Source organism: Bos javanicus, chromosome 24 (genome assembly GCF_032452875.1).
Source record: "Bos javanicus breed banteng chromosome 24, ARS-OSU_banteng_1.0, whole genome shotgun sequence".
NCBI lineage: Eukaryota > Metazoa > Chordata > Mammalia > Artiodactyla > Bovidae > Bos > Bos javanicus.
Genome location: NC_083891.1, coordinates 14,617,455 through 14,689,543, shown reverse-complemented (window position 1 = coordinate 14,689,543; position 72,089 = coordinate 14,617,455). Strand labels below are relative to the sequence as shown.

Genomic DNA, 72,089 nt, shown 5'->3' with positions numbered 1-72,089 from the left:
GGTGTGATAAGAGTAATGGAAGCCTTCAATAAAATTGTGATTACCCCTATTGCAGATGGATTAACAGAGGCTAAGAGAAATAAAGTAAATTGTGCATTGACAACAAAGTTCAAAGGTGCCGTGCTTGATAACAGGACTCCATGTTTTCAAAGATCATGCTATATCCACTTCTTAGTGATACCACAGGGAGAGAATACACACTTTGAGTAAATGTCACGTTGAGTAATCTACATTTCTGCATGATTATTTGGCATCCAATTGAAAACGTTCTAAAAGATACCTCTATCCACTGCTGAAATTATGCTAAAAGAATGCATACACACACACACACACACACACACAATGCCTTGTTAGAGACAGGGAGAGGCAGAATCACATGGCTACCTTATTTAACCAAAACAAAAAAATCTAGCATTAAGAACATACTTGAGGGGAATAAAGTTTCCTGTATTTCAGGAAGTATATCCAGATTACCAGAAAATTGGCCATCAATCTATTTCCAGAACATGGGTAGTTTTCTCTTAACTGCAATGATATAGCCATGCTACTAAAAATGAAAATAGTGAAACAGCTATAGAAAAATATCCAATAAAAATATAATGCAATATACCAATGTGAATAACATGAAGGTTTAAAATTTGTAGTAGTCACATTCAAATAGTTTCAAAAAAAAAGAAAGTATGCAATCCCAAAGAAAGGCAATGCCAAACAATGTTCAATCTAGCACCCAATTGCATCCATCTCATACACTAGCAAAGTAATGCTCACAATTCTCCAAGCCAGGCTTCAAGAGTATGTGAATTGAGAACTTCCAGATGTTTAAGCTGGATTTAGAAAAGGCAGAGGAACCAGAGATCAAATTGTCAGCATCTGTTGGATCATAGAGAATTCCAGAAAAAAAAATCTACTTCTGCTTCATTGATTACACTAAAGCCTTTGACTGTGTGGATCAAACACACACAGAATTGTGGGAAATTCTTAAAGAGATGGGAATACCAGACCACCTTACCTGCCTCCTGAAAATTTTGTATGCAGGTCAAGAAGCAGGACTTAGAACTGGACATGAACAATGGACTAGTTCAAAATTGGGAAAGGAGTACGTCAAGGCGGTATACTGTCACCCTGCTTATTTAACTTATATGTACAGTATATCATGCGAAATCCCTGGCTGGATGAAGCACAAGCTCGAACCAAGATTGCCAGGAGAAATATCAATAACCTCAGATATGCAGATGACACCACCTTTATGGCAAAAAGTGAAGAACTAAGGAGCCTCTTAACAAAAGTGAAAGAAGAGAGAGAAAAAGCTGGCTTAAAATTCAACACTCAAAAAACGTCCCGTCCCATCACTTCATGGCAAATATATGGGGAAACAATGGTAATAATGACACATTTTATTTTCTTGGGCTCCAAAACCACTACAGATAGTGACTGCAGCCATGAAATTAAAAGATGCTTGTTCATTGGAAGAAAAGCTATGACCAACCTAGACAGCATATTAAAAAAGGAGAGACATTACTTTGCCAACAAAGGTCCGTCTAGTCAAAGCTATAGTTTTTCCAGTGGTCATGTATGGATTTGAGAGTTGGACTATAAAGAAAGCTGAGCTCGGAAGAATTGATGCTTTTGAACTGTGGTGTTGGAGAAGACTCTTGAGAGTCCCTTGGCCTGCAAGGAGATCCAACCAGTCCATCCTAAAGGAAATCAATCCTGAATATTCATTTGAAGGACTTATGCTGAAGCTGAAACTCCAATACTTTGGCCACTTGATGTAAAGAACTGACTCACTAGAAAAGACCCTGCAGCTGGGAAAGATTGAAGGCAGAATGAGAAGGGGACAACAGAGGATGAAACGGTTGGATGACATCACCAACTCAATGGACATGAGTTTGAGCAAGCTCTGAGAGTTCGTGATGGACAGGGACGCCTGGCATGCTGCAGTTGTTGGGGTCTCAAAGAGTCAGACATGACTCAGTGACTGAACTGAACTGAATGCTAGTTTTTAAAGTGAAATTTTATTAACTTAATTGACATGGTTGAGGTTGCTATAACAAAACGTCAAACTGGATAGCTTATAGACAGCATAAACTTACTTAAAATTCTAAAGGCTGGGAAGTCCAAGATCAAGCTGCTGGAACATTCAGTACCTGGTGGGGGCGCATTTTCTGTTTCACTGATGGCCATCTTTTCCATGTTCTCATGGGGCAAATGAGATAAGGGAGGTTTCTTGGGGTTTCTTTTATATGAGAACAATCTTATTCATGAATGCTCCACTTCATGACTTAATTACCATCCAAAAGCCCCACTTCTAAATGCTGTCACATTAAGTATTACATTTCAACACATGAATTTTTGGCAAAATACAAACATATTTGGTCTCTAGTACTTAATGTATTCAAAATATTATTTCAGGATATAATCTATATTACAAACTATTCGTGAATATTTTACATTTTTATAAATCCAATGTGTATTATGAACTTGAAACTCAACCTTAATCAGACTAGACTAAACTAAATAGCTATATAGAATTAAAGGCTATCACACTGGTTAATGTGGCTTTATAGTATGACCAATGAAAAGAGCTAGAGTGTGTGTGCATCAGTACATTAGAACAATATCTGTTTTTCTCCTTACTGGTGCCCTTGGCTCATAAATAAAGATCCTGACTAAACTGGGGAGTCAAGGGGAATTGAAAAGGCTGGAGAAAGATTTCAAGGATAAGTACAGGCAGCCACAATTGACATCCCTAAGGGAAAGAGCTATCTACTTGCAGATATATCACTGAAACGGATGGGTGAGCTAGGGAAAGAGAAGTCTTAGAAGCAAGACTTCTTGTAATGTGTAGATTTATAAATACCTTGGAGTATGAACCAGAAAGTGGGGAAAGTCAGAAACTCTGAAAGACAATCTGCCCTGAAGAGGAATGGAACAGGAGCTGGGAACATGCACCAGAAGCCCACTGAGGATTCCAGAAGATTCAGCCCCTGCCCACTGCTAGAGAGGAACCAATAGCCATACCTTTGGTTGACAAATATTTTGGTTGAGAAATATTTCTCCCAGAAGGAAAAAAAAAAAAAAAGAAAGCTGGGCAGAAACAATAATAGCAATATAACTGAAAATAGCATTGTAAATCAATGGCGAAAAGATGGATTATTTTATTTCATAACTGTCATTGAGAATGTGAATTAGGAAAACACTAGGTATATCAAAGTGTTAAACCTTTCTCTTTAATAAAATAGTAGAGAGCTAGAAGAAAATATCAGAGAAGATCAATATTTTCCCAAGATGAAAAGGATTTTTCTAAGCATAAAATTTATGGAAGAAAGCCATTGGGAGTGTGAGAAACAATCAATGTGTTCGTATCAAAAATAGAAGAGTTCTGAAATCCCTCAAACATAAGCTGAATTAAAAACAAATGATAAATAAGAAAATGTTAACATAAATTTTTTGACAAATTGAAATAAAAAGTAATGAATGAAAGACATGTATAGACATTTCAAAAAAAAAGAAAATAGAGAAGTAGATGAATGGCATGAACAGACAATAGCCTGACAGAATTCAAATAAACTGAAAGCTGAATTACAATATTTAACCTTAATAATAAGGATAATATTGTAATTCAGCTTTCAGTTGATGAAAGTCAAAGTGGAGAGTGAAAAAGTTGGCTTAAAGCTCAACATTCAGAAAACGAAGATCATGGCATCTGGTCCCATCACTTCATGGGAAATAGATGGAGAAACAGTGGAAACAGTGTCAGACTTTATTTTGGGGGGCTCCAAAATCACTGCAGATAGTGACTGCAGCCATGAAATTAAAAGACGCTTACTCCTTGGAAGGAAAGTTATGACCAACCTAGATAGCATATTCAGAAGCAGAAACATTACTTTGCCAACAAAGGTTCGTCTAGTCAAGGCCATGGTTTTTCCTGTGGTCATTTATGGATGTGAGAGTTGGACTGTGAAGAAAGCTGAGCACTGAAGAGTTGATGCTTTTGAACTGTGGTGTTGGAGAAGACTCTTGAGAGTCCCTTGGACTGCAAGGAGATCCAACCAGTCCATTCTGAAGGAGATCAGTCCTGGGATTTCTTTGGAAGGAATGATGCTAAAGCTGAAACTCCAGTACTTTGGCCACTTCATATGAAGAGTTGACTCATTGGAAAAGACTGTGATGCTGGGAGGGATTGGGGGCAAGAGGAGAAGGGGACGACAGAGGATGAGATGGCTGGATGGCATCACTGACTCGATGGACGTGAGTCTGAGTGAACTCTGGAAGCTGGTGATGGACAGGGAGGCCTGGCGTGCTGCGATTTATGGGATCGCAAAGAGTCCAACACGACTGAGCAACTGAACTGAACTGAACTGAGTAATAATAAAACAATTCAAAAGACACCATGCATGTGAAATTCATCTATGGGATTTGTTTATCCTAGCATTACATGTACCAGCAAAAGATAAAGATTGGGGATACTATGTGCTAATAAAGGGAAAATTGGTTAAATTAAATTGAATTACATATAAAATTATAATAATGTTTAATGATGTTTTTAATGTGCAATAAATAGGAAAATTCAGTGTACAAATATCTATGTGGAATAATTCTGAATTAAAAATATGATACAGACTCATTTCACATATAAATGTATTTTTGTTAAATTATATGTGCTTATATTTTAATAACTAGATATATTATTAATTTATATTTTATTAAGAACATATATGTATATAAGGGTCTATGTATTTAGATTAATTATAATATGTACCTAGACACATGGACTTACCAGGTGGCGCTAGTGGTAAAGAACCCACCTGCCAATGCAGGAGACAAAAGAGAGATGCGGGTTCAATCCCTGGTCGGGAAGATCCCCCAGAGGAGGACATGGGAACCCATTCCAGTATTCTTGCCTGGAGAATTCCATGGACAGAGGATCCGGGTGTTCTATGGTCCATAGAGTCACAAAGAGTCAGACATGACTAAAGAGACTTAGCATGCTTGCATAAAGACACATATAGAAAACAGAAACAGACAAATACATTCATAGAAAAAAGTTTGAAATAAACACATTACATTTTAACATAGTTATATCTGGAAAGTTGTTATGAATTTTTATCTTTCTGTATTTTTTGCAGAAAGATAAAAGACTTTTATTTTGTATTGTTTGTACTTTTTAATCTTTTTCTATTTTTCAAGATATAAAACAATCATGTATTATTTTTATTTTTATCATTATTACTGATAAAAATATCCTAAGTATGAGGAGATAATACATTTAATATGTGGCAAGAGAGGGAGATGACTACCAAGACTAATAACATGTCTATGCTGGAGCCAAAGTACTAAAGGTTAATTTCTAGTTCACGTGAAAAAAGTTGCTGCATTACAGCATCCACGGGGACAGATTACACATCTACTATGAGGAGCTTAAAGAGAGAGAAATAAATATGAGTGGGAATTCCTGGGATCTGACTTGGCTGGAAATGAAACCAAATCCTTGAAGAATTTTTGAAAAATAGAAGGTAAAGGCTTGGGGTTGAAGAACATTTTTGATAAAGACAAAATTCCCAGACAGTTCCTGTGCAGGAGCTTCTTTTATATAAGGTGTGCAGGATACTTCTCTTCCTTACAAGTTCTCTTCCTTCCAGAAAGCAATTCAAGCCATCTAGTTTCCAGTCTGGATGTTCTTGGATCTAGGAAGGTGGTAGAACTGTATCAGCTTCCTAGACATAGAGTTCAGAGATCCTGATGCTATGCTATGCTATGCTAAGTCACTTCAGTCGTGTCCAACTCTGTGTGACCCCATAGACGGCAGCCCCCCAGGCTCTGCCATCCCTGGGATTCTCCAGGCAAGAAGACTGGAGTGGGTTGCCAATTCCTTATCCTGATAACTCTCACTAAAAGATCCCCTCCTCTAGAATAAGGATATAGTAGATGATAATTTCAGTTTAGTTAATGCATTAATAACTAATTCTTTCCTTGTATCTTGGCCAAAGTCACAGACTACTCATTTGGCCATTGTGTTTAGGCCAAGCATTCTTTATAATTGGATTATTGCTGGACAGAAATCTAAGTTCAAGATATATATATATTGTGTGTGTGTGTGTATGTGTGTGTGAATGTGTATGTGTTCAGTCATGCCTAACTCTTTGTGACCCATGGACTGTGGCCCGCCAGGCTCTTCTGTCCATGGAATTTTCCAGGGAAGAATTCTGGAGTAGTTGCCATTTTCTACTCTAGGGGAAATCTTCCTGACCCATGGACCGAATCCATGTCTCTGCATCTTCTGCATTGGCAGGCAGATTCTTTACCACTGCATGACCTGGGAAGCCCCTTCAAGATATACTGCTGCTGCTGCTGCTAAGTCGCTTCAGTCATGTCCGACTCTGTGCGACCCCATAGACAGCAGCCCAGCAGGCTCCCCGTCCCTGGGATTCTCCAGGCAAGAGCACTGGAGTGGGTTGCCATTTCTTTCTCCAATGCATGAAAGTGAAAAGTGAAAGTGAAGTCGCTCAGTCGTGTCCAACTCTTAGCAACCCCATGGACTGCGGCCCACCAGGCTCCTCCATCCATGGGATTTTCCAGGCAAGAGTGCTGGAGTGGGGTACCATTGCCTTCTCCGTCAAAATATACTATTAGCATGTAATTCTCAATTTCTGAGAATATATGCTTATTGAAATAGACATTTCAATTAACTGCACACAATTTGATTGTAATGATCTCAATCTTTAATCTCATATGGCATTTCTTAGTTTCCATTTCCTGCCTTTCACTTTTAGTACACCTTCATCCTGTTTTTTTGTTTTTGGAAACTGTCTCCTCTGCAACTAGTTCTTCTTTCTGCTTAAGGGAATTTCACCTAGCTAGTGTTTCTTTTCTATATGTAGCCCACAGTGCAACACAGAGAGTTCCCCAGCCTACAGGAGGGTCAAAAATGATCCAGAGAAAAAGTCTTCTTTTTCCTATGCACCTATGCACACCCAGTCGATTTATCTCCACCTGGGCCACTGAGAATTGCCAAAATACAATAATGCTTTTCTTTCCAGCAAATTCCAACCCAAGTCATATCATTTGGCCATTCCCAGACACCAGTTCCCTTTATACTGGGCTGTTACAAAATCTTTTCCCATGAAACAATTCTCTTTAAATTAATTGCAAAGTGGCTTTTAAAGGGTGAGCCTAACCAACAACAGGGACATGGCCCAGGATCCCAATGCCTGGAACTTGCTGATTCCTCAGGTGAACTTGAATCCTCTTCCTGAAGGTGAAATCTGTCTTCAGAGTCCATGAGCCTTTTAGTCCCTTGAAAATTCTTACAGTGTCTATAAAAATTTCTGCTGTTAACCTTTCTTGTGTTATAAAAAGCACAACCACGTTCCTCATAACTGTTTGATGTCTTATATAAAACCCTTTATAAAATAAAATAAAAAATCTCCCCAGATAGCCTCAAAAGAAAAGTTGCCAGTGTTGTCTTTAAATGGCATGCTTATTTAATATCAACGTGAAGATGGAGTCAGAACTCTGAATTCTGGGCTGCCTGTGCTGGCATTGAGGAGCCCTGCTAAAACCTGCCAGTTGCTAAAATATCCCTTCTACTCCATGGGGAGATAGTGTCAAGAGTAAAAGCCAGAAAGGGAAATTTTGGCTGGCATCCAAAAACGGTTGTAGAAAAGAAGGTTCTCTCTCCGACAGCACTCTGACATGCTTTCTTCAGTTTTGCCATGAAGTTGAAATCTTTCCTCAGGAGAGATGAGTGTATATATAAAGATAGCAAGAGCGTGGTGGGCTCAAGAATTTCAAACATGGCCCAGTCTGACATGAAGGAAGGAAAGGGAGAGGGGGTGGGGAAGAAGCTGCTGAACTTCCAGAAAGGGCTGTCAAAAGTACATCATTTCAACAGGTTTGCCTTTGAAATGTTTCTACTGCCAAACTCTTCTCGATGATTCTAGCATAAATTGGACCCAAACCTTGTATTATTTTATGTGAGGCTGCTTCTTTGCTTGATTTCTGATTTAGATCTATTGTACATATAATGATATATGTGATCTATAGGATTAAAAACTTTGCACTTAAAGGATAATTAGCACACAGCATATTAATATCCAAAGTGCAGCTAAGAAATGCAATCAAAAATTTAAAAAGCCCCCCTGGAAGAAAGGTGGGGTGATAGGGAAAATGTGTAAAATGAAGAAACCCCTCCAGTTTCAACAGGCAGTAACTGTGTCTCAGGTAATAGAGTGGCCTCGGTCATCATGTGGTCTTACAAACTGCACCGGTGGTTGTTGAGGGCTCAGTCTGTGTGTGTACACCAACGTACAGAGAGAGGCGCAAGCCAGGAGCACCCCTCAAGCAAAATAAAACCTCAAAACAGATACATATACATCTGTTTCCTACATGCAAAACTATCTCTTTACACAGAAAATAGGAAAACCTTGGCAGTTGTCTAAAGAATGCCTTCAGTTACTTTAACAACATGTAACATGTATGGTAAACCTTGACCAACAGTGTGGGTGTAATAAAGCGATTGATTATTATTTCACAATTTCTTATGTTTTGAACTATAAGAAAGGGCTGAGTTTCTAAACTTAGGGTCCCTCTCAATAGCTGTTAATAAGTAAGCAGAGAAATAAACCAGGTATTATTGTTTGTTTGCTGTCATTTAGTTGCTCAGTCATGTTCGACTCTTTATGACCCCATGGACTGGAGCCTGCCAGCCTTCTCTGTCCAGGGATTTCCCAGGCTAGAACGCTAGAGTGTGTTGCCATTTCCTACTCGAGGGGAACTTCGCAACATAGATCGAACCCACATCTCCTGCAGGTCTCCTGCACTGCAGGCAGATTCTTTACCACTGAGCCATGGGGAAAGTCCCCCCACCGCCTTTTTTTTTGTTTGGTAACTAGGTGGAAAGCTGATTGCCATAGAAGCCTTATATAGCCATCAAAATCCAATATGGAAACATAAAGTAAATTTTCTTGATTCATCTATGCAGTGAAATTCTGGTTTTGTTCTTGCTTCTTCCAATAGTTGCTTATCTTCTTTACAACAACAATTCCTTTCAACATCCATTTTCTCACTTGTAAAACAAATAATAATTACACCTATTTCTCAGTGTTATATAATTCTAAAAGGTACAAAAGATGTATCTCTAGCAGACTATAAAATGCTGCACACATGTTGATCATCATGAACAGTAGTAATATCTCTGATTCATTTCACTCACAAGATTGAAGAAATGATATTTTATAGCTTCTGAGATTTTTTAATCAGTTTCTAATGCACTAATTTCATGGTCATAAAATATTAGAGCTGAAAGAGATCTTAGAAATCATCTCATTCAAACTTCCTCATTTTTAAGGCCCAGAGAGTTTGTGACATGCTCAAAGTCAAACAGCAAACTTAAAAAGTCACAGGCATACATAGAATACAGACATATTTCAGATACATATATCTGCAATACAGGCTCTTATAAGCTTGCTAAATGGTTTCTTTGAAAAGATTCTCTGGCTTTTTGCAAAAGATTAGGTTAACAAATCTGGCTTTAAAGAAAATTTCTATAAACTGAATTTTCTATTTACCCATTAGTTCTTCTAATGCAATTTAGAAAAAAATGATCCCATGGACATAGCTGACAGAGACATCTTTTAAAGCTATAATCCTGCCATCTCATCCCCTTCATTAAACCTTTCTATCAGCCCTCTCTTGTCCTATTATAAAAACTCCTTGCCATCGCCTACAAAGTCTGTATGCCATGATTCTGGCTGTTCTAGACAAACATTTCTAACAAAATACCTCATTCATCAATTATATTAATACTTTGGCTACACCTGCTATTTTTCTTTTTTGTTGTTGTTGTTTCTGAGATTTAGGTGATAATTTTCCCTCAGATCAATGCATGGTACATCTTTTGTAATTCATTTCTCAACTAAGTGTCATCTCCTTGATGAGGGTCATCTGAGCCTTCTTTAGTCTCTTATCTGTTTCCTTATCTTACTCATGGTCTCATCCCATCTGGAATAGTCTTATTCATAAATATTTTGCATGTGTAGTATCAGCCTCTGCCATTAGAACACAAACTCCACTAAAGAAGCACTGGTTTTCTTTCTCACAAAGTACTGACTCCCCAGACCAACTAGTTAACACTAGCCCAGCACATGGTAGTAGGCACTATTCTGTTTATAAGCAAAACATAATTTATTGATGAGTGAAAGAAGGAAGGAAGAAGGAAGAGAAAAATGAGTAGATCACTCATAATTTTTGATAAGAAAGATATTAGATGGTGATTGTATTGTTTTCATAATAGCTTACAGCTCCAAGCAGGTGGCAGCACCTTGACAATCAGGACTGCATTAGAAGAATTATGTGAAGAAATATGGCCACTTGGCAGCAAGATTAAAGAACACCAAAGACAAACATTATTGATATTAGAATTTCAAATGAAACCAGGCTTCAGTATCAGGTAGAATCATTATGTGTAGGCATTAATATGTAACTATTCCATACTCAAGATACATAGTATTCAGGCACCCAGGAGAGTGAGGAGAAACAGAAGATACAAACATAAGATACAAACTCTGACATAAAGTTCACATAATTTGCTTTGGGATCATGAGGTATAAATACAAGTTGTATAACAGTGCAAAAGTTAAACTACTCAAAAACTGAAATAGCGACTCTTACAAAGTGAATGTGTGTTTCTCCTTTAAATTCATATGCTGAAATCTACTTTCCAATGTGATGGTGTTTGGAAGCAGGGCCTTTGGGAGGTGATTAGGTCAAGACAGTGCAGCACTCAAAGATGGAATTAGCATCCTTATAAGAGGCCAGAAACCATGTGCATATACAAAGAAGGCAGCACCCTACAACTCCAAAAGGATACTCACCAGAACTGGACCATTCTGACTCCTTGATCTCTAATTTCCAGTCTCTGGAAACTTGAGAAATAAATTTCTGTTGTTTTTAAGCCACTCAGTTTACCATAATTTGTTCTAACAGCCAGCACTAAGAGAGCCCTGAAGAAAAATATGAATCATAGAGTCCCTGATTCCATATCAGCTAAATAGAAGAGTCAAGAAGCACTATGAGTTCAAGAGAGAAAATGGTGTTGCAAACTGGTACACACTGGTAAGATGTATGTAGAAGGAATATTATTGTCATGCACATTCATTATTTTAGGCAGTGAGGGCTGTTCCAAATACATAAACATTTCATTCTCTTTATTCCTCCATGCTCACACACCTCTGTGATGATCCTGAATAACACAGGAAACCATGTAGATACAGCACAGAGTCTGTCTACGAAAAACTGAGCACAGGCAGTGTGCGCTTTTTATGCCTTTTATATTACTTTTGGGCTTTTCTATCTCTAGTTCCAGCTGAAAGTGATAGCAGGACTAGGGTAGTCAGATCTGCTAAACAGTAGGGTACCAATGAATCAGCCTCAATGTGAGCAGGAAAGTTTTCTAGCCAAGGTATGAGTAAACTAAGTTCCCTCAGTTTTCCTTCTTTCATCCCACTGCAGTTTCTTTTTACTGCTCATTTTTTTGATAAGGAAATGGCAATCATCAGTAGAGTATATGTTTTGTATCTTTCCTTCAATAATATCTTGGTATCTCTATCCCAGATGGGGTTAGGTTGAACTAACCTAGAGAGATCAAAATCTCTGGTCCTAAAGACACTAGACTCAGAGAAGTTCAAGCAGTCACTACTCTAAGGTAAGAGCCCAGTTCTGCTGGCTTGGGATGCTCATGCTGACACTTTTCCCTTTGCAATTCTTAGTCCTGCATGCTTGGCTCAGAGAAAGGGTGGATTCTTCTTTACTTCAGCTCAATTCTTTAAGCTAGTCCTGATCATGATACATTGATAGTTCAGTCGCTCAGTCCTGTCCGACTCTTTGCAACCCCGTGAATCACAGCACAGCAGGCCTCCCTGTTCATCACCAACTCCTGGAGTTCACTCAAACTCATAGCCATCCAGCCATGGTGCTGGTCAAATCCTTTAATGACAATTAAGTGAATGGAGAGATGTTTTGATTCATTTACAACAGATACATACAGTCTGTGTCAGATAATTCCTTGGTCTTAAGCTATAAGTCCTGTTCTCTGTGGAAAGTTGGGGAGGGGCAGCTGAAACATAAATACCGAGGCTTGGGTTCAAACCCCAGCTCATCACTTTATCTTTGTAACTCTGAGCAAGGTCATTAAATCCACTAACCTCAGTTTCTCTGTCCCTAAAAAGTGCTTTTAAAATGTATCATACTTCCCAAGGTAAAGACCAATGACTGAGAGGGATCTTGAATTATGGATGTAATGTGTTTACTTTTTATTCTCAACTGTTTGATAAAATTATTCTATATATGGATCTGAAAACTGTGCTTTCATATGTTGATTATTTGGCCTTGTCTTTGTTTCCACAGGCCTAGATTGTATTTGATTGCATGATGCTTTTATCTATACCTGATATTTGCTGTGTTGCTTCATTTATTTTTAACTCTGATCTCTGCTGGGGCAGGAAGCTTTGCAAAACACTGTAGTTGGGGAACTGTCTTATCCTGTATCTATCTATCTATCTATATATATATAGCAACATACTGCTTTTTGTATAATGCATCATGAATAAATTTTGAAATGAGATTTGTTATTTTATATTATCTGCATTGTGACATTTTGTAAAAGTATTCCCACTCAACACTGCTTATTGTTCTTTCAGATAAAACTGCAAAATTGTGAAGGTGGCTAAGCTATTTATTTATTTTAAAACTAGGGCTCTTTCATCTCTTGGATCTTTCTCCAAGTTCCATCATTTGGTGACCTAGGCTCTCCTTATCATTTTCACACTGCACACAGACTTGGGGGGCATGGAAGAGCTCATCACTTCCTGGACAAGAGCATCCGTATCTCACAGGAGCAGAAATGGGGCATGTACAAGTTCATTATAACATTCAGAAAAGCTGTTGAGTTTGCTCTGTGCAAATCAGAGATTTGTAGAAATGATCACATTTCTATAGCCTTCCTTCTCTCCACAGCACGTTCTGCTCATTAATTCATTAATCTTTGTACCACTCCTGCCGTGGAGGTAACTATTATTAGCTTCAGTTTGTAGATGGAGAAATAGGACTAAAGTACAGTGAAGTTCAGAAACGCATCCAGAATCACAGTGAGAGATGTTGTTGGGAGTGGGATCTGAGCCCAGAAGTCTTGTATCCCAAGTGGCTGCTCTAACAGAGACACCCCCTCCCACCCCGCCATTAGCATAATGGTTAAGGGAAGCTGTCACTTGATTTCCTGGATCTGCATTCACCTAAGCTACTGAACTCTTCTGAACACACGTACAGCTGAGTTGTTCTAACATTTACACTGCCAAATGTCTGCATAACTTCTCTCTTTTCCTTACCCAGCTGTCAGCAGCTGCCCTGCCTGACAGAATGTACCCATTTGGTCAGGAAAATACATTTTGGGAAAAAAAAAATGTTACTCTTCAGCCCAGTGCTGCAAAAGAACCATGATACTTCCACCTAGTGAAACAACACATTTCTTTCTGAAAGGAAAGTTGTGTCATATTATTCCCATGCACTGACCTCTGTGCCTCCTACTCCAAAGTGTAAATGACATTTTGGTTTATCACTGTGATGGTGATAATGAAAATGATCTGGGAGTGGAGATGTTTGGCCAGTTCAGCTTGTAACTCCTGATTGTATTTATTTTCAGATGTGGAAATGGAGATGAGGGAGGAGACTAATGTCTGTTGGGCTCGCTGTGCTGCACTCACTGACTGTCACAAAACGACAAGGTGGGTACTGATGCTCCCATTGCAGAGCTGAGGAAATAAAAAATGTAGACTCAGGGAGGTGAACTTGACCCAGATTGCTCAGCTAAGAACCAGAACTATGATTTGAACTCAGTTATATCTGACTCTGCTGCTGCTGCTGCTGCTAAGTCGCTTGAGTAGTGTCCGACTCTGTGTGACCCCATAGATGGCAGCCCACCAGGCTCCTCTGTCCCTGGGATTCTCCAGGCAAGAATACTGGAGTGGGTTGCCATTTCCTTCTCAAATGCATGAAAGTGAAAAGTGAAAGTGAAGTCGCTCACTCGTGTCCAACTCTTAGCGACCCCATGGACTGGAGCCTACCAGGCTCCTCCGTCCATGGAATTTTCCAGGCAAGAGTACTGGAGTGGGGTGCCATTGCCTTCTCCCATATCTGACTCTAAATCATATCAAATCTATACATTACAATAAGAATATATCAATGACATTGACTCATGTTTCAGCTGAACTCACCTTATAGAATCTGTACTTTTGAAAAGAGAAACCTTGCCTTAGACGTAATTTGCCAAGCATGAGCTCAGGGCTGTGCTGGGGTCTCAGGATTCTATCATTCCATTCTATGAGTACACAGTTAACTGTCAGATCACACTGTGGTAACTCAAATGCTTTCGGTAGAAACAAAATATTCTATGAGTTACACATTCTTGCCTAGGCTTCAGAGTAAAAGAATCTGAAGTCTGGATATGTTGGAGGAGTTCAGTGTCATAGTTTATTGCAGTCAAGGTAGACAATTAGACAAATGTATATACATGAATCATGGTGGACCAAGCAATGCTATAAAGATCATATTTCCATTCGCAGATGTTGAAATGAAGTTGAGAATGCATATCATTTCAGTTCAGTTCAGTTGCTCAGTCATGTCCAACTCTTTGTGACCTTATGGACTGTACCATGCCAGGCTTCCCTGTCTATCACCAACTCCCAGAGTTTACTCAAACTCATGTTCATTGAGTCGGTGATGCCATCCAACTATCTCATCCTCTGTTGTCCCCTTTTCCTGCCTTCAATCTTTCCCAGGAACAGGGTCTTTTCAAATAAGTCAGTTCTCATCAGGTGGCCTAAGTATTGGAGTTTCAGTTTCAGCATCAGTCCTTCCAATGAATATTCAGGACTGTTTTCCTTTAGGATGGATTGGTTGGATCTCCTTGCAAGCCAAGGGACTCTCAAAAGTCTTCCCCAACACCACAGTTCAAAAGCATCAATTCTTCGGCACTCAGCTTTCTTTAGAGTCAAACTCTAACATCCACACATGACTACTGGAAAAGCCATAGCTTTGACTAGATGGACCTTTGTTGGTAAAGTAATGTCTCTGCTTTTTGATATTCTATGTTGGTCATAACTTTTCTTCCAAGGAGCAAGTGTCTTTTAATTTCATGGCTGCAGTCACCATCTGCAGTGATTTGGGAGCCCCAAAATATAAAGTCTCTCACTGTTTTCATTGTTTTCCAATGTATTTACCATGAAGTGATGGGGCCAGATGCCATGACCTTAGTTTTATGAATGCTGAGTTTTAAGTCAACTTTTTCACTCTTCTCTTCCACTTTCATCAAGAGCCCCTTTAGTTCTTCTTCACTTTCTGCCATAAGGGTGGTGTCACCTGCATATCTGAGGTTATTGATATTTCTCCCGGCAATCTTGTTTCCAGCTTGTGCTTCATCCAGTCCAGCATTTCTCATGATGTACTCTGAATATAAGTTAAGTAAGCAGGGTGACAATATACAGCCTTGACACACTTCTTTCCCAATTTGGAACCTGTTGTTCCATATCCGGTTGTTCCAGTCCATTGTTCCATGTCCAGTTCTAATTGTTGCTTCTTGACCTCCGTACAGATTTCTCAGGAGACAGGTCAGGTGGTCCAGTATTCCCATTTCTTGAAGAATTTTCCACAGTTTGTTGTGATCCAAATGGTCAAAGACTTCAGCATAGTCAGAAGTAGATGTTTTTCTGTAATTCTCTTGCTATTTCCATGATCCAACGGATGTTGGCAATTTAATCTCTGGTTCATCCGCCTTTTCTAAATCCAGCTTGAACATCTGGAAGGTCACGTACTGTTGAAGAAGCCTGGCTTGGAGAATTTTAAGCATTACTCTGCTAGCCTGTGAGATGAGTGCAATTGTGCAGTAGTTTGAGCATTCTTTGGCATTGCCTTTCTTTAGGATTGGAATGAAAACTGACCTTTCCCAGTCCTGTGGCCACTGCTGAGTTTTCCAAATTTGCTGGCATATTGAGTGCAGCACTTTCACAGCATCATCTTTTAGGATTTGAAATAGCTCAACTGGAATTCCATCACTTCCACTAGCTTTGCTCATAGTGATGCTTCGTAAGGCCCACTTGACTTCACATTCCAGGATGTCTAGCTCTAGGTGAATGATCACACATTTGTGATTATCTGGGCCATGAAGATCTTTTTTGTACAGTTCTCCTGTATATATTTGCCACCCCCTCTTAATATCTTCTGTTTCTGTTTGGCCCATACCATTTCTGACCTTTATTGTCCCCATCTCCGCATGAAATGTTCTCTTCGTATCTCTAATTTTCTTGAATGCATATAGGATTTCTTGAAGATGCAAGACCAGCCAGTAACCCAGGTAAGGCTGAGTCAAAATTTCCCTGCCTTCCCAGCTCATCCTCACTGTGCATCACAGCTCTCTCTCCTGTAGCACATCTCTGCTTGCCAGCCACATAGTAAGAACCCTTCTTCCTTTCTCTGCACTTCCTCTTTGCTTCTCTAGTAAGCCCATTGAGACATAAAGGAAATTTTATCTCTCCTGGGAAACTTTTAACTTTATATTTAGACTTTGATGAAAAAATTAATGTGTGGTGCTGAACAATAGTTCTTTCAAAAACTTTATTTGAAATATGCATTCAGATATATTTATACACCTAGCTATACTATTTAGTAGTCTCAGATGGTAAAGAATCTGCCTGCCATGCAGGAGACCTGCATTCTTTCCTGGGTTGGGAAGATCCCTTGGAGAAGGGAATGGCAACTCACTCTGTTATACTTGCATGGAGAGAATTCCATAGATAGATGATCTTGGTGGACTATAGTCCATGGTTTGCAAAGAGTTGGACATGACTGAGCGATTATCATTGTACTCTTTAGCACTTATATATGAAACAAACACATGTAACCACTACACAGGTTAAGAAGCAAATGTTTTCTAGCACCTTGGAAGCTCCTGTGTGACCCTTTCTAGGATAAGATAAGCATAATCCTGACACCGAATAACTCTGCTTTTTTTCTCACAAATCTAATGTAGAACAAAAGTAGCAAGACACTAAAACATTTGCCAAATGTGACTTCACTCACAAAAGTTAAAAAATGAAACTATTCTATTCAGAGACATGTACATGTGGGGCAAAACTATTAAGAAAAATAAGCAAACAAGTGATTGTTAATTGGGTAAATCAAAACATGACATCGCTCTGCTTCAACTCCTTCAGCAAGAGTGTATTCTGTGTGAAATACACCCCTGTTTCTCATCTAACCCCCAAGCATGTGTGGGATCCAGTGCTACCCTCTAATCTGCCTTGATCCTCCTTGCTCTCAGCCTTCTGCACCCACTGACCTTCCACCCATTTCCAAGAACACAGGAGGCTCATCTGTGTGCTCAGGCCTTTTCTGAGTTGCTTTTTCTCGGACCTTTGCATTGCTAGCACCTTGTCCAGAGATCTCATCTAATGTCGCTTCCTCAGAGAGACATTCTCCTCCACCACCTCTAATCTAAACTAGGAATGAAACTACCATAGGACTCAGCAATACCACTACTGGGCAAATACCCTGAGAAAGCCATGATTGAAAAAACAACAACAACAACAATATGTACCCCAGGGTTTATTGCAGCACTATTTACCACAGCTAGGACATGGAAGTCACGTAGATGTCCATCAAAAGATGGATGGATAAAGAAGCTGTGGTGCATATATGTGATACAATATTACTCAGCCATAAAAGGAATACATTTAAGTCAATTCTAGTGAGGTGGATGTGGAGAAGGCAATGGCACCCTACTCCAGTACTCTTGCCTGGAAAATCCCATGGACAGAGGAGCCTGGTAGGCTGCAGTCCATGGGGTCGCTGAGGCTCAGACATGACTAAGCAACTTCCCTTTCACTTTTCACTTTCATGCATTGGAGAAGGAAATGGCAACCCACTCCAGTATTCTTGCCTGGAGAATCCCAGGGACGAGGGAGCCTGGTGGGCTGCCGTCTATGGGGTCGCACAGAGTCAGACACGACTGAAGCGACTTATCAGCAGCAGCAGCAGTGAGGTGGATGAACCTAGAGCTTGTTATACAGAGTGAAGTAAGTCAGAAAAAAAAAAAAACAAATATTGTGTATTAATGCATATTTATGGAATCTAGAAAAATGGTACTGATGAACATACTTGCAGGGCAAGAAGTAGAGATGCAGACGTAGAGAACAGACTTTGGACACAGTTGGGGGAGAAGAGAGTGGGATGAATCAAGATAGTAGCACTGAAACATATGCATCATCATATGTAAAATAGAGAGCTATGGGAAGTTGCTGCATAACACCAGGAGCTCAGTGCTGTACTCTGTGACAAACTAGAGAAGTGGGATGGGGTGGGGTGTGGGGGGAGATTCCAGAGGGAGGGGACATATGTACACTTATAGCTGATTCATGTTGTTGTATGACAGAATCCAACACAATATTGAAAAGCAATTATCCTCCAATTAAAAATAAATTAGATCAAGTCACTTTATGTCATCCACCATAGCATTTATCACTAGTTACTTTTTATTGCTTATTTTTTTGTTCAATTATATCTGTCCTCACTAGAACATAAATGCCATGAGGGAAAGGGCTGCCACTAGCTTGGTGATGCTGCCTCCTTAGCAACTAGAACAGTACCTGGTACACAAAAGATGCTGAATAAATAGCAGTTGAGTGAATTGTCAAAGAGCAAATCATTCTCTGTGTAGAAGGGGATCAAACACAAAGAACACAGAAAAATCTCATAGTAGAATTCTGAGCTTGTGGTTGAGAGCTGGGCAGTGGTAAGAACCGAACGTGTGAAGAGAATGAAATAGACCAGTGGGACAGATTTTGATCCAAAGGCCAGGACATGGATACTTATTCTAGGACTAAAATCCTCATGTAAAAAGTGTTGAGTTTTAAGTACTTCTTATAATTCCGGCATCACTCCCACTTCTCTGGTCAAAGAAAGAAGCTTTTGATTAAACCATTGTCTGTTGATTCTAACCCCCACCCACACAAATAACAGGGAGAAAAGGGAGAGCTAAGAAGGACTCAAGTGTGAGAACTCAGTCGAGGTGCGCTGGGACTTTGGGAGACTCATCCTTCTCTGTGTGCAGTCCTAACTCATGCTGTGGCCGTCATCCAGCTCTGTTATCAACAGACCACAGGTCCTAATCAGGGGCAGGTGACCTTGTGAAGCAGAAATAATATGTTACAAAGATACAGTGTAACAAAAGATGTGTGCAAGGCTTGGCTGCCAAGCCAGTTTTTCTAAATAACATTCTGATTGCATTCGATGCCTCAGCGACCCCACTATTCTTGCTGCCCAGGCTCACTGTAGCCAATATATGCATTGGACAATGAAAAACCCAGGGACCCACTGGGCGGAAGCCAAATCACATATCAGCAACATCAGAATAAGGGCATATAAAGCAATCCTGTTAAATATTTAGATGTGTAAAGCCCCAGAGCATGACATACACTCAGCTAGAAATGTACTTTTATAACCAGGATGCTTGAGATTATAACTAGTAGAATATTGTGCCTGTTAAAGGGAAGTGAATCTGAGAAGAATTTGCTGCATATTAACCTATAAGATTTAAATCATCACTATCAAATCACATGGTTAATTGAATAGCAGCATTATCCCTTACATTCGCATTTTACTTTTGTTGTTGTAAATCACTTTCACAGACATATTGCTTTCTGAGCCTCAAAACAAAAATCCATGGAGATGAGCAAGTATTTTTTGAGTATCTGCTGTGGACAGAGCATCAAACTCCACACTGTGAGAGATACAGAGACTAGCTCTCAACTGGAAAAAGAGGGCATATAGAGAAATGGTCAAGAATCATCTCCTTGAGGGAAATGTAATGAAACGAGGATCAGTCAGGTGGATATCAAAGATCAAAGCAGACTTCAATGGGAAGAAAAAACACGATCCTGTGCTTCTTATCATTAAGAAACTCTCCTCTGTTAATGGCTTAGAACTAACCATCCCACAATTGCTTAGAGCACAGATGAGGAGACAAAACATTTCAAAAGAACACAATTATAAGTACAATATCATATGCACATGCCCACTGAGTGACCCACATAGAAGAGTTAGAAAAAGGCAGACTGAATAAGGTTTATAGAAGAAATTGGATTTGGGCTAGTATTTTAGAGAAAAGTAATATGAAAAAAGTGTAAGTGAGTTTGTGTATGTGAGAATGTGCAAAAATGTTTGCTCAATTGAGGGCTTCTTTTTCACATAGAGAATAATGCAAGTTCTCAAGGGTTACAGAAGTATCCAACTAGAACTCAAATATATTGCAACCTCTCCTACTGTAAAAATGCAACCTAAAAATAAAAGAGATGAACTGTTCGCCCATTCAGTAAACAGGGACTGAATATTGGAGATGGAGTCAGAAGACTGACATGTGTAGACAAGGTATTTCAACTGAGAAGATAGAATGCAGGAACTATCTAGAACAGGTATGAGAGGCTCCTGGAGGAAGCATTGAGCTGATTTAGAGAACTGATAAGAGTTAGCAAGGAGAGGCCTGGGAGAAGGGCATTTCTGATAGAAGAAACAGAAATGGAAAAAGAAAGGGCGGTGTGTGATGAGCTCCTGCTGATATCAAGAGCTATTGAATGAGCAGAACCCACCAGAGCCCTCATCTCTCTTTTCCTGAGTGAGGGTCTTGATGAGACAATAAGAAAGGAAGATGACGATGCACACTCCCATCATGAGTGACCACTTCAGAAGTCCCACCAGCAGCATCAACAACAGGCAGGGAACTTCAAGTGCAGGTCCCTGCTTGGCTCCAGCTACAGTGGTAAACCCTGAGGACTGCTTGTTCCAGAGATGCTACTTCTCAGATTATACCCAAGGTAAAAGCAAAGGTTTAAAAATATCTGGCAATTGACAATAATGAAGTTGAGCTTGATATTAAAGCCTAAATTGTATACACACTTATTCAACCTTCTGCATTCTTCCCTTATCTTCTCTCTCATTTTCTTTAGTGCCTCTTGACTATCCAAAGGCTTGCTTAGAACTATTAAGGTTAAATATGTTAAGATTTCATGGTTCCCCTGGTGGCTCAGAGGTAAAGAATCCACCTGCAATACAGGAGAAGCAGGTTCAACCCCTGGTTTGATAAGATCTCCTGGAGAAGGAAATGGCAACCCACTAAAATATTCTTGCCTGGGATATCTCAAGGACAGAGGAGCCTGACAAGCTATAGTCCATTGGGTCGAAAAGAATTGAATACAACTTACTTTGGCCACCTCATGCGACAAGTTGACTCATTGGAAAAGATCCTGATGCTGGGAGGGATTGGGGACAGGAGGAGAAGGGGACGACAGAGGATGAGATGGCTGGATGGCATCACCGACTAGATGGACATGAGTTTGAGTGAACTCCAGAAGTTGATGATGGACAGGGAGGCCTGGTGTGCTGCGATTCATGGGGTGGCAAAGAGTCGGACATGACTGAGCGACTGAAATGAACTGAACTGAACTGAACTAGTGACTAAACAATGACATTTCAAAGTAAGTGAAAGATTTCATTATAGTTATACCTCTTGAACTTTTCTTAACAAACTATTTAAATCAAACCTTTGAAGAAAAATAATACTGTTTAGAGCCATGGCTAGGCTTCCCTGGTGCCTCAGATGGTAAAGAATCTTCCTGCAATGCAGGAGACATGGGTTTGATCCTTGGGTCATGAATGGCTACCCACTCCAGTGTTCTTGCCTGGAGAATTCCATGGACAGAGGAGCCCTGTGGGCTATAGTCCATAAGGTCCCAAAGAGTTGGACATGATTTTGCAACCAACACTTTTTTCAGACCAATAGCAAACCACCAGGAATCATTGTTCACTAGGGCTTTGATAATAAACCCTGACAATCACCTCTCTTATTTCATTGATAAGATATCCAAATAGAACAACTACAACAAAAAGAAATCATGTAAATTGAAGGGTACTTTATTTTTCCCTGCTGTAACGTTAGAGAAACAGAGACACTACATGCACACTTAAAGCAAAGAACATACAAAGCCTTAAGAAAAACCCAAACTGTCAGTTTAGCCAATTGCAACTGAAGACACCCTGCAAAAGAATGGGAAAATGTGGACCGGGACCTACACCCACAACTGCCCAACTGTGACCCTCTTAGGATTACAACTCTTCCATCTGTAAAATGTGGACAGCTTCCAGCCTGTTGTCCATCTCACAGGGTACCTATGTGTTTGCAAGGATTCAATGAGCTCACCCAGCACAATCTCTGACACATTGGAAGAAAGTAAAAATTCTAGTTTAATAAATGAATAGTGTATAAAGAGGCAGGGTGCCGCTATACAAAGAGTGTGGCCCTTTAAGTCGAAGATACGGGTTCAGAAACTGGGTTGCCACTGGGATTGCACGACTGGATAATCATGAGAATTCTCTGAATCTCATTAAATGAGAACACTTGGGACAGGCCTAGGATGGGATGAAGGGAGTCAGTAAAATGTTTATGTGCCTTCCCTTTTGCTTCAAATAAACCTATCACCCAGAACCTTCTACTTTTTCTGTTATGTAGGTATATACTCACTAAATATCTGCAACCCTTATCACATAAGGACTATGATAGCACCTGCTGCTGCTGCGGGTGCTAAGTCGCTTCAGTCGTGTCCGATTCTGTGCGACCCCATAGACAGCAGCCCAGCAGACTCCCCCGTCCCTGGAATTCTCCAGGCAAGAACACTGGAGTGGGTTGCCATTTCCTTCTCCAATGCATGAAAGTAAAAAGTGAAAGTGAAGTCGCTCAGTCGTGTCCGACTCTTAGCAACCCCATGGACTGTAGCCTACCAAGCTCCTCCGTCCATGGGATTTTCTAGTCAAGAGTACTGCAGTGGGGTGCCATTGCCTTCTCCGATGATAGTACCTAGCCCATTCCAAATGGAACTTTGGTTGAAACTCCTCCAAGTTAGCAAATCATGGCTTCAGAAATTTTAAGATTAAAAAAGGAAAGAGTGAGAACAAGTAGACATAAAAAGCAAGTACTCATGTTTATGTTTATATGAGTTTGAGTGTATGTGTGTTTGAGTGTGTTTAAGAGTGTGAGTATATGATTTTCCTAGTAAGATGTGGATGAAAAATTAGCTGTAGGGAGCAGATTGGTATGAATATATATATAAAAATATATATATATATGTATATAAAACCAGTGTATGCTGAGGCCAACCCAGGACCCACTCAGTACAGCTGTAGCTATTAGACCAAGACCCCTAAAGTTAGCAGAACCCTGCCCAGAGCCACACAGGACACCTACTGACTAAGAGATGGGATCAGGTTAGTTAAAGACAAAGATACAGCCTAGAAGTGTATTTTTATCTGTGTGGAAGAAACTTCCAAATTTGCCATTGTAGGAAATAATGTTCCTGTTTTCTCAGACTGGATTGTATTTTTTTCTATCTGAGGTTTTTCTGTAAATGGGTTATTCAGGCAAGTAAAAAGGCAGAAAAATAAACACTGTTACTGTTTTCAAATTACAACAACTCCTATGGCTGTTAGGAATCCTTGATCAGTCCTGCCACACTTCAGTAACAGTATTCCATACACTTCCTTCTTACCAGAAATCTAGCAATCTTTTATGTATAGGAAGCATTGCCTTACTTTTTTTTTTTTATCAGAACCTTCAAAACTGCATTTACGAAAGCAGCAATCTGCTATATAAATTTGAGGTTTAGTTCTCCTAGCAACAACCACAGAAAAAAATTCATAAAAAAAGCAGTTGTGACTATATTGTTAGAAATATTGAATCCAGCTGAAGTTCTTTCTCTTGCCTTTCCCAAGCACTGGTATAGGATATGGCTATCGAGTCTGTCAACTGGAAAATTCTTCCTAAAGGGCAAAATGCAACATTATGGATCACAGTCAACCAAAGGGGGAAAAAATAAAGTAGAAAATTGCCCTCTGAGCTGATAAAAACCCATCTGTCTCTCATGACAAGTCAGAGCCATTCTTCACAGGCTCCCATCCTGAAGACATTTAGAGGGTCATAATTTCCAGTTCCTTTTCCTTTTATTCTTCTTTCTTTTTCTTGGTGGGGGAAGGCAGGCCTGAAAAGAGCTGGTTGCTGAAGACTGAGAGAAGATGGCCTGAACTAATTCATCTTGTGACCTTTTAGTGCCTTCACAGTAAGGTGATTTAATAGCACTTAATCTGTCAAAAATTTGAAGCTTTGTAATAACTGTATATTAAGCCGGTTTTTATGGAGCATTAACTAAAGTCCTTCCAGTTTACAAAGAAAGAGAGAAGAAAAGAAAGAAAACACTTGCCATGTCCATCTTCATTAAACTTCCGTTGTTCTCTAGTGGGTTTGTGTGCTGTGGAGTGACCAACCTGCAAAGCAGTTATGTCTCTGCCTCGTGCAGTGTCTAAAGGAGAGCCAGACCTCATGGCCTTCCTGGAGCATGGTCAGGTTGCCGACTCTGAAGATGGATTTGCTGTTGAAAATCTCCAGAGAAAGACATGGGAAGATTCTGCATAAATGGGCCCTGTGACTGTTTCAAATCCTGAGTACTTCACTACAAAGAAAAATACATCATGATTGGTTTGTCTCAATGTATATATTTTTCCAAAAACCAATTCTCTGCAACCCAACTGGGTGTCCAACAATTAAATTCAATTCTGATCCTATCTACCTGGCTGCTGCTGCTGCTAAGTCACTTCAGTCATGTCCGACTCTGTGCGACCCCAGAGACAGCAACCCACCAAGCTCCCCTGTCCCTGGGATCCTCTAGGCAAGAACACCGGAGTGGGTTGCCATTTCCTTCTCCAATGCATGAAAATGAAAAGTGAAAGTGAAGTCGCTCAGTCATGTCCGACTCTTTGCGACCCCATGGACTTCAGCCCAGCAGGCTCCTCCGTCCATGGGATTTTCCAGGCAAGAGTACTGGAGTGGGGTGCCATTGCCTTCTCCTTCTACCTGGACTTAGCATCAAAGCCCACAAGTAAAAGGCTCAGTCCCACAAGACTTCCCCCACCCCAGATCTGAGCCACAAGCAGCGTTCCCAGGTGATGCACACTTCAGACCAGTTGACTACAAATTAGAGGATCCCCACAACACCCTCCTCAGGTTCTGTAATTGTTTAACTACTCATAGAAACCAGGAAAATACTTTTCTCAGAGTTATAAAGATACAAGCCAGGGACAACCAAATGCAAAAGATGCCTGGGGCAAAGAATAGGGATGCAGAACACACAGCTCCCACCCCCTCTCCAAGCATCCTACCCTCTAAGACATCAACGTGTTCTCTAGCCTAGAAACGGTTCAAGAGTTTTATAACAAATGTCTAGCCCTCTACCCCCTCTCAGAGGTTAGCAGGCAGAGCTAAAGTTTCCCACCCTCTAATAATGCACCTGGTCTTTCTGGTGACCGACCTCTATGCTGAAGCCATCTGGAGTCCCTGTTCTGAGTCACTATTCATGGAAATTCAAGTGTGGTGAAAGGGGCTCATTACGAATTGCAAAGAAGACACACCTGTCATTCAGAAAGTACCAATGGTTTTAGGAGCTCTAATCTACAACCAAGAAACAGGAAAATATATATATAGTTTTAATTGTACCACACTTGGACATAGTCTGTACACTCTGGTAAGGATAGGTTAAGACCAGGTCAGAAATTTTACCTTAAATGCATATGAAATTCCACTCCTTAAACCAGTGTAATTGCAGCACCTAGTGATCTGGCTAGGATTTCTTTGAGAATTTGTACTTGAATTCTTTTTCCATATCTGTTTAGTACCCTGTCCTCATCAACCATTCCTCAGGGTTCAGTTTCAGCTCACCTCCTACATAAACCTGCTTTGCCTGGCCTCTCAATCCTTTTCACTCTTACCTTCCCTTCCCTTTCTCTGAGTTCCTGGGTCACCTAGAATCTGTGATGCAAGCTTGAGATAGTCTGACTAGATCATAAATTCTGTATTTTTGGTGTCAAATAAGAAATAGATGGCATATTTAAATCAGGATAAACTGAGGATATTTCACAAAATAATTAGTTTCAAAAGTGGAGACGGGGTGTAGGGAAAGGTAGAAAACCCCAGGGTTAACAATGACTCTTTTGCATCCTTAGGCCTGAATTGATGGGGAATGAGCAGTTAACAGAACTGGAAAGAATGTTGTACATAGAAGACTTCCTTTAAAGGTTTTGTGAATTCTGCTAGAGTGATGAAATCAGACCCAGATGATACCACAGAGGGGCCTGGTTGAACAAATATCCTCAACCTACTCTCTGATCTCCTCCTAGGGTTCCCCATTGACTGAACAAAGCCAGAAGCCACAGGCAAGTGAGCTCATTGATTAAGTCCATATAAATCATCCCTAGGGCAGAGGGAAGGTGGTAAGTAGCTATAGAAGCACTATTAATATCTAACAGAGGGGAGTTTAACAAAATACCATTGAAGTGTGTATCCTGAGTCCAGATGAGCAAGTACTGTTATATCAGGTCACTTAGACTTTCCTCTCTTGGAGAAGGGAATGGCTAATGGCTAGCCACTCCAGAATTCTTGCCTGGAGATTCTCATGGACAGAGGACCCTGATGGGTTATAGTCCATGGGGTTGCAAAGAGTCAGACATGACTGAGCAACTAATACATTCATACATACGTAGACTTTCCTCTATGACTACTCCACTCCTATGTTCCCTCTTTCTGCTTTGATATTGGAAAGATGCTCCCCAAAAGTGTGTCTTGAAGCATCATTATTTTAATCAATTGACTGACATTTAGCAAAAAAAGCAAAAGAAGGGAATAAGAAGATTCAAAGTGCCAAACCCAATGGATGAGGAATAGGATTCATCAAGCTTTCTGTCTTCAGATACACTCTTTTACTTTCAAGAAGCTGCCTTCTTAGTTTTTCTCCTATCTCATTGCAACTTTGTAGGCTCTTTTGCAAGCTTCATCCCCTCCCCATCATGAAAAATTTTGAGCTCTTTCCTCTTTATCTTTACACCTTTTTATTCCCTAAAAGAGTGCTCAATTATCATGATTTTGTGTCATCAGTATGCTTACACCATGGGATTTTTTTTTTTTTAATCTCAAATCAGACTTTTTTTGGTAAATTCCAAGCACATATTATCATACTCTCTACTTAGCAGCTATTATTGAATATCTTACACAAATATCAAAGCTTATCATCTTTGCAAATAAACTCCTTCAGTTTTTTTTCTTTTTTCCTAACTCATTAAATAGTATCCCCATCCACAAGCTGTTGAAGCCAGAACCAGTGGTCATGTTGCCTCCTCCCTCCTCTACTCCTGATCTGAAAATCTCCATCAAATCCCACAGACTTTTGTTGTAGAGCACGCGTGAAATCTCCATACTCTACAATAGCTCTTTTTGTCCAAACAACGGGTATCTCTCACTGCACTATTAACTGATTTCTCTGCTTTTCTATTGCCTCCAAATCACTTTCCTTACTGTTGGCAGAATGACCATTTAAAAACAGTAATCCAATCCTGGGTTAATTAATCCAATACTGGAGTGTATTGCCATTTTCTTCTCCAAGGGATCTTCCTGATTCAGAGGTCAAACCTGAGTCTCCTGCATTGCAGGCAGATTCTTTAGCATCTAAGCCACAAGGGAATCCCACAATCTAATACTGCGTTACTCCTCTTAAATTCCTTCACCAACTTCCCTTTATGTTTAGAATCAAATTTAAATTGCCTCTTCTGTTCCACAAGCCCCTTTGCAGTCAATCTTTGCCTCCCATTCAGACTACCCAGCCTGACCTCCTACCACTCTCCTTGCTCATTCCTTGACCTACCATGTTTATTCCTGCCTGAGAAGCCTCATTATAGGTACTCTCCCCACTTGTTGGGATGTTTTTCCTGAAAAATGAGTATTGGCTATTTCACTTAGGTTTCAATTTCCATGTCACCTTCTCAGAGAAGCCTTTCCTGATTGTCTCAAGTGAAATTGTTTCCCTCACGACCATCCTCAAATTTCCTACTTGGCTTCATTCCTTCAGAGCCCACTCATTATCTAAAAGTAGACTATTTATTATCAGTTTATAGTCTCCTTCATTAGAATGTAAATCTCTGAAAATTGCCTAAACAATGGCTGGTACATAATAGTTATTCAGTCAATACTTTTTTTCTGAAATTAGTGAGTGAATGAATAAATGATGTCATGAATAAAAGACAGTTCTCTCTTTCCCCTCTCCCTGGTGACTCTTTAATTCAATTAAACAAGCACCTATCTCATAACTCAATATAGTAGTTGTTTATATACAATTTTTATTTTTCCCAAATGTAAATGAAAGATTCTGAAGGCTGAACACACATTTCATGTACATTTCATCTCTCATGGCTTCCAGGACTTATTTGCAACCTAGGAGCTGCTTAGTAAATGATTGTCCCAAGAAATAGATGGAAGAACTGAATGGGAGGGAATGAAGAGAACAAAATTCTTTTCATATGATAACAAACCTTGTGTATGCAATAGCTTCAACCAACAGCAACTTGAGCACATCTTCTCATGGGAATAACCATCTTCTCTAATACTCTCCTCCTGGTGTTATTTATTTCTTAAAAACTTTAGCCTTTACACAAATCTGAAGGAAAAAAAAAGGCACAACTTGATCTCAGAGAAGCTTCATTAAAGAGTGAGAAACAGAGGTAAGAGTGCAGTGGATATGATTTAAGATAGTTACTTCAAACTCCATAAATTTTCTCAGTAAGCATTAGAGCTGCTTAATATTTTATATAGCATGGCTTGCCTAGGTATGACATCTAGAAAACCTCATAAATGTATAAGCTTTTTCTTTTGATTTGTTTATTCTCCTGGCATCAGGATTTTTTTTTTTTTTTTTTTTTGGTCCATACTGCCTATATTCCCTTCCTCCTCTTTTTGTTCATTCACCCCCATTATAAAGATCTGTACTTTCCCTTGATTACAGATAGGACATAGATTCTAAATCATTATCTCCCTGCCTCTTTTTCTGAAGCAATTTGTGGAGATTGCACGTGCTATAGCCCATGGGCTCACAAAGAGTTGGACACGACTGAGCGACTGAACTGAACTGTGGATATTACAACACAAGAGAATTCCTTTTATTTGAAATGAACATGGGAAGTCTGATGGTTCCTTCTTTTATTTGTTCTTTCAATCAGTGTCTTCTATGCTAAGTGTGTTGGAAGAAAAACAAAGATGTATAGAAACAGTCCATTTAAACTTCCTGCTCATGACAAATATGCTAGATTTCAAACTCAATTTTAACACAACTCCAAATTCTGGTTTACAAACATGATGATATATTAAAAAAAAATTTTTTTTTTGGTACGTAGACTGTATTCAACACCTTCTTTTTGTACCACAATGGGCCATTTAAAGTGTTTGTGCATGGGGGAGGAGGTGAGTGTTGGACACTCTTTAAGCAAAGGGATCAATTCCTGTATACTTTACATTCTTTCTCCATACATCCCAAGTAAGACATATAAATGGCACAAATAAATTCATAGCATTTTATTATAGTTCCATAGTTTTCCAACTCAAGTCAAGCTGGCTATAAGCTTCTATTTGCCAAGCTTAGCAAGATTCATTAGCAGTCATGTTTCGACTGATTTTACTCTCTGAGGTCTGGATAAAAGCAAAGGGTTAAAAAATTCAGGAAATAGGGGAAATACTCTGATCATCAATCTCTTTAGATACCAAAAGCTGATGCTCTGTTACCAGCTGTAACTCTCAGTGCTGGGCTGACAGCAGGTGACCCTTCTACAGTTCTGAAGCCTGCATAGTTGGGTCTGGACACCATGGTCATTCATCAGGTCCAAGCATCACAGTGTCTTGTTCTACCATAAGCAGAGCCAACAATTTCAGGTCCATTTCTCAGTGTTAAGAAAGTCAGTTTCTGGAGATAAGTATTCCTCTGTGTATGTGAATATCTCTCCAATAACATAGTCCCCACCTGTCCCTACCTAAAGTAGCTTGAACTGGGCTCCCACAACCCCAGTGGGTCTATGGCATCAATTTTATAATAAATAGTTGAAATGCATAATTTAATTATCCAGAGATAAAATTTATACCCTACATATCCATGTGATTTTGAAAAAAGAAAAAATAGGAAGGAAAGAAAAAAAGAAAGGTAGATATAATGCCTTATTGGTATTAAAAAAAGAAAGGGAAAAAATACTTTATGATGAAATAATGTTAGTGCTTTAATCTGATTTCACTAGAAAACATAAGGAAAGAATCCAGGTAATTGTATCACTACAAGGACTCATTATGATTTACAGTCACAATTGTGGGCTGGTATAGCTGCACTGTATTGGCAAAGAAATACCTCAAGTATAATTTTAGTCAGTAATATGTGATGGTTGGGCTTCCTGGGTGGCTAAGAAGTTAAAGTGTCTGCCTGCAATGTGGGAGACCGGGGTTTGATCCCTGAGTCGGGAAGATCCCCTGGAGAAGGAAACGGGAACCCACTCCAGTATTCTTGCCTGGAGAATCCCATGGACGGAGAAGCCTTGTGGGCTACAGTCCATGGGGTTGCAAACAGTCAGACACGACTGAGCGACTTCATTTCACTTCAGTTCACGGTGATGGTAACATTCTGAAGAAAACATACTGAAATCCTGCTTCAATTTCCACAGTATTTCCCTGTGTAATAAAGAATCTGACCTCATCCCAAAGAGAGGTCTAGTCTTTGTCTCCAGTTCTGCCTCTAAATCCCTGGAATTTCCTGAGTGATTGCAGTGTTTCGTTATTCATTTTGGGCCCTTTCGATCACATCTGATCCTCTGTGCTGAGAAAACTCATATGGGGACAGCACATGACCAGAAAGACCGAATATGTGATTAGGGGATTGAATTGTATGATATCAGAGATTCTGGGTAAGAGACAGTGGCTGGTGATTGAGTTCAGTGATACTGGTAGTCATTCAATAAATTATGCCTACATAATAAAATTCCAATAAAAACTCTGCACAGTGAACCTTCCAAGTAATCAATACACTGTGTATTTTGTCTAACATCAATCCCAGGAGGGTAACATATCTCTGAGGATGTGAAAGTTAAGCATCTGGAACTCTTTCAGACTTCACCCTAGTTGTCTCTGCCTTTGACTGGTTTTAATTTGTATCCTCTATAAAACTGTAAATATACCACTTACCAAGTTCTGTGAGTTTTTCTATGAAATGATCAAACTTCAGGGAGTCTGTGGGAATCCCCAAATCTGAAGCTACCCAATCTGCAATAAAGGTGATCCTGGAAATCTTGAATTTGTGGTTACTGTCTGAAGTGAGGGCAGGAAGATGGTCTTGTGGGGATTCTTTCCTCAGTCTGTACACTTTGATTGATACCAATTGATCTGTGATATTATAGCTGCCTGTTACTACCACCACCACAAACACCTCAAATAATAGAACAGAAACCAGAACTGCATATCATTCTACCCATTTTTGCACTCACCAGCAATAACACAAGCATTTAGAACACAAATGTACACAAATGAAGAGGAAAAGAAAATAGGAGTAGGTCTATAGGGAATCAAAATTATGGAGTCACCAACAACAATATTAAGTTTATGATCACCATATTCTAAGAATTAAAATAAAAGTTAATAATGTTGACAAAACACTAAAACTATGAAATAAAATTGAATTGAAATGCTAAAAGTAAAAAGAAAAAAAAAAAAAAAAAAAACCTGAACTCAATAACTCAAAGAATTGGCTTAAAAAAGGATTAGATTTACCTGAATAGAGATTTAGAGAACTAGAAAATGGCTCAGAGAATATTCTGACTAAAGCAAAGAAAGATAAGATGAAAAATGCAGAATAGAGAATAAGAGATGTATGAGGTATTGTTACAGGTCTGCATGCTTCTAATTGGAATCTCACACACACACACACAAAAAGAATTAAAATGGACAAGAAACAATATTTGGAAATAAGAGCTGAGAATTTTCCAAAATTGAAACTAAAAAATATTCAGGAATTATTAAAAATCTCAAGAAATATTATAAATCTAAACAAAATGGAAATTAAAAGAAAAAAAGATTAAAACTAAACAACAGAAAGAGAATAATCTTAAAAGCATTTAAGTGAAAAGGACTTATATTTTTCAAAGCAGGAATAACAGATCTCTAAATATATATATATATATATATATAGATAGATAGATAGATAGATAGATAGATAAAAGAAGCCAGAGACAATGAAGGGATATTTTCAATGTTGTGGGGAACGAAGTAGTTGATAATCTAAAATTATGTATCCAGTGAGAGAAAAGCAATGTCTCAAAAATGATGATCAAGTAAATTTTTTCAGAGAATCAATACCTGATAAGATTTGTCAATGGTATACTCATTATAAATGAAATATTAAAAGCTAATTAAAATGATTCCTCTTGGAAGAAATTAATAGCAACAGACAAGAGACTACTCTACATGTGAACATCATCAGATGGTCAATACTGAAGTCAGATTGACTATATTTTCTGTAGCTGAAGATGGAGAAGCTTTCTATAGTCAGCAAAAACAAGTCCAGGAGCTGACTGTGGCTCAGATCATAAACTCCTTATTGCAAAATTTAGACTTAAATGGAAGAAAGGAAGGAAAGCCATTAGGCCATTCAGGTATGACCTAAATCAAATCCTTTATGATTATACAGTGGAAGTGACAAATAGATTCAAGGGATTAGATCTCATAGACAGAGTGCCTGAAGAACTATGGACAGAGGCTCATAACATTGTACAGGAGGTAGTGACCAAAACCATCTCAAAGAAACAGAAATGTAAGAAGGCAAAATGATGATATGAGGAGGCCTTACAAATGGCTGAGAAAAGAAGAGAAAGAAAAGGCAAAGGAGAAAGGGAAAGATATACCCAGCTGAATGCAGAGTTCCAAAGAATATCAAGGAGAGATAAGAAAGCCTTTTTTAAGTGAAGCAATGTAAAGAAACAGAGCAAAATAATAGAGTGGTAAAGACTAGCAATCTCTTCAAGAAAATTAGAGATACTAAGGGACTATTTTAGGCAAAGATGAGCACACTAAAGGACAGAAAGGGCAAGGATATAACAGAAGCAGAAGAGATTAAGAAGACGTGGGAAGAATACACAGAAGAATTGTACAAAAAAGTTCTTAGTTACTTGGGTAACCATGATGGTGTAATCACTCACCTAAAGCCAGGTATCCTAGAGTGTAAAGTCAAGTGGACCTTTGGAAGCATCCCTGTGAACAAAGATAGTGGAGGAGATAAAATTCCAGCTGAGCTATTTCAAATCCTAAAAGATGATACTGTTAAAGTGCTACACTCAATATGCCAGCAAATTTAGAAAACCCAGCAGGGCCACATGACTGGAAGAGGTCAGTATTCATTCCAACCCCAACGAAGGGCAATGCTAAAAAAATGTTCAAACTACCACACAATTGCATTCATTTCACATGCTGTTAAGGTAATGCTCAAAATCCTTCAATCTAGACTTCAATAATACATGAATAAAGAACTTCCAGAAGTACAAGCTGGATTTAGAAAAGGTAGAGGAAACAGAGACCAAATTGCCAACATCTGCTGAATCATAGAAAAAGCAAGAGAATTCTGGGAAAACACCAACATCTGCTTCATTGACTATGCTAAAGCCTTTGACTGTGTGGATCACAATATACTGTGGAAAATCCTTATAGAGATGGGAATACCAGACTACCTTACCTGCCGCCTGAGAAACCTGTATGCAGGTCAAGAAACTACAGAACGAGACATGTAACAACAGACTGGTTAAAAACTGGGAAAAGAGTATGGCAACACTGTGTATAGTCAACTTGCTTATGTAACTTACATGCAGAGTGATTCATGCAAAATGTTGGGCTGGATGAATCAAAAGCCAGAATCAGGATTGTCAGGAGAAAAAAATAAAAAGAAGAGAAAACTAAGAAAACAAAAACAAATAAACAAAAATACAATTGTCCAGGGAAGTATCAACAACCTTGGATATACAGATAATATCACCCTAATGGCAAAAAATGGAGAGAAACTAAAGATCCTCTCCATGAAGGTGAAAGAGAAGAGTGAAAAAGTTGCCTTAAAATTCAACATTTTAAAAACAAAGATCATGGCATCCACTCCTATCACTTCATGGCAAACAGATGGGGAAAAAATGGAAACAGTGGCATATTTTATTTTCTTGGGCTCCAACATCACTGCAGATGGTGACTGCAGCATGAAATTAAAAGACACTTGCTCCTTAGAAGAAAAGCTATGACAAACCTAAACAGCATATTAAAAAGCAGATACATCACTTGCTGACAATGATCTGTATAGTCAAAGCTATGGTTTTTCCAGCAGTTATGTACAGATGTAGGAGTTAAACCATAAAGAAGGCTGAGCACTGAAGGCTTGATACTTTTGAACTGTGGTGTTGGAGAAGACTCTTGAGGGTCCTTGGACAGTCAATCTTAAAGGAAATCAACCTTGTATATTCATTGGAGGGATTGGTGCTGAAGCTCTAATACTTTGCACACCTGATATGAAGAATCAACTCATTGGGAAAAACCCTGATGATAGGAAAGATTGAGGGCAGAAGGAGAAGAGGGCATTAGAGAATGAGATGAATGGATGGCATCACCAACTCAATGGACATGAGTTTGAGCAAACTCCAGGAGACAGTGAAAATCAGAGAAGCTTGGATTGCCGCAGTCCATGGGATCGCCAAGAGTTGACCTGAAAAGCACTATAGAGTAGAGCTAGTGACCTGGAAAGCACTATAAGCCAATTCAGCATAATTAAGATTTACACAATTTTCACACAGCAGTAGAATACAAATGCAAGTTTCCATAGACTATAAACTAGGAGACAAAATACTTTCTTCTCTGCGATCATCCTCTGTATTTTTTTCAGTCTTCTAACTTGATTGAGGCTTTCAGTAGCTAAGTCAAAGATCTCTCTTGGTAACACTGCACTCGAAAATATATGGGCTATTTTCAAATATCTTTTGATATGGATTTATAACATAATTCCACAGTGATAAAAGAACATACTCTGTATAATTTCAATACCTTTAGACTATGAAATTTTGGAAACTTGTTTTATGTCCACTATAGTATTCTTGCCTGGGAAATCCCATGGACAGAAGATCCTTGTGGGCTGCAGTCCATGGGGTCACAAAAGAGCTGGATACAACTTAGCAACCAAAGATCCATTACAAAAGGAAGCAAGAAACATGTAAGAGTCAATAAAATAGAAAACAAAGAATAATTTTGTAGATTTAAGCCTTAATATGCAAGTAATTGGGCTTCCCAGGGTGGCACTAGTGGTAAAGAACCTACCCACCAATGCAAGAGAACCAGGAGATATGAGTTTGACCCCTGAGTCAGGGAGATCCCCTGGAGGAGGGCATGGCAACCCATCCAATATTCTTGCCTAGAGGATCCCATGAACAGAGGAACTTGGCAGGCTATGGTCCATAGGGTCACAAAGAGTCAGACACAACTGAAGTGACTTAGCATGCATGCAAACATACAGGTAATTACATTAAATGTAAATGATCTAAACACTCCAAGTAAAAAGATAGGTGCAGATTGGGAAACACAGTTCAATTTACCAAGAAAACAAAAAGAAGTCAAAACTGCTACATGGATCAAGGGAGCCCCAGAAACCAAGAATTCAATAGGCTTTCTGTTTATCTTATAAGGTGAAACGGGATAATTATATTTTCATCCTTAGGTAATAATTACACAGAGAGAGGAAAAAATGCATAAACACACATACGCACAGAGGTTATTTAATTTCTCAGAAAGTTTCACAAATTATGGTTAAATAAATAACAGATAGTATTACTTCTGCATTCTAAGTGGCTAAAATCTAGGAGATATAAGCCACAGTCAGAAGTTACTGAATTTCAGGAAAGAAAAAGTAATTAAAACAAATGCAAGTGGGGTTTGGAAAAGAGAATGATAACTCCTGTTTTCTTTAATATGTTCCCTGCTTAATCATGAGTATATTTTTAATTTTTTAATTGGAAGATATTTATAATATTGTGCTGGTTTCTCTGTATGTATATATATCTACCCTCTTGACCGTCCCTCACACCCTTCTCCACCCCACCCCTCTAGGTCATCACAGAACACCAGTTTGAGCTTCCTGTGTTACAGAGCAGTGTCCCACTGTGTGGGTGTGTTAGTCGCTAAGTCATGTCTGACTCTTTGCGACCCCATGGATTGTAGTCTGCCGGGTTCTTCTGTCCATGGAATTCTCCAGAAAAGAATACTGGAGTGGGTTGCCATGCCCTTCTCCAGGGGATCTTCCTGACCCTGGGATAGCACCCAGGTCTCCTGAATTGCAGACAGATTCTTTACCATCTGAGCCACCAAAGAAGCCCAATATGTTCCACTAGCTATCTATTTTAAGCATGGTAGTGTATATATGTCAGTGCTACTCTCTCAATTCATCTGCTGTGTCCACAAGTTTTTTTCCCTATGTCTGTGCCTCTATTCCTGCCCTGCAAATAGGTTCATTAATACAATTTTAAATGTCTCATGGACGATTCTAATGCAAAGTGAGAGATGAGAATCAATGTTCCATGTTATCAAGGATAACAGTGCACTAATATCCTAATTCTATATCTTTTACTTACTATTCTATGGTGCAAAGCTTTCTAGGGAAAGACGTTAAAAATGAAGATGTCTGGGCCCAAAAGAGCAGAGATTTGGATTTGATGAATCTTGAGACTTGTCCAGGAGATTGCATTTTTCAAGGTCATCGGGGAATTCTGATGAAGATAACACTACCCTTTGGAAATATCCATCTGAAGATACTGAGCACATTTATTCTGATGACATATTTTTCAAGGTAAACCTGAAGGGTGGCTCCTCTTTAAAATTCCAAGTAAGAAGAATCTAGAGAGATCCATCCATGGAGATCAGGGTGCATTTAAGAAGGGGGATGTTCATCTCAAGGCCTGTTTTGGCATTGCTGTAGGGCAAAGTGGATGGGGGTTTACTTGAGGAATAAATTCCTGAGAGCCCTTTCCACGTGGCCCTGGAGCCTGAAGGTGGATGTGAACATTGAGACCTCTGCCTCCTTTTATTCAGGAGAATTTGGAAGATGAGAAGAAAGGAATGGAGATGGGGAGTGCTGTTCCAATACCCATTTGCCTATGAAACTTTCAAAAGAATGCTTCCATAATTTCTGGGACTGATGCAAAGAGGGACAGACTTCAGTAAAGGACATGGGAGTAGTGGGGCTCCCTAGGGAGATGTGGGTAGGGGAAAGCTACCATCTAGCAGGAGCTCTGTTGGGAGCACTGTCAGATTAAAAGGACAGAAGCTAATATTCTGTGATAGAATTACTTGGTGATAAGAAGAGCCAGGGTGAAACTGGACCCTTCTCACTGGAAATCACGTACACCATGCGGGCATAAGTCTCCCCGTGAAGAGGGAAAGAAAAGCTTACAGACTCAGAACACACTAGAGACTGCTGTGTACACATCTCTGACTGTGTGATCCATGTCAGCCTCCCCTGTCTATTTACCTAGTTCTCAGCCTGGAGGGAGAGATTCAGAGCTGGGCTAGGACTGAAACTGGAGAAAATGTTGCTCCTCTCATCCAGAAATCCCAGAGCCACAGTTCAAGACTATGTGGTGGGACAGCTAGGGAAGAGTAGAAAAAGAACATTTGAAGGAAGTATTTATTAATACACAAAGACTATTTCAGTGAAACCTCACTGGACTGATTTCCCTCAGTAAACTGGTTAATTGCTACCTAACAGCAGACAGGAGATATCCTCACCACTCAGTGCCTGGACATTTCCATTTATCCCTTTCTCCTTAGGTCTCAGTAACTCCGCTGATAGTCACATCACACGTCATTTCAAGGAAAGGCTATATCCTCAGCAGGTCCTAATAGGCTTGCCTCCAAGTGGGCTTGCCTTTTCTTCTCTTTTCCCTATTATCTGGATAAAGATCTTGAGTTCAACAATCCGGCTACAACAAAGATCCTGTGCTGATGCAGAGCCCTCAGCACGGATGGCAGTCAACACCAGTTGGGAGCTGTGGGGTCACCAGATGAGCTAAACTTGAGCTATTTCAACACAGGCAAGTTTGGGCTGGGACTACTTGTCCATCAACCTGGCTTTCTCTCCTCATGCATGCTTGGAGTGCTGAGAGCTGCCTTGCAGGTGGGAAACAATTGCATTACCATAAACCTCCAATTAGAGAGCGTCCCAGGTAGGCTGATCTGATCCCTTTACAAGAGCTGCTGAAGGCGGCCAAGTTCTGCCCCAGATCTTCATATTCAGGCACTCAGATTATACAGGAAGTTACAAAACAGAGATTTGGAGAAGGAATTCTGCCCAATGAGTTTGGCACCTGAGAGTTGCACACAGACATAGCTTCTGGTACAGGAAAGATTAGAAATTAGTAAACAGATCAGTTTCTGGTTTTAGCATGTGGACTGGGAAAAGACTAATTCTCTCCTTTCTGAAAGCCTGCTTTGGCTCTGGGATACTCTGTGCTATCAGGGATGTTTATAATTCATATGTTTTTACAAAAATACCAGGAAGATCAGTGGGAGGACAGTCTTTCCACTAGACTACGAGCCATATCTCTATGATTATGCATCACTTTCATAGTAAAGCAAAAGCTAATATTGCTAATGCAGTCTTCACTAAAGCATTCACAATATAAGCATTTATTTAAAGATAAAGTTTCCTTTTCTAGATTCAAGATGTTTGTTTTTAAATCATTCATTCTGCTGCTGCTGCTGCTGCTAAGTCACTTCAGTCATGTCCCACTCCGTGCGACCCCATAGACTGTAGCTCACTAGGCTCCTCTGTCCTTGGGATTCTCCAGGCAAGAACACTGGAGTAGGTTGCCATTTCCTTCTCCAATGCATGAAAGTGAAAAATGAAAGTGAAGTCGCTCAGTCATGTCCGACTCTTAGTGACCCCGTGGACTGCAGCCTACCAGGCTTCTCTGTCCATGGGATTTTCCAGGCAAGAGTACTGGAGTGGGTTGCCATTGCCTTCTCCAAAATCATTCATTCTAGTAAACCATAAACATAGTAACACCAGTTTCTAAATGTTAAACATCTACACACACCTACATACACTTTCAATAAAAAATTAGTGAGCAAAAGTGAGATAGTGAGGAATGTACAGTAACCCTTAATATATGTCACAAAAATAATAGATTATCTGAATTTAGACAAAGTAGTAGAATCTGGTTTATATAATGGTTAACACCAGCATTTTCTTTATTTTATTTCACAAGTCCAAATACCTGAATCAATAATTTAAAATAATCAAAAGCTACCAAATCTTAGTCTTTATCAAATATGTGCATGAATGATGTAAGTCTTCCATGAGCCCAGGGTCACTTTGATCCTTTCAGTGGCTCATAAACCAGCATGTATGCTCATATGAACAAAGTAGGTGGGCACCACAGCTGAGCCAGGAGCTGCAGGAGGGTCTTTGAAGGGAGGGCAAGGATGAAGGTGAGTCTTAGATTGCTTCAGAGACTGACTAAATTTTTCTAAACTCAGTCTGGAAGAGAAAGACGATGAAAAGTGGAATTTTTATCAATTGAACTCATCTTCTGATCCTTCTCTATTGCTATCTACAGGTTGTGAGCACAAAATCTTATGTTCAGTGATGTCCTGATGAAACCAAGTTGGATTGACTGACACTTAAGTGCCTCTGCCCCAGAAAGATCTGAAACTTGAGGTCAGAAACCTAATTATTGTTACCACAAAGGACTGATAGGGGAAGCAATGGCCCTAGGCTATTTGCAAAGTGTTTTAGCAAAAAAAAAAAAACAAAAAGGATTTCTCATTCATCTGTAAGTAATGAATTTACTTGATACCCTTGTATTCCCAAAACCTGAAGTGGCAGTATTTTAATCTTTTTTAAGGGTTTTTTCATCAATTTTACATTCAAGGATGGTTCAGAGATAAGCTACCAGTTATCTGAGGAGACTGTGAGACACGGCAGTAAGTGAAAGTCAAAACTTATATGGGCCACTCAGCCAATTTCCAATGCTTATGTGTAAACACAGGTAGACAAGCCATTTTGCTCAGAGTGCTCAAATAAGGAGCAATAAGAAAGTGGATTTAGATGACTTGTGGTGGTTCACAAAATAGATAATTTATGAGACTAAGGTATAAACACATTTATTGTTATTCTGAAGCCTCCTAAATAAGGCAGCATTGCCAATGGCTTATTTGCTTATTTTTTTAGGAAACCCCCTGTGGAGAGACCAGCAAGAGTCCTGCTGGTGAAAGACCACAGTTTTCATTACATAACATACAAGCAAAGTTTGGAAGCCTGGGTTTTTAATAAGAAGAGTCCAAGTCCAAGTTTCCAGTGTATGGTTATAACTATTCATGTTGCAGTTTCAGAACAAATGCTTCTGAAAGAGCTCTTGACAGTAAATTTCACTGTATTAAACTTATAAAAAAGTATTATTTATTTATTTTTAATTGATTGATGATTGCATTACAATACTGATTTAATTGCTGTCATACATCAACATAAATTAACTATAAGTATACATATGTCCCCTCCCTCCTGAATCTTCCCCCATCTCCTGCCCATTCCTACCCCTCTAGGTTATTACAGAGCCTGTTAGAGCTCCCTGAGTCAAACAGCAAATTCCCATTGACTATCCATTTACATATATTAGTGTATGTGCTTCCATGCTACTTTATCGATTCATCTCACTCTCTCCCTCTTCTCCCCCACTATTGTCCAAGTGAAGTGAAAGTCGCTCAGTCATGTTCAACTCCTTGTGACCCCATGGTCTGTACAGCCCATGGAATTCTCCAGGCCAGAATACTGGAGTGGGTAGCCTTTGCCTTCTCTAGGGGATCTTCCCAACCCAGGGAACAAACCCGGGTCTCCCGCATTGCAGGTGGATTCTTTACCAGCTGAGCACAAAGGAAGCCCACCCTTGTCCATGTTTGTTCCTTATGTCTGCATCTCCAATGCTACTCTGCAAACAAGCTCATGAGTACCATCCTTCTAGATTCCATATATATGTGTTAATATACAATATTTGTTTTTCTTTTTCTGACTTACTTAACTCTATATAATTATCCACCTTATTATCATCCACCTTATTAAAACTGACTCTGATGTGTTCCTTTTTATGGCTAAGTACTGAGCGACTTCACTTTCACTTTTCACTTTCATGCATTGGAGAAGGAAATGGCAACCCACTCCAGTGTTCTTGCCTGGAGAATCCCAGGGACGGCGGAGCCTGGTGGGCTGCCACCTATGGGGTCGCACAGGGTTGGACACGACTGGAGAAGGCGATGGCATCCCACTCCAGTACTCTTGCCTGGAAAATCCCATGGACGGAGGAGCCTGGTAGGCTGCAGTCCATGGGGTCGCGAAGAGTCGGACACGACTGAGCGACTTCACTTTCAGTTTTCACTTTCTTGCCTGGAGAATCCCAGGGATGGGGGTGGGGTGGGGGGTTGCCTCGTGGGCTGCCATCTCTGGGGTCGCACAGAGTCAGACACGACTGAAGCAACTTAGCAGCAGCAGCAGAAGCAACTTAGCAGCAGCAGCAGCAGCAGAAGCAACTTAGCAGCAGTAGCGTCAGCAGTATTCCATTATACTATGATGTACCACAGCTTCTTTATCCATTCATTTGTCAATGGATATCTAGGTTGCTTCCTTGTCCTAGCTATTGTAAATAATGCTGCAATGAACTTTGGGCTACGTGTGTCTTTTTCAGTTTTGGTTTCTTCAAGGTATATGCCCAGAAGTGGTATTGCTAGATCATATGGTGTTTTTCCCCTTCATGGATCACTGCCTTGTTGTGGTGGATGGGCTTGCATAACTCAATGAATCTATAAGCCATGCCAGGCAGGTTACCCAAGACAGATGGGTCATAGCAGAGAGTTCTGACAAAATGTGATCCGCTAGAGGAGGGAATGGCAAACCACCCAGTATACTTGCCATGAGAATCTCATGAACCACAAAAAGAGTCAAAAGATATAACACCGAAAGATGAGTCCCCCAGGTCTTGGGAAGAGTGAAGGAGAATCACCAATAGCCCCTGAATGAATGAAGCAGCTGGGCCAAAGCAATTCAAAAGTGTGGATAATGACAAACTGTGGAAAGTTCTTAGAAAGATGGGAACACCAGACCAAGACCATCTTACCTGTCTCCTGAGAAACCTGTATGTGGGTCAAGAAGCAACAGTTAGAGCCCTGTATAAAAGACCTGGTTGATTCAGTATTGAAAAAGGAATAAGACAGAGCTCTCTGCTGTCACCCTGTTTGTTTAACCTATATGCTGAGCACATCATGAGAAATGCCAGGCTGGATGAGTTACAAGCTACAATCAAAACAGGCAGGAGAAATATCAACAATCTCAGTCATGCAGATGATACCACTCTAATGGCAGAAAGTGAAGAGCCTCTTGAGGGTGAAGAAGGAGTGTGAAAGAACTGGCTTAAGATAAATATTTAAAAAAAAAAAAAAAAAAAACTTAAGATCATGGCATCCGACCCCATTACTTCATGGCAAATAGGAGGGGAAAAGCTGGAAGTAGTGACAGATTTCTTCTTCTTGAGCTCCAAAATCACTGTGGACAGTGACTGCAGCCATGAAATCAGAAGATGATCACTTCTTGGCAGGGAAGTGATAACAAACCTAGACAGTGTGTTGAAAAGTGGAGACATTACTCTGCGAACAAAGGTCGGTATGGTCAAGGCTGTGTTCTTCCCAGTGGTCACATATGGTTGTTAGAGCTGGACCATAAGGAAGGTAGAATGCCAAAGAATTGATGCCATAGAACTGAGGTGCTGGAGAAGACTCCTGAGAGTCCCTTGGACAGCAAGATCAAACCAGTCCATCTTAAGGGAAATCAACTTTGAAGATTCACTGGAAGGACTGATGCTGAAGCTCCAATATTTTGGTCACCTGATGTGATCAGCCTACTCATTGGAAAAGTGCCTGATTCTGGGAAAGATTGAAGGTAAAAGGAGAAGAGGGCATCAGAGGATGAGATGGCAGGACAGCATCACTGATGCAATGAACATGAACTTGGGCAAACTCTGGGAGATGGTGGAGGGACAAGGAGTCCTGCAGTCCTTGTTGCTGCAAAGAGTCAGACACAACTGGATGATTGAACAACAACAATGGTGGTTTTACTCCTAGTTGTTTTTTTTTTTTTTAAGAAATCTTCATACTGTTTTCCATAGTGGCTGTATCAATTTACATTCCCACTGGCAGTGCAAGAGGGTTCCCTTTTTTCCACACCCTCTCCAGCACTTTTTGCTTGTGGATTTTTTTTTTATTATGGCCTTTCTAACAGATGTGAGGTGGTATCTCATTGTAGTTTTGATTTGCATTTCTCCCATCACTTCATGGGAAATAGATGGGGAAACAGTGGAAACAGTGGCAGACTTCATGTTTTGGGGCTCCAAAATCACTGCAAATGGTGGTTGCAGCCATGAAATTAAAGGACACTTACTCCTTGGAAGGAAAGTTATGACCAACCTAGATAGCATATTCAAAAGCAGAGACATTACTTTGCCAACAAAGGTCCATCTAGTCAAGGCTACGGTTTTTCCAGTAGTCATGTATGGATGTGAGAGTTGGACTGTGAAGAAGGCTGAGCACCAAAGAATCTATGCTTTTGAGCTGTGGTGTTGGAGAAGACTCTTGAGAGTCCTTTGGACTGCAAGGAGATGCAACCAGTCCATTCTAAAGGAGATCAGCCCTGGGTGTTCTTTGGAAGGAATGATGCTAAAGCTGAAACTCCAGTACTTTGGCCACCTCATGCAAAGAGTTGACTCGTTGGAAAAGATCCTGATGCTGAGAGGGATTGGCTCCAGGAGGAAAAAGGGATGACAGAGGATGAGATGGCAGGATGGCATCACCGACTACATGGACATGAGTTTGAGTGAACTCTGGGAGTTAGTGATGGACAGGGAGGCCTGGCATGCTGCAATTCATGAGGTCACAAAGAGTCGGACACAACTGAGTGACTGAACTGAACTGAACTGACCTGAATAATGAGTGAGGTTGAACATTTCTTCATGTATTTATTTGCCATCCAAATGTCTTTGGAGAAATGTCTGTTTAGGTCTTTTCCCCATATTTTGATTCGGTTGTTTGTTTTTCTGGTATTGAGTTGTATGAGCTGCTTGTATGTTTTGGAAATTAATCCTTCATCAATTGTCTCATTTGCTATTATTTTTTCCTGCTCTGAGTGTTGTATTTTTACCTTGTTTATAGTTTCCTTTGCTGTTCAAAAGCTTTTGAGTTTAATTAGGTCCCACATTTTTTTTTTTTTAGTTCCATTATTCTAGGAGGTGGATCATAAAGGATCTTGCTATGATTTATGTCATAGAGTGTTCTGCCTATGTTTTCTTCTAAGAATTTTATGCTTTCTTGTCTTACATATTTTAATCCATTTTGATCTGCATACAGAAAACTATAAAACACTGATAACAAAAAATCAAAGACAGCATAAACAAATGGAGGGATATTTTATGCTCCTGGGTTGGAAGAATCAGTATTGTGAAAATGACTATACTACCAAAAGCAATCTACAGATTCAATGTGGTCCCTATCAAATTATCATTGGCGTTTTTCACAGAACTAGAACAAAAAATTTCACAATTCATATGGAAACACAAAAGACTCCAAATAGCAAAGCAATCTTGAGAAAAAAGAATGGAGCTGAAAGAATCAACTTACCTGATTTCAGACTATAGTACAAAACTACAGTCATCAAGGCAGTATGGTCGTGGCACAAAAACAGAAGTATAGATCAATAGAACAAGATAGAAAGCCTGGAGATAAATCCACGCACATATGGGCATTTTTTATTTGACAAAGGAGGCAAGAATATACAATGGGAAAAAATAGTCTTTTCAATAAGTGGTTCTGGAAGAATTGGACAACTATGTGTAAAAGAATGAAATGAGAACACTTCCTAACACCATTAGCAAAGATAATCCGTGTCCTAATCTTAAGGAGGGATCGAGGTAAGTAGCATATCATCATAGAGACAGGAGTCCTTCTGTCAAGGCAGGGTAGATACCAAATGCTTCCAGCAAAAACTTCCCAGCAAGACTCAAAACTTCATATGTTACTACTTTTCCAAAACTGAATCAAAGTTGTTTATAACTTGTTTTATTTTTAGAATCATTTTAGCATATTAACTATTTACCACATGGTCACATGTAGGGCTAACACAGAAACATGGAGAAAGATGGTTTGAATCTGGTTTGAAAAATTAACATGGTGATAATAACAATTTCACAAAATTGTCAGAAAATAACTAGAAAAGGAGAGGTCTGTGCACTTATGTATTCACTGTATACGCTTAAATTTTTATTGTGAAAAAATGCAAATAAATGCACCAGTTTGATCAATTTTCAAAGATTTGTTACAAAATGGATATGTAATGACCACATAAGTCAAGAAAGCCCCTCTGATTCATCCTAGTCACTGCTCTGTGCCTCTACTGATCACTATTTTGGTTTCAAAATAATCACATTTTTGTGTTTATTTCTAGTTTTCATCCTAAGCATGAATATTATCAACACATGAATGCTGTCTCTGAATACTATAATTTGGTTTCATTTGCACTTTGACATTCATATAACTGTAATTATACTGTATGTATACCTTTTTTCTGGCTTCTTTACACAGTATGTCCAAGTTTTTTGTTGTTGTTTATTTTTTTATTGAAGGATAGTTGTTTTATAGAATTTTGTTGTTTTCTGTCAAATCTCAACATGAATTAGCCTTAGGTATACAAATAGGAAAAGGGGTACATCAAGGTTGTATATTGTCACCCTGCTTATTTAACTTATATGCAGAATACATCATGAGAAATGCTGGGCTGGAAGAAGCACAAGCTGGAATCAAGATTGCCAGGAGAAATATCAATCACCTCAGATATGCAGATGACACCACCCTTATTGCAGAAAGTGAAGAGGAATTAACAAGCCTCTTGATGAAAGTGAAAGAGGAGAGTGAAAAAGTTGGCTTCAAGCTCAACGTTCAGAAAACAAAGATCATGGCATCTGGTCCTGTAACTTCATGGGAAATAGATGGGGAAACAGTGGAAACAGTGGTAGGCTTTATGTTTTGGGGCTCCAAAATCACTGCAGATGGTGATTGCAGCCATGAAATTAAAAGACGCTTACTCCTTGGAAGGAAAGTTATGACCAACCTAGATAGCATATTCAAAAGCAGAGGCGTTACTTTGCTAACAAAAGTCCGTCTAGTCAAGGCTATGGTTTTTCCAGCAGTCATGTATGGACATAAGAGTTGGACTGTGAAGAAAGCTGAGCACCGAAGAATTGATGCTTTTGAACTGTGGTGTTGGAGAAGACTCTTGAGAGTCCCTTGGACTGCAAGGAGATCCAACCAGTCCATTCTAAAGGAGATCAATTCTGGGTGTTCTTTGGGAGGAATTATGCTAAAGCTGAAACTGCAGTACTTTGGCCACCTCATGCGAAGAGTTGACTCATTGGAAAAGACCCTGATGCTGGGAGGGATTGAGGGCAGGAAGAAAAAGGGACGACAGAGAATGAGATGGCTGGATGGCATCACCGACTACATGGACATGAGTTTGAGTGAACTCCGGGAGTTGATGATGGACAGGGAGGCCTGGCGTGCTGCAATTCATGGGGTTGCAAAGAGTCGGACACGACTGAGCGAATGGACTGAACTGAACTGAACTGATACATAATATATCCTCTCCCTTTTGAACCTCCCTCCCATTTTCCACCCCATCCAACCCGTAGAGATTGATACAGATAAAATACTATCTCTTTTACACATGGTAATTTCCATACATCTCACCTTCTCCTCTCCTTTCCCCACGTGCATAAGTCTATTTTCTATGTCTATTTGTCCACTGCTGCCTTGAAAATAAATTCTTCAGTACCATTTTTCTAGATTCCATATATATTCATTAGAACACAATATTTATCTTTCTCTTTCTGACACTTTTCACTCTGTACAATAGGTTCTAGGTTCATCCACCTCATCAGAACTGACTCAAATGTGTTCCTTTGTGTGGCTGAGTAATATTCCATTGTGTATATGTACCCCAACTTCTTTATCCAATCATCTATCAATGGACATCTAAGTTGCTTCCATGTTCTAGCTATTGTAAATAGTGCTGCAATGAACACTGGGATACATGTGTATTTTTCAATTTTGGTTTCCTCAGGGTATATGCCTAGGAGTGGGATTGCTGGGTCATACGGTGGTTTTATTCCTAGTTTTTAAAGGAATCTCCATACCATCTTCCATAGTGGCTGTATCAATTTACATTCCCACAAAGAGTGCAAGAGCATTCCCTTTTCTCCACACTGTCTCCAGAATTTATTGTTTGTAGACTTTGTGATGATGGCCATTCAGACCAGTGTGAGGTGATATATTTTACTGGAGTTACTCCTGTAGGTGTGGAGTGCCTGTGTGACTGACTCCAGCCCATCCATGAGTCAGACTGATAACAGGGATCCATCATGGCCCCAAGTCCCAGGAACACCAAGCAGGTGTTCACCATGGACCACAGGTACATCAGCAACGTAGTGTGGCCCAAAGTCTCATGTAGACAAGACTTGTGGGAAAGAGGAAGTAAGCAGGGTTAGAAAGATGCAAAATCTTCCCATTCATTGAGAAAATAGTAAATTAAAAAGAAAAAGATTTGAATAATATGACTCCACAGATGCAGTGAAACAGAGAGCTTGGTGCTGCCTGGAGAGGTTGTAGCTGTGCTATGTAGTGGAGCGGTGGTATGTGAAGATGGAGAGAGACCGAAAGGACCCTAACAGGTGCCTTTTCATATACTCCAGCCAAACTGATCCTTCCAGACTACTCACACATCTTGAGTTTGGAATTCTTTGATTTCTAGCAAAGGTGTCAGAAAAACGTTTATATGGATTCCTATAGTGTCTATCTGTGAGGGAAGGGGAATACCAGGGTAAGGATAAGAGGCGTATATATATATACACATTACATATGTGCACATTCTAAGCCAAAAAGCCATCCTCTCAGTCCATGAACAAAGGTGAGGAGGATCTGACAAGGAACTCAACAGAATTTTCAACCCCATGAGCCTAAATCATTGCTTTCTGCCGGAAGTTGTAGAATGACAGGATAAACATTATGAAGTAAATATTGCACACAATGGGGAGGGAAATAGCTGTGCAATTTCCATTAATGCTAATGAGACTTTGGTGGTTAATTTCCCGTGCCTTATGCTGAATATTTGCTCCAATTAGTTATATGAAGCTTGTGCCACACTGCTCCTTGACCAAGTTTTCACTTTTGGGGAGGGGTGCAATGGGGAGTGGGTAATTGTCCTAATCATTCCCTCGGATTTCAAATAGTGAAGGTAAGGCTGAAGTCTAATCATATTGTTTTCTCCTGCAGATGAAAAGTCTCTGAGAAACTAATACTTTGTCAAAACTTTTGAAGTGCACACCCCCTTGAAAATCATTGTTTTCATTAGTAAGCTACCTGCTGGGGCATTCTCTTAGAGGAGACAGGTTTATTTTCATTTATTTATTTCACTCCAAAGAATAATTTCATCTCTATTCTCATTAGACCTAGAGTTTGGTTTAACATCCCTATTACTTCCATGATGATGCTCCAGATAATAGGAAATTAGAGAAGACATAGGAGAGAGTTTTAGAGGAGTACAATTGGATGAAACAGTCCATTGCAAGCTTTTATTCCTGTGTGCCAGAGAGGGTTTGCTGTTTTGTTCCTAAGAAATACATGTATATCTCATTTATGGCACCTCTCATGCCTGTCTTATATATAAGTAGGAAGAGAGGGCAGATTTTTTTTTCAGTAAGCTTGTGAGAAAGACATATGAAAATGGAGATAAATAAAACCCAGCCTTCAAGCTGGATTCATGTGGTTTTGTGGGTCAAGAAGCACCTAGAGCATCAACAGAGGGGACCACAACGTCATGTGCTCCGGAACAAAGAGAATGAGGACTATATAACCCTGGATGTTGGGGAAAGGACTTGATAAATACACATTCAAATAGGCTGCCTTGAGGCTTTATTTCAAACATTTCTGTTAATCTCACAGCTCTTCTTCAGGACAGAAGTGGGGTCTGGTAGATGTGAGAACACAACTGTTGATCATAAATCAGAAAAGAATTACTAAATTTTGATTGAGAAACATATTCTAGCAGAAAACTACAAACTGTTCCTCCAATGCATATTCCCTATAACAAACAAAACCGAAATTATCTTATTGAAACCTGAAAAAAAGAATCCTAAAAATGTATTAATAAGTAAGAGAAGATAAGTAAAACCAGTTGTTTAATATCTGTCCTGATATACATAAGACATGCAAAATGTCACTAATACAGACTTCAGTTAATAGATATGCAATGAATATAGGCTGAATATATTAATGGATAGTCTCAAAGCATGTCACCCTTAGATGGGAAGGTATTATTTTCAAACCTTCTTAATAGGTCTAGAAAAATAACCTGCCATCATAGAAGAGGCATTTTTCCATGTCCTAATCGTCAGATTCGGAGAAGACAATGGCACCCCACTCCAGTACTCTTGCCTGGAAAATCCCATGGATGGAGTAGCCTGATAGGCTCCAGTCTATGGGGTCGCTAAGAGTCAGGCACGACTGAGCGACTTCATTTTCACTCTTCACTTTCATGCATTGGAGAGGGAAGTGGCGACCCACTCCAGTCTTCTTGCCTGGAGAATCCCAGGGACAGAGGAGCCTGGTGGGCTGCCGTCTATGGGGTCGCACAGAGTTGGACACAACTGAAGCGACTTAGCAGTAGCAGCAGTAATCGTCAGATTTCTCTTTCTTCTTCATAAAATAACTCAATTTACCTTTACTATATCTACAGTAATCACAGCTAACTTGTATTGAATGGTTCCTATACGTCAAGCAGTGTTTCCCAGGTGGCTCAGTGGGTAAAGAACCTGCCTGCAATTCAGGAGATGCTTGGAGATATGGGTTTGAGTCCTAGGTCAGGAAGATTCCCCTGGAGGAGGGCATGGCAACACACTAGAGGATTCTTGCCTGGATAATCCCATGGACAGAGGAGCCATCAGGCTACAGTCCATAGGCTGCAAAGAGTCAGACACAACTGCTGAAGCAACTCAGCACAGCACAGCATATGTCAGGCAGTACTCTAAGCATCTTATAGGTATTGACATAGTTAATCTTCCTAGTAATTATATAATGCAAATATTACTATTATTATCATTTTATAAGTGTAAAAAATACAGCATAGAGAGTCTTGGTAGCATGCTCAAAGTCACTAGTCATTTAAAAAATTAGGATTTGAACCCAAGATGCCTGACTCCAGATCCCCTTCCTTCCTTTCTTTCCTTCTTTTTTTTTTTTAACAATTTATTTTTATTTTTTTTAAATAACACCAAAAACATTTTGCATTGGAGGATAGCCAATTAACAATGTTGTGACAGTTTCAGGTGAACAGTGAAGGGACTCAGCCATATATATACATGTATCCATTCTCCCCTAAACCTCCCTCACATCCAGGCTGGCACATAACATTGAACAGAGTTCAATGTGCTATTCAACAGGTTTTTGTTGATTACCCATTTTAAATATAGCAGTGGGTACTGACCTTCCCAAAGTCCTTACCTATCCCTTCCCCTCAATAACCATGAGTTTGTTTTCTAAGTCTGTGAGTCCTTCTTTCTTTAATAAGAGCATCTTTGAAATATAATTCACATACTGTTGTGGGATTATTGTGTTCTCCTCCAAAATTCATATGTTCAGTTTTTAACTCCTGCTACTTCAGAATGTGATCATATTTGGAGATAGGGCTTCACAGAAGTGATTACATTAAAATGCATTCATTAGGATGGCCTTAATTTAATATGATTGCTGTCTTTATATGAAGAGGAAATGAGGACAAAGGTAGATATGGGGGAAGACAACGCGGGGACACCGGAGGATAAAACAGCTATCTGTAACCTAGGAAGAAAGGCCTGGAATGGATTCATCCCTCACAGGCCACAAAAGGATCCAATCCTGCTGATACCTTGATTTTGGCCTTGTAGTCTCCAAAACTATGAGAAAATATATACTTCTATTTTTTAAGCCACCCAGTATGTGATATTTTGTTACTGTTGCCCTACCAAACTAATACACATACCATCCACTTTACTTACTTAACATTTACAATTACCTACTTAACATATACAATCCAGTTTATGTCTATTCACTACAGTTGTACAACCATCACCACAAACATTTTTAAAACAACGCATCACCCATCAGAAATCCCTGCTCATAAGCTGTCACTCCTCATCCACAGCCCCTAGCAACCACTAGCCTACTTCCTGTCTCTATGGAGTTGCCTATGCTGGACATTTCATAAAAATAAATGATACAATATGTGGCTTTTTGTATCTGATTTCCTTGACTTAGAACCCACTTTGTTAACAAATATGTGATACTGTCTTACTGCCTCACCTCTTTATTCTTAACTTGTCAATATATGACAATAAATTTCTAACCATTACTGTTAACACATATACAAAGTCAAAGGCACTCTGAAATAATAAACCTCAGACAAATCACTGAAATGTATAACTGCATGGAGGAGTGACGGCAGTGCGAGCCAGTAATAAAATGCACCAAAAATGTAAAAATGTGTACATAAAAATTAATCTAGAATATATTGACATTTTCTCCTGAATTACGTGAATAGCCTTGTCTGCATTTCTGGGGTCTTTAAATGCCTTCAAAGAATTTCAGTTGCCCCTCTTTGTTTCAGGCTTCTCATATGGAGCTAGTTGTTGGTAAAGAATTCGCCTGCCAATGCAGGAGACATAAGAGACGCAGTTCAATCCCTGGGTTGGGAAATTCCCTGGAGAAGGGTATGGAAACTCACTCCAGTATTTTTACCTGGAGAATCCCATGGACAGACAAAGCCTGGAAGACTACAGTCCATAGGGTCACAAAGAATCAGACACAACTGAAGCAACTTAGCACACACTCCTTGTTTACTGCCTATCAGGGATATAGGTAAAAAGAGACCCTTGGGAAAGAGAAAAATGAAAGACCTATTCATTTATAGACCTTCAGACCCATTTTGGGCAACTCTGCCCATGAAATGCTCTGTCCTCTATAATCTATTACTTACAGATTAGTTAACATCATGGCTTAGAGGCATGAAAGTGGGTATCAGTTCTGTGGGTTTATCTGGAAGGAATGTGATACAGAAGGGAAAACTTGTTTTCCTTAAATTATAAAGAAATAAATAACTGTATGGATCAAGCTTTCATTTTGCTTGTGCTTGAATTTTAGCCTCATCTGACTGTGAAAACCCAAGTGTGAGACTCATTTGGTGTGATGGTGGATGAAACTAGTAGCTTAGACTACTCTATGTGATCTAGGGACACCATATGTTCATAAGATCAGATCTCTCTGGCAAATGTGTGGGAGAGAAAAATGAAACATGGCATGCAGAATAGGAAGTAAGGGAGAGCAGTAATCATCACACAACTTCACACAGTTCCAGAGCTTGTAGGGGTGTCTTTTGACATTCTTAGGTCATAGAAAGACTGAGAAAATACTCTGGAAATAGTATTAACTTCTCTGCACATTTCTTTCAAGAAACAGATCTTTATAAAACATCTATTGTATATCCCTGCCCCAAGCCAGGCACCAGACTTGAGACAAGCAGCCAAGAAAACACTGTCCTGGAACTTGAGGATTTTGTAGAAAACATCAACACTTTTGATACAAACAGTAAAGAATTCCATTAAAAGAGCAAGCCAGGAAGGCTACTGGAGAAAACAGATAAAATTTAGCACAAATGGTCAGGAAGCTATTCGTCTCATAATAGAAATCAAACTAAAAAAGAAATGTATTTTTTAACCAAAACCCCAGGAATATTGCTGGTTTCAAGCATGTCAGGATCCAAATGTGCAAATGATATCCTCATTTTTGTCACACTTTCACACTCTCTACCTCCATCCCTATCTCAGCACTCATCTCCTCACAGGTTCTTTCTTTTTCTGGAAGCTCTTTTCATATGGCAGAAAGAGGGCCACTCCAATCTCTGAGCACACAGTCTTCACTGTGACCCCAGAGACAAACATCTTTCCTCTCCAGTTTCCACCTACCTAGTCTCTTAGAGGCAAGCTTACTGTGTCTGCTTGGACGTGATATCACCTTGTGGACAGAATACCATGAACAGAGGATGAGGGTACAACAGCCCGGCTGAATGCTTATCCCTGAAACCAAGAGTAGATGAGGCACTGTGACTGAGTCTCCTCATAACCCATGAGATGGAGAAGAGGCAATCAATAAGGCAACTGGAGAAGACACTTGAGAGTCCCTTGGACAGCAGGAGATCAAACCAGTCAATTCTAAAGGAAATCAACCCTGAATATTCATTGGAAGGACTGGTGTTGAAGCTGAAGTTTCAATACTTTGGCCACTTGATGTGTAGAGCCAACTCACTGGAAAAGACCCTGATACTGGGAATGATTGAAGGCAGGAGGAGAAGGGAACAACAGAGGATGAGATGGTAGGATGGCATCACCAACTCAATGGACATGAGTTTGAGCAAACTTCGGGAGATGGTGAAGGACAGAGGAGCCTGGCGTGCTGCAGTCCATGGGGTCTCAGAGTCAGACATGACTTAACAATTGAACAACGACAATAAAAAGAAGAGTCCTGGGCAGACACAAGCGACACATATCCATCAGCTCAAGAAATTGAAAGAATTTTGAATAGGCAGAGAGATAGGGATAGAAAGCTAAGAAAGTATATAAATAATAATATGAATAAAATTATATCATAGACTAAATGCTTGTGCCTCTCCCCAAATTAATTTTGCTGATATTTGATTGTGGCACCTTTGGGAGGTAATTAATTCAGGAAAGCAGACTCCTTGTGAATGTAAAAAGTGTCTCATAAAAGAGATCCCAGAGCACTCCCTTGCCCTTCTATCATGTGAGGATACAGCAAAAAGATGGCCATCTACGAACCAAGAAACAGAACTACGAATCTACTGGAGCTTTGATTGGGCTTCCTAGACTCCAGAACTGTGAAGAATAAATTTGTTATTTATTAGCTACTCTGTCTATGGTATTCTGTTACAGCAGTCTCAAATGGACTGAGAAAGGTAAAAGGGATAGATGAGAATGGTATGTGTGTTTGGGGTGGGAAGGAGGAAATGAGTGGAAAATTAATTATTAAAGGAAAATCTAAGTATGGATAATGTAACATTTTCTCTTCTTGTTTCTTCTTGTTACTTCTCACACTTCTTGTCCTTACAAGACAAACTAAGAAAACCTTTGTTGAAGCTCTGATGAGCACAAAAACTAAGCTAGTTGATCTAGCATAAGATGTGTGGCTACCTTTGTAAAGTTCGTAGCCTAATTACAGACACAAGATATACACACACACAAAAGGCTGTCTAGTGATGGGTGCTAACAGATTAACACACAACCAAGGTTAGTATGCCAAGATAAATCTGCCTTTTCAACACAGCCCTGGCTTGGGGTTAAGAGTCGATATGAAGAAACCAAGCCTTTTGATCTTCCTGTTGGAGCCCCACTGAACCAAGGAGGGCCTTAGTGTGCAGCCTCTTCCCCAACCTGTGAAGGTCAGATTGTAGTTCAGAAAGAATCCTGGTGACATAAATTATGTAAAACAACCACTTGAGGGTGTTAAGCTGAACTGAAGTCTGAATTTAACTGCCCAGCAAATCACTGAAAAGGGACTATAGTAATATCTTTAATAGATGATATAAATACTTTGGGCATAAAACTGCCTATTCTACTTATTTCCATTACAGCAATCTCCTCCCTCTTTCAGACCTGATTAGGGCAGATAAACAGGCTCTCAAGCATCTGCTTTCTGGGCATGTGGATTTTTCCTAAGTGCACTGCCTTCTCCTGCAAACTTATCTGTTTGGGTTTAATCTGAGACTCGTAGCTGGAAGACTAGGAACAGCAGACAATGCAGGCTGTTTTGCAGAAGACACTAGGATTACTAAAGTTCATAAATTCCTATGTTGGATACCATTCTGGTTTGATACAAAATGTGTCAAAATCTAGTCTGATCCTAAGTCATCCTCTAAGCTCCATCTCCATGCTACTCAACCCAATTCCTACCTCTTTTGATGACCTTGAGCCCATGAATTTGTCTAAACTCCTATTCTGACTATAATGGTCAGCCTTGTGGGGTAATTTTCCATGATTGCATCTTTGGACCCAAAGTTGAATAAAGGAGGGATTGTCTGAATCTGAGACACTGTTTTATTTTTATAGTTCAAGGTGCGCCAAAATGTCTTGGGAGGCAGCATGGAGGAACAAAACAGGCAGGGTCTTGAAGGTACAGGAATTCAGTCTTGAAACCATTTTTCTCTCTGAACCAGTTTTGTTTTGTTTTGTTTTCTGTAAGATGGGAATAACTCCACCCAACTCCTAATTGTAAGAATTCAAGTGAAATAGTAAATGTTTTCTCCTTTCTTACTTTCTCTCTTTGTTTTGTTTTTCTTTTCATGATATCCATTGATGTGCCTTCTGGATGCATAATGAATACTGATGACAGGTTCAGCTGTTATAAAACGTGGAGTCATGTGCCATATCTCTTCTCCCTCTCTAAATTCCATCAACACTTAAATATTCAGCAAAGTCCTCATTCTTTAATTCTCCAATCATTATGGCTTTTACTATGTTCTACTGTCTCCAAGAACCCTTTGAACTCTATTTACTCAAATAGCTAACTACTTACCTTTCAAAATTTTACATCCATTATTTTTCCTTCTCCATGAAACTCCTTGATGGCACTTTTTGCCCTTTTGGTGTATTTCCTTATGATTAGAAAAGTACTAGTCCTTCAGTAGAAACAATAAATAGTTATTGATCAGCATAAACAAAAATAATATCAGAGTCAATAATGTTCCAAGAAGAAATTAGTAAATTATAACAGTGGAGACTACAAAAATTTGGTATGAGTCAAACACTCTTCTGCTTTACACAGATTATCTTCTTGAAACAAAAGCTTAAATATATAGAAGCAAACATTAAGATACTCTTAGGAAGCGGAGAAAGCAGTTATTGGAATTTTTTCAAGACAAAGCCTTTGTAAAGGAGATAAAAATTTTGAAAAACTTCAAATGGTTCTAGTTGCAAGGGTACAACTAGAAACGGCTTGCAGAACTTTAGATAATGCTATTTTCTTATAATACATGGGCCATCAATCAGCTGGAAATGCATAAAATATAGCTAATTCCTTAGGGGCCACTTTCTCAGCCTAATGGTGGTGCTTCTCAGATTTCTGTGTTCCCTCCCATCTGTGACCACATAGATAAGCACTTCTGTGAATGCTTCTGCCTTCTTTGTGGTTTCCCAAACATAGGATTTTGTTTCTAACTAAATTTTAACTTTCTTTCATAGAAAGACTTTTCCCATCTTCAAAAAACCTAATGCAGACCTGAGACTACACAGATAGCATGCGACAAATTTTTCGTTAGACTTATTCAATTTCATCCATTCCAAATATCACTGCAAAATCCAGATATATCTCAAAAGCCCACTATCTGTCAGTAAGGAAACACGTGACAGAGTGCCAATAAAAACAGCAATTCCTTTTCTAAAGTCCTCTAGGAAGTGAAACCGTGTTGCACAGTAGAGCATAACAATCTGAAATCCTAAATACAAAGCAAGGCTCCCCCACACACTGGCATCTGGTTGCTAAGAGAGGACTTAGTATCCTGTCCTTCGATGCCTGAGTACACCTTCTATTACACTAATTTAAATGAAAATCCCAAGGGGAGAACATGACCCTAAAGATTTATCTGATTATATGGCCATATTAGATCCTCTCAAATCCTTTAATTTGCAAAAAGTCCCAAAGTCGGTGAACCAAACAAATAGCAGTTCTCTCCCCATGCTGTGTAACTCAGGTGATATTTATGGACAAGGAAAAGTTCTGTGTTCAGCAATTTCCTAATCAACTAAGAACAAATGGAGAAAGCAAATCCATGAAATAGGAAAGGGCAAGACCACCGAGCTATGACTTAAAAGGCAGCAGGGAAATGTTAGTGCCATTGTGCGGCTCAGCCTCCTGCCCCAGTCCAGATGCATTCATCAGAGATGCTACAGAAGCTGAAACTTGAGGAAATCGCCTGAGGATCTTAAAGCTGTAGGCTTCCCCCAGAGGCCTATAGAAGAGGGCCCTGCAAAGGAAAGCAGGGGCAGGGGGATGTGGGGGATAGGGGGATAGAGGGGTAGACAGGTGGAGGGAGTGGGGGAGTTGGGGGTAGGGGGTCAAAAAGCCTCAAATATCCCTGTCTCCTGGATTCTTTTTTTCTAATGGAATGTGATTTATCATTGACTATCACTGATTTACCATTATCTAATGGGATGTGATTTATCTGGTAATAAATTCAAATTTTAAAAATCATTTAAAGACACGTACTACCTGTATGTGAGAGAAGCTGCAGACCTTCCAAAGCAGATGTGGCCCTTCTTCAAAACATGAGATATTTCAGAAGCTGGCTTTTGGTTTTGCTTTTGCCTCCGCTTATGAATGAATTGTCCTTCATCTGGACTATCATCTCCTCCACTTTTCTGTCTTCACTAGGTCTGCCTCTGGAATGTTCCAGGCAGATGAACCATATACTGCTGTTATTTTCCAGCTGCATTGGAAAAAATCTATTTCATGCCATGGAATTCTGCAGGAAAACCTTCCCTAAAATATGACTTAACTGCCTCCTGAATCCCAAATTATTTCTTTGATTCTTTGGTTCATAGAAAAGCAAATAACCTGCTTCGTCTTTATGACTATGTTTTTATTTTCAGATTCAAAAGTAGAAAAAGACCTCTGAATTTAAGGAATACAACGATAGAATCTCTCCACACAGTGAGCATGTGAAGGTACAAGAATGAGGGGACATCAGAGATCAAAGAACGGAAGAGAACGGTTCTCTCTCCTTTCACCTTCCTCCTGTTTCTCACGTGGGGTCTGTGCCCCAGAGAACGGGGGCATCTGCACAGTGGCTCGCACCCTCTCCTGCAGTGTGCTGGCTGAGGAAAAGGTAGCCCCACAGACTCTAAATTAGTTTTTTGCTTCTTTTCCATTTCACCCAGTAAGGTAATTATGAGTTATGTAGCATGGAAAGGCAAAAATAATCTGCTGAATGGATATTTGCTTTCTTTGAGACGTAAATTCAAGTTTATTTAGGTTGGTTTAAAACCTGTTTTTTCGTCTCTTTTTCTCTTTGGCACTTGAAACCCAAATGTAGAATCACTTTTTTTAGATTTCTCTTTTCAGTGTGAATGAATGTATTAACTTGGCAAGTTTCTATGATCTCAAGTTTCCTAGATTCTCCATGAAGAGATGTATATTATTCCCTACTGGTTGCAAATTATGCAAATAGGACTGGAAAGATTATTCACAACTTATTATGGTCATAACTTTCCAACTACTCTATATCTGTTCATTTTTGCAAGAAGATGGAGGTGAGAAAAGAAAATTCATGGACAGGCTAGTTTGGTCAAATAATCAGTTTTTTCTTCTTCTTTTTCTTTTTTCTTTTTTTTTTTGTGGAAACTTTAGAACAAGACAATAGACAGGTATGGAGCACAATATCTCAGAGTGGACTCGAATCTAAGCAGCTGTGCAGTTAAGAGCATGACAAGTCCTGAAGCAAGTAGTGGAGGTCAGCAAAGACAAAAGTTAAAATCTGGAATTCTTTTCAGAGGAACTGGAAAACCAAACAGCAGCCAAGTCAAAGATTCTTTTTCATCAGCATATAAAGATCTATCTGATGATTAAAAACAAAAAGATATTGCAGAAACAGTCAGGAAAAGGCACTGATTATAAGAACATTGTTTTTTGTTTTTTGTTTTTTTTTTAATTGGAGGCTAATTACTTTACAATATTTTAGTGGTTTTTGCCTTACATTGACATGAATCAGCCATGGGTGTACATGTGTCCCCCATCCTGAACCCCCCTCCCACCTCCCTCCCCATCTCATCCCTCAGGGTCGTCCCAGTATTGTTTTGGTTTTTTAAACGAGTTTGGTAATGAGAGAAAATATAAAATAGCAGGATATTTTAATGAGGAGAGTGAAAGCAAAGTCAGCTATGGCCACTAACTAAGATGAAACCAGTCCAGTAAATGGGCTTCTCAGATGGCTCAGTGGTAAAGAATCCGCCTGCCAAAACAAGAGATCCGGGAGATGCGAGTTCTATCCCTGGCTCTAGAAGGTCCCCTGGAAGAGGAAATGGTAATCCACTCCAGTATTCTTGCCTGAGAAATCTCATGGACAAGAGGAGTTTGCGGGCTACAGTCCACAGGGTCACAAAGAGCCGGATGTGACTTAGCAACTAAGCTTGCAGCATGCAGTCCAGTAAATACTGATCTATGTCTCCAAATATTCATCACAGAGTCCTTCACACCACCCTAGATTCCTACCTCAAAGCATGGTTGAAGAACATTTGCTATCAAGACAAAGAATATCAATTTTTACCCTTCTCATTTCTGGTTTTTGTGGCTGAAGGTTCTGACTAAAACAGTGTGTGTCTAGGGTATGTAGGAGCAGAATCTTGACAAGAGATCTAGAGGGACTATAGAAGAATGTTCTGGGACAAACCCTACACTTTAAGACTAAAAGAGACATTGAGATCACTAGCTCTAATGCCTGCTTGAACTGCTTTAGGGCAATGAAGGAGTTTTCATGCTGTAGATGAAGCTCTCTAGGCTCAGAGACATTCCTGGGGCAAGGAAGGATGGGGAACGACTAGAATCAAAGAGTCCCATGTCTCAGTTAGGACCAGGGTCTTCCCACTGTGCCACACGTCCACCTTTGCAGTGTGTGGTGAGAAGACGTCCTCACATTTACAGAAACTTTAAAATCAATTAGTGTGTTGGCTCCAGAGGAGATATTGTAACCCGTTCAGAGTAATAAAATCAGCAATGCACAGTATTACTTTCCTCTATGAGGAGCTTGAATAAATAAGACATTTATAAAAATGAGTGGAAAATCTGAAATGAATATCCCAAGAACCATGAAAAAATAAGCTAAGAGAAATTGAATTTTCTTTGAGTCTCTGAGAGAGGTGGTGGTTGAGGATTTTATACATAATTTATAAGGAAAATTGTCCCGTTCATTCAGGTATACACCATATCAGTTTGTGGGAAAGATTAAGCAAGCTGTCTTTTTTTTTTAATTGAAATCAAATATAGGTATGAGAGAAAATGAATTCTGAATAAAGAAGAATACAATGAGTCACATGGCCAAAGTCTTATCAGAATTTACATGAGAGTCTTTTTTTCTTTTTAACTGAGTAGCTTTGAATTTATTTATTGATCAGTAATAACAAAAGCTCCTCAAAGTCTCACTTAGTGCTAAATCTTCCTGTTCTCACTTTTCCTCCCCTCTGAGGAAAGCTAGGCCTTGGCATAAATATAACACATACCTCTCTGGATACCTACGATTTCAGCAGCATCACTAAAGTACTCAGAGCTGGTCTCTTAAAATGTTTTAACCAAGTTCATCCTTGGAAATTTTTTACTCTGAGAGGAACATTTAAGTTGCTAGTACACCCAGAAACACTGGAATAATTTCTCCACCAAGGCATTGCTAGGTGCTTCCCTGATAGCTCATCTGATAAAGAATAAGCCTGCAATATCGGAAACACTGGCTCAATTCCTGGGTCTGGAAGACATTCTGGAGAAGGGATAGATATCCAGTCCATTAAAGATACTCTACTCCATTGAGTTTTCTTGGGCTTCCCTTGTGGCTCAGCTGGTAAAGAATCCACCTGCAATGTGGGAGACCTGGGTTTGATTTCTTACAAATAGATGAGAAAAGAAGGGAAGCTAAAGGCAAAGGAAAAAGGAAAGATACACCCACCTCAATGCAGAGTGTCCAAGAATAGCAAGGAGATATAAGAAAACCTTCCTCAGTGATCAGTGCAAAGAAATCATGGAAAAGAATAGACTGGGAAAGACTAGAGATCTCTTCAAGAAAATTAGAGATACCAAGGGAACATTTCATCCAAAGATGGGCTCAATAAAGGACAGAAATGGAATGAACCTAACAGAAGCAGAAGATAAAAGAAAAAGTGGCAAAAAAGATGGACCTTTGTTGGTAAAGTAATGTCTCTGTTCTTTAATATGCTGTCTAGGGTGGTCATAGCTTTTCTTCCAAGGAGTAAGCGTCTTTTAATTTCATGGCTGCAATCACCATCTGCAGTGATTTTGGAGTCCAAGAAAGTAAAGTCTCTCAGTGTTTCCATTGTTTCCCTATCTATTTCCATGGAGTGATGGGACTGGATGCCATGAACTTAATTTTTGAATGTTGAGTTTTAAGCCAGCCTTTCACTCTCCTCTTCCACTTTCATCAAGAGGCGCTTTAGCTCCTCTTCACTTTCTGCCATAGGGTGGTGTCATCTGCATATCTGAGGTTTATTGGTATTTCTCCCAACAATCTTGATTCAAGCTTGTGCTTCCTCCACCGAGGCATTTTGCATGATGTACTCTGCATATAAGTTAAATAAGCAGGGTGACAATATACAGCTTTGATGTACTTTTTCCTAATTTGGAGCCAGTCTGTTCCATGTCCAGTTCTGTTGCTTCTTGACCTGTATACAGATTTCTCAGGGGGCATATAAGATGGTCTTGTATTCCCATTTATTGAAGAATTTTCCACATTTTGTTGTGATCTACATAATCAAAGGCTTTAGCATAATCAATAAAGCAGAAGTAGATGTTTTTCTGGAATTATCTTGCCTTTTCAATGAGCCAATGGGTGTTGGTAATTTGATCTCTGATTCCTGGTATATGCACAGTACATCATGGGATATGCCAGGCTGGATGAAGCACAAGCTGTAACCAAGATTGCCTGGAGAAATATCAGTAACTTCAGATATGCAGATGACACCACCCTTATGGCAGAAAGTAAAGAAGAACTAAAGAGCCTCTTGATGAAAGTGAAAGAGGAGAGTGAAAAAGTTGGCTTAAGGCTCGGCATTCAGAAGAAAAAAAAAAAAAAGATCATGGCATCTGGTCCCATCACTTCATGGCAAATAGATGCGGAAACAATGGAAACAGTGAGAGACTTTATTATCTTGGGCTGAAGAATCACTGCAGATGGTGACTGAAGCTATGAAATTAAAAGATGCTTGCTCTTTGGAAGAAAAGATATGACCACTCTAGACAGCATATTAAAGAACAGAAACACTACTTTGCCAACAAAGGTCCATCTAGTCAAAGTTATGGTTTTTCCAGTAGTCATGTATGGATGTGAGAGTTGCACTATATAGAAAACTGAGCACTGAAGATTTGATGCTTTTGAACTGTGGTGTTGGAGAAGACTCTTGAGAGTCCCTTGGACTGCAAGGAGATCCAACCAGTCCATCCTAAAGAAAATCAGTCCTGAATATTCATTTGAATATTGAAGGCTGAAGCTGAAACTCAAGTACTTTGGCCACCTGATGCAAAAAATTGACTCACTGGAAAAGATCTTGATGGTGGGAATGATTGAAGGAAGGAGGAGAAGGGGATAACAGAGGATGAGATGGTTGGATGGCATCACCGACTCTATGGATATGAGTTTGAGCAAGCTCCAGGAGTTGGTGATGGATAGGGAAGCCTCGCATGCTGCAGTCCATGGGATCACAAAAAGCTGGACATGACTGAGCAACTGAACTTAATCGAACTGAAAGCATTGGTGGTGGTGGTGGTTTAGTGGCTAATTCATATCCGACTTTTGCAACCCCATGGACTGTAGCCTGCCAGGCTCCTCTGCCCATGGAATTCTCCAGGCAATAATACTGGAGTGGGTTGACATTTCTGTCTCCAGGGGATCTCCTGACCCAGGAATCAAACCCAGATCTCCTCCCCTGCAGATAGATTCTTTATCAACTGAGCTACAAGGGAAGCCCATTGGTGACTTCCTCTAAACTACACATTAAAAGGATTCAAGGAGGCTAGATAAGCAGAAAGGACATGGACTTTGAAAGGACGGGTATAAGCATATTAACTGAAAGTTAGGAAAAAGGAAAACTAGATTTTGATGCTTCAATTTTGCTATAGGACCTCAGAATAGGCCCAAAAACCTAAACTAGAAATCTTCATAGGAAGTATCTATCATTTACCATGGCCTCTGTTTATCATGAGCCCTTATCTCATCCCTCTTCTCCATCACAGAAACATCATTCTGATAGCCCCTTGGACCACTGTGAATGCCTCCAGCAGTGGTGGCAAGTAGGCATTAACCTATATGCCATTCCCATGTCAGGTGTTCCCTTACCCATTGCTGTCTGGTTATTCTGGATTTCGGCCCTAGTGGAACTGAAGAGTTAATATATATTTATCTCCCTTTGGGAAATCCACAAAAACTGCAACAAATCTACTTCTGCCAAGAAGCTTCAATACTAACGCTTAAAAGGAAAAAAAAGAAAAAAGAAATCGCACAGTGATGCAGCTCTTCACAGTTCCCAAAACCCATTTATTTCTGTAATTATATATATATATATATATATATTTTTTTTTTAATAAATTAAGCAAGGAGTTTTGTTATTCCAGGTTCACAGAGGAGGCTATAAGCCCTGAAACAGCCAATATCAGCTAAATTTTCCTGAAAGTTACTTTACATGTCAAGCACCTTTCTGAGCACTTTACATATATGACCCAGGGGTCAAGCCCAGGTCTCATGAATTGCAGGTAGATTCTTTACTATCTGAGCCACTAGGGAAGCCCAAGCAAGAGTTAAAAGTGAGGAAAATTTTCTCTCAAGGTTATACTTCCTAAGTGGCAGCCAGTGGACTACTTCTGTATCTAACTCCTCACCAAATGCACTTCCAACACTACCCTGATATTTACTGAAATGCAAACAATTGGGCTAAAGAACAGAATGATAGAACTCATCCTATATCTGGACTTAAACATGGGTTCCTTACCTGGAGGACTCTGCTTTGCAATGGAAATTTCCTATGAATCTCTTAGATTATTTCAAGGCATTCTATCTGGAAGAAATGAAATGGATTAAATGGGTCCCATTAAACTTATGGTAATTTTAGCCTTTCCAACTTCTGGCAATAGAACATCCAGTGTGAGTACAGGGTAAATTCCAATCTAGGGCTGCAGTTTTGATTGTCCTTTGTTATCAGCAGAGTGAATCATGCTAACCAAGATCTACAAAGAACAGTTTATGCTGGCAACTTTGCTGACTGTGACAATCAGACCCCCAATACACTCAGATTTTAGATTTCAACTCCAAAGTGGTTATTTGACAAAGCAAATTCATATCAACAAAATTAAGCCATGTCATTTTGTTAATAATGATGATTGCTATTCTTCAAAGAATTGGCTTGCATTATCCAGTATACTTGTTTGGTTGAAGAAAAGAAAACTGAATTAAATTCATATTTTTTATTTACAAAGTCAAGTCAACAAATTTAACCAAGTTGTCAGGTAGATGTTAGCCTCAGTCGACGTCCTACTCTGGAGTGGTCAGAGGGGGAGATTTAGGTTCTAACTGAGAGCCTCCCCAGCCTGTTCTGTGCTCTGTTTTGAACAGTGATGCTGAGGCTGCTCCTGTCATACACAGCAAAGGCTCTGAACAAGTCAAGCACAACCTGTCAAATGCTGTTACATAGATTCTCAAGAAAGTGGCCTGAGATGGCTCTAAAATATGAAATTCATCTTCAAAGCACCAAAGTGAAGAAAAAAGACCTGAAATTAATCAATTAATTTTATTAAATTACCTTGATTCCTTAATCCAAGTGCTAAATTTGAAAAGGTTAGTCTAGTGGTGGTGTGTAAATTTATTTTTATAGACTTGACACTTTCTCCCTAAATGAAATAAACTGTTTATCTATATTCTTGTGTTAAAAACATTATTCAATAAATTTCTCCCAAACAGGGAGAGCTTGTTACAGAGGCAATGGCAGTGGGTCTCCAGGGCCTAACAATGTTTCTCAAAGTATGACTCTAAAATCATACGTAAGAATCACCTGGTTGGGGAGGTGGAAGGAGAGCAGGGGGAGAATCCTTATTCAAGATGCAGATTCCTGGGCTCTAAACTCCTATCTACTGAGGTAAATAAACTCTGTGGAGACATCTCAATGTCAGCACATGCAACAAATCTCAAAGTCCTTGATATGTAGTAAAGTTTGAGAATTACTGGACAGGTTTTTGAGGTATCAGGGCAGTGAGGTCACAGGTGAGGGATGGACTGGCCTAAGGAAAGTTCTCCTGACAGAATTTCCTAAATGTCTTATGTTTCATTCAACCAAACAGGCCCAGGAGTCTGGAGAGAAAACCCTGTGAAAAGTGATGTAAGAAAGACAAGGGACCAGAGAAGCTGAGGTCCGGCAGCTTCTGCCCTGCCCCATGCTTGGGAGGTGAGGGACCTCCCCATCAGGTTTTCAGCACAACCTGCAGTGTGAGGACATGATGTACTCCAAGACATGATAATATCTAGGAGGATATTATCCTCCTCCTCCACAGGAAGGAGGCCTGTGGAATATTGCCCTGAGCTTCATCTCTGCTTGAGAGGGGGATACAGAAGGCAACTGAGTTGAGAGCAGCAGGCTTTTTGCCCTAAATCCAGCCTGGCTTGAGGCACCCTGCCCTGCCCTGGTAGCTGAGGCCAGACATGGATTAAATGAGATGATGTATGTAAAGCATTTAATTATGATGCTTATTTGAAAGGTAGCTAATAAACAAAGTGTATGAGTGTGCTTTGAGAGTCTAGAACACTGAACAAATACAATATTTAGAAATAATAGAGAAGACTGTGATTCCAAAACAATTTAAAACTGTTATTAAACAATTAATAAAACTGTTAACAGTGGTTTGTGACTTGAGCTCCAAGAACCCTAGCAGTAGCTCTGAACTCCAATTTGTACCACCTACTTGCCTAATTTGGGTAGACAAGGCCCTGGGAGACAAAGCTCTAATCTTCTACTCCACTCCACTTGCTGAAAGTATTTCATGCTTTGATCTGAGAGTTTTTCAACTAAGAGTCTGAGAAATATTCTGCTAGAAGATAAATATTAAAAGGTCACTATGACTCTGGTAAGAAAAGTAGCAATATTCTAAGACATGATCTCCCCTGGGCCCAAATGGCCTTAAGACACAGAACTGTTGTCAGCCTTACTTACAATTTCTTTCCTGTTTTGTCTCCTGATGAGTAGAGTTGGAATCCCAAACCATGCTTAGTGTGAATGCAGTAGGTTTTAATGTTTTCAGCCTTGATCTGTCTCCAGTGAAGAGAGAGGTACTGTGTTGACTCCAAGGGTTTACAATAAAGCCCTCTAAATCTCTAGGTTCCCTAGGCTATGCTTTGTCACAAGCACAATAAATTGCCTCACAAAGAGCTAATACTTTGAATTACTGTCAGCACCAATTCTTATCTGCTAGCAACTGATAAAACAATCAATATGGTGTTTTGTGTATTTGTTTCCAAGGAGATAAGATATGCTCAGAGTTATTGGAAAGGCCTCCTGGTCTCCTGGCAACAGTGAGGCCCTTAAGACAAAAGCCTTAAGAACCATCACCTGTGTTTGGTGACCTTGGATAAAATTCCTTATTTTTTGCCTAAAAGTTTCCCATCTGTAAAATGGGAGGAATAATAGTTAATCCAATCACCCAACCCAGGAATAAGTCAAATATAAAATACTAGAATAAGACAGGACAGAGGACTCCTAATTATTGGATATTGTTACTGTGTGATCTCAAATTAATGTGAACACCAGACTTGCTTGCCCTCCATCATTGTGCATTATAGTTATCTATTTACCTGTCTCACCTCTATTAAAATAGGCCTGTCTTGAGATTTGGAACAAGGTCTTAATTATCTTTGTCTCCATAGCACCAACAGAGTATCTGCATATTTTAGATACTCATTCATTATTAATAATGTATTTTTTTAATATTGGTTTACTTATTTAATTTGGTTACATCAGTCTTAGCTGTGGCACGCAGAATCTTTGTTGCATCATGCAGATCCTTCACTGTGGCCCACAGACTCTGGCTGTGGTACAGGCTCCATTGCAGTGCACGGGCTTAGTCACTCCACTACACATGGGATCTTAGTTCTCTGACCAGGGATCAAACTCAAGTACCCTGTGCTGCAAAGCAGGATCCCAACTGCTGGACTACCAGGGAAGTCCTTTAATAATTTATTAAATGGAATAAAATAAGGAAAGAAATAAATGAATAGATTAATAAATAAAATATTAAACTATTAGCTCCATTTCCAATCAACAGTCCCTTATAAAATATCCATGAGAAGTTCCCTAAGCCTAGAAATATGTGTTTCAAGGAATATGGTCATGATGACTGAAAAAATGTAGGAAAAATGTCCACTGGCATAACATTCCATTATTAATGGAACCAAAACTATTTACATGTTATCACTGTTAGTCATGTCATATTATCATATCAAGACCGGAACTCTCAAGTAATTTCTATATGCTATAGATATAAATTATTTTAACTCCAGGTACTTTTTTAGTCTAGAATCAGAAATGTCAAAATTGGCTTATAAATATTTATTGTTAAATATTTGCATGCCAATTTGTGCTTCATTATTCAACTTTATATTCATGCAAAATACATTCATTATTACATAGTAACACAGTTGTAAAGAATCTGCCTGCCAATGCAGGAGATGCAGTTTTGATCCCTGGGTTGGGAAGATCACCTGGACTAGGAAATGGCAATCTACTCTAATATTCTTGCCTGGAAAATTCGATAGACAGAGGACAGTGGCAGGCTATAGTCCATGGGGTCACAAAGAATCAGACACAACTGAGCCACTGAGAATATAGCACAAAACCCACGTTGAATGTTAGGAAGGGCAGCGGTGAGGAGATACCCCTCATCCAAGGTAAGGAGCATTGGCTGCGCTTTGCTGGAGCAGCCGTGAAGAGATACCCCACGCCCAAGGTAAGAGAAACTCAAGTAAGAGGGTAAGTATTGCAAGAGGGCATCGGAGGGCAGACACACTGAAACCATACTCACAGAAAACTAGTCAATCTAACCATACTAGGACCATGGCCTTGTCTAACTCAATGAAACTAAGCCATGCCCGTGGGGCCACCCAAGATGGGCGGATCATGGTGGAGAGATCTGACAAAATGTGGTCCACTGGAGAAGGGAATGGCAAACCACTTCAGTATTCTTGCCTTGAGAACCCCATGAACACTATGAAAAGGCAAAATGATAGGATACTGAAAGAGGAACTCCCCAGGTCAGTAGGTGCCCAATATGCTACTGGAGATCAGTGGAGAAATAACTCCAGAAAGAATGAAGGGATGGAGCCAAAGCAAAAAGAATACCCAGCTGTGGATGTGACTGGTGACTGAAGCAAGGTCTGATGCTGCAAAGAGCAATATTGTATAGGAACCTGGAATGTCAGGTCCATGAATCAAGGCAAATTGGAACTGGTCAAACAAGAGATGGCAAGAGTGAATGTCGACATTCTAGGAATCAGCGAACTAAAATGGGCTGGAATGGGTGAATTTAACTCAGATGACCATTATATCTTCTACTGCAGGCAGGAATCCCTCAGAAGAAATGGAGTAGCCATCATGGTCAACAAAAGAGTCTGAAATGCAGTACTTGGATGCAATCTCAAAAACGACAGAATGATCTCTGTTCATTTCCAAGGCAAACCATTCAATATCACAGTAATCCAAGTCTATGCCCCAACCAGTAATGCTGAAGAAGCTGAAGTTGAATGGTTCTATGAAGACCTACAAGACCTCTTAGAACTAACACCCAAAAAAGATGTCCTTTTCATTATAGGGGACTGGAATGCAAAAGTAGGAAGTCAAGAAACACCTGGAGTAACAGGCAAATTTGGCCTTGGAATACGGAATGAAGCAGGGCAAAGACTAATACAGTTTTGCCAAGAAAATGCACTGGTCATAGCAAACACCCTCTTCCAATAACACAAGAGAAGACTCTACAGATGGACATCCCCAGATGGTCAACACCAAAATCAGATTGATTCTATTCTTTGCAGCCAAAGATGGAGAAGCTCTATACAGTCAGCAAAAACAAGACCAGGAGCTGACTGTGGCTAAGATCATGAACCCCTTATTGCCAAATTCAGACTTAAATTGAAGAAAGTGGGGAAAACCACTAGACCATTCAGGTATGATCTAAATCAAATCCCTTATGATTATACAGTGGAAGTGAGAAATAGATTTAAGGGCCTAGATCTTATACATAGAGTGCCTGATGAACTATGGAATGAGGTTCATGACATTGTACAGGTGACAGGGATCAAGACCATCCCCATGGAAAAGAAATGCAAAAAAGCAAAATGGCTGTCTGGGGAGGCCTTACAAATAGCTGTGAAAAGAAGCGAAAAGCAAAGGAGCAAAGGAAAGATATAAACATGTGAATGCAGAGTTCCAAAGAATAGCAAGAAGAGATAAGAAAGCCTTCCTCAGGGATCAATGCAAAGAAATAGAGAAAACAACAGAATGGGAAAGACTAGAGATCTCTTCAAGAAAATTAGAGATACCAAGGGAACATTTCATGCAAAGATGGGCTCGATAAAGGACAGAAATGGTATGGACCCAACAGAAGCAGAAGATATTAAGAGGTGGCAAGAATACACAGAAGAATGGTACAAAAAAGATCTTCATGACCCAGATAATCACAATGGTGTGATCACTGACCTAGAGCCAGACATCCTGGAATGTGAAGTCAAGTGGGCCTTAGAAAGCATCACTATGAACAAAGCTAGTGGAGGTGATGGAATTCCAGTCGAGCTATTTCAAATCCTGAAAGATGATGCTGTGAAAGTGCTGCACTCAATATGCCAGCAAATTTGGAAAACTCAGTAGTGGCCACAGGACTGGGAAAGGTCAGTTTTCATTCCAATCCCAAAGAAAGGCAATGCCAAAGAATGCTCAAACTACCACACAATTGCAGTCATCTCACATGCTAGTAAAATACTGCTCAAAATTCTCCAAGCCAGGCTTCAGCAATATGTGAACCGCGAACTTCCTGATGTTCAAGCTGGTTTTAGAAAAGGCAGAGGAACCAGAGATCAAATTGCAACATCCTCTGGATCATGGAAAAAGCAAGAGAGTTCCAGAAAAACATCTATTTCTGCTTTATTGACTATGCCAAAGCCTTTGACTGTGTGGATCACAATCAACTGTGGAAAATTCTGAAAGAGATGGGAATACCATACCACCTGATCTGCCTCTTGAGAAATTTGTTTGCAGGTCAGGAAGCAACAGTTAGAACTGGACATGGAACAACAGACTGGTTCCAAATAGGAAAAGGAGTATGTCAAGGCTGTATATTGTCACTCTGTTTATTTAATTTATATGCAGAGTACATCATGAGAAACGCTGGACTGGAAGAAACACAAGATGGAATCAAGATTGCCGGGAGAAGTATCAATCACCTCAGATATGCAGATGACACCACCCTTATGGCAGAAAGTGAAGAGGAACTAAAAAGCCTCTTGATAAAAGTGAAAGTGGAGAGTGAAAAAGTTGGCTTAAAGCTCAACATTCAGAAAACGAAGATCATGGCATCCAGTCCCATCACTTCATGGGAAATAGATGGGGAAACAGTGGAAACAGTGTCAAACTTTATTTTTGGGGGGCTCCAAAATCACTGCACATGGTGACCGCAGACATGAAATTAAAAGACACTTACTCCTTGGAAGGAAAGTTATGACCAACCTAGACAGCATATTCAAAAGCAGAGACATTACTTTGCCAACAAAGGTTTGTCTAGTCAAGGCTATGGTTTTTCCTGTGGTCATGTATGGATGTGAGAGTTGGACTGTGAAGAAGGCTGAGTGCTGAAGAATTGATGCTTTTGAACTGTGGTGTTGGAGAAGACTCTTGAGAGTCCCTTGGACTGCAAGGAGATCCAACCAGTCCATTCTGAAGGAGATCAGCCCTGGGATTTCTTTGGAAGGAATGATGCTGAAGCTGAAACTCCAGTACTTTGGCCACCTCATGTGAAGAGTTGACTCATTGAAAAAGACTCTGATGCTGGGAGGGACTAGGGCAGGAGGAGAAGGGGACGACAGAGGATGAGATGGCTGGATGGCATCACTGACTCGATGGTCGTGAGTCTGGGTGAACTCCGGGAGTTGGTGATGGACAGGGAGGCCTGGTGTGCTGAGATTCGTGGGGTCGCAAAGAGTCGGACATGACTGAGCAACTGAACTGAACTGAACTGATATTTACTCACACCAAAGTGAAAAAAGTGTCCAGCTTGAATTTTCAAAAACAGAACAGCCCATGTAAGTAGCATTAAAAAAAAAGGGTGGGGGGCACTACCAACACCTCCAGAACCTCCCCTCTGTGTCCACTTCTTGTCACCACCCCAGTAGGAATAACCACTATTCAGACTTCACACACTATAGATTGAACCAGTTTTCCAGTTTTGAATACATGGGGTAATACTGAATGAAGTTTGGTGTCTTGTCTCTTTCCCCTCACAGTCATTCATCCTCGTTGCTGGTATAGTATTCCTCTATGTTAATATCCTACAATGTACTTAGCTGTGCTATTGTTAGTGAACATTTGGGCTGTTTCTTATTTGGTACTATTAGTAATACTGCCACTCTGAAAATCATGAGCTTGCCTTTGTGAATACATGAACAAAAGTTTTTTGAATCATAAATCTGTTTTCAGTCCAATCAGTTCCAGCTCTGAACATTTTGAAAACTGCCTGCCTGACTTCTCTGCTTCCAACTCGGTCTAAGCCACTTCATCTCTGATCTACAATGACTCCTAGCCACTCACGCTTTTCTCATCCGTGTTTCACACAGCAGAAATGGTCGTCTTTTTTTAACTGTATGTAAGATTATTTCTTGTCACTGTTTAAAACCCACCAGTGGTTTCCAACGAAAGAAGGGCACTGGGTGGTGTGTTCTAGAGGCTCTCCCAGAACTAGCCCCTACCTCTGGAGTGATTTTGAATCATTCTCTCTCAGTGTTCACTCTACTCTGCTCACATTAGCCATTGTTCAGGCCTCAAATGCACTAATTATGTTTTTTTTTTTATTTCTATGATGCACCTCCACTGGCAGCTTCACAAAATAGAACTCTTTT

General features: G+C 39.8%; 1 long non-coding RNA gene across 3 annotated transcripts; it reads right to left on the bottom strand.

The window, feature by feature from the left end:
* Positions 1 to 24,458: 24,458 nt before the first annotated feature.
* LOC133237492 (uncharacterized) lies at positions 24,459 to 66,462 on the bottom strand. 3 transcript variants are annotated; one of them, XR_009733214.1, is made up of 6 exons: positions 66,148 to 66,462; positions 63,940 to 64,005; positions 57,452 to 57,668; positions 55,760 to 55,862; positions 28,498 to 28,622; positions 24,459 to 24,596 (listed from the first exon to the last, which is right to left on the bottom strand). It is a non-coding gene; the product is annotated as an uncharacterized LOC133237492 (long non-coding RNA). The 3 variants fall into 3 exon arrangements; XR_009733212.1 differs by lacking the exon at positions 57,452 to 57,668; XR_009733213.1 differs by lacking the exons at positions 24,459 to 24,596; positions 28,498 to 28,622; positions 57,452 to 57,668 and adding an exon at positions 49,047 to 49,130.
* Positions 66,463 to 72,089: the final 5,627 nt, after the last annotated feature.